This window comes from Mastacembelus armatus, chromosome 17 (genome assembly GCF_900324485.2).
Source record: "Mastacembelus armatus chromosome 17, fMasArm1.2, whole genome shotgun sequence".
Classification (NCBI taxonomy): Eukaryota; Metazoa; Chordata; class Actinopteri; order Synbranchiformes; family Mastacembelidae; genus Mastacembelus; species Mastacembelus armatus.
The window spans coordinates 1033658-1105746 of record NC_046649.1 but is presented as its reverse complement, the minus strand read 5'-3'; the positions used below and the strand labels follow the sequence as shown (position 1 = coordinate 1105746).

The window sequence follows — 72089 nt, the reverse complement described above, 5'->3', positions numbered from 1 at the left end:
ACAAACAAAAGAATACTTTTCATGTTTGTTTGCTTACTACCTTTGTACTTTTGATAAATTGATACAGACCTTTATTATTACTACTAGTTCTACTATTATTATTATTGATTTCATTGCTATTATGGGAGTGGGAGAGATGCAAGCAGGAGGATGCTTTATCCAGTGTGTACATATGGGTTAGTAAATGCTGACTGTCAATGCAGCCGATTTGACTGTTGTCTTACTATTGAAGAAGCTTTACCATTGCACATCAGTCCTATTTACATAGGTCAGTAGGAACCTACTTCACCAACTGGAGGCAATGAGAGTCTGTGGCAATTAGCATTAGCAACTGACAGAAATGTACACCTTTTTCATTATATTTCCTAAATATAACAGACATTTTAATGCCCAAACCTAACCAAGATGATTTAATGCTTTATAAGTAGTTGTCATGCTTAAAATTAAGGACATAACTTACATACTGAATGTAATGACAATCATGAAGATCTGTAGGATGAAAACAACCAACTGAACCTTCCAGTAGGTAAGTAGCGACCTACTGACCCATAACTATAGTCTGAAGGGAAGTCCAAACGGGCTATTGAATAGCATGAGAACATTCCAAACAGGTGACCAATGAAAGTCTAAAGGGGTCACTGAGGTGAATTTGAGCAGAATCATTTTATTGATGCTATGAGCATTTACAAACCCATATGGTAACCAGTTATTCCAAGCCATGTGCCATTGTCAACTGAGATTGTGCAGGTTCTCCATCTTGTAAAGCGCTACACCTGCTCATTTCATTGGCTAACACAGCATAAACCCAAGATCAGCTGCTGTTCAGTTTGGCAGGAAATCCAGCATGAAATAATTCTGCAAAGCATAATTTCTGTATGTTCACATTCCTTCTGTTTGCTTGTTCCTGCACCACAGCTTCCTCACTCTTTGTGTGTTTAGTTTCCTCTGCTCAGCGATTAAAGTCACCGTAGCACCCGCACAGGCTCATTGTGTAGCTGTCTGTCTGCAAATGTCAAGGACAAGCAGCTACCACACCTGACAAATCTGGAAAGTGAGAATACAGTGTCACTACAATAAATTGGACAGTTCCATAACCAACAGCAGCCAGATCAGGTCAGAAACACACTAGTCAAACTTTTTTTGAAGATAAACCTAAGTGGAACATTAAAAGTATTACCTAAATGTCCATCACTCTTCCTGCTTTAACCTTGAATTACTGTACTCAGTGTGGTTGTTGACAGCTTTTCTGTATAGTGAGGGATTCTTAGTGACACTTTTAATAATCTGATTTAGATGTTTTGGATAAAACTGAAAAGGAGTTATAATAAACTTTAAAATTATCCTCAACTATGATTAATGGCTTTTCTATTGCTAATGTGAATACTATGCCCATGAATGAATGGAATTTAAAAATACTTGGCCAGTTAAAACATAATATCACAGGAAAGAGTTTGACAGAATTCTGACATTTTTCTTACAATTTTGGCATTTTTCTTAGAATGCAGGCTTCCAAATCACAGTTCTGACAAATTTGAGATGCAAGTATGCATTTTGAGAAAAAAAGAGAATTCTGAGAAAATACAAATAGATTTTTTTAAAAGTTTTCAAAGTTAGCCAGTTTAGTCTTGAGATAGTCTGAGATTTAGAACCCCTATTACCAGAACACTAATATTGGATTATTCTTCATTCAGTGACAGTGTTTTTAAGAGCAAGAGTGAAATAGCAATACAGTGTGGCTTTGATTAGGGAAAGATGGTGGTAACAATCTGAGCTGGGATATGAAGACACCCTTCCACCCGGAACTCCACTATCTGCCTTCCTACATAAAGCATACATGATGTCCAGAAGTAATACAGGGGACTAACTGTTTTCTGTTTCAAACAGACAGTGAAAATATTATTAGTTTATGTTACTGTCACAATGATGCTTCCTTAACTTAGAGAAGCTACATCTGTAAGTTTACATACCCAAATCATGACTTAAGGCTAAGCAAACCTTTACCATATGTCACGTTTGCATAAATAATTTTATTTGGACCCAAGGTTGCAGATACAACAAACCTTAACAGAATCAAACAAACCAAAAAAAAAGAAACTCAGATATATTGGAACTGGACTAGTGGACATGGGAATCTAGCCTAGTGAGGCCACATACAGAGAGAGAGAGAGAGAGAGGGATGGTGGAGAAAATCAAGGCAGAGCAGACACAGGTGAAACCAATAAAACGGATGAACAAAAAACCACCTGGGAAAGACCAGGCGACACAGGTCAGAGGACTTTGGACGTGTCACTAACTTTTTGAAAGCTAGTATCATTTTTATAAAATCACAATTTACGTTTTATGGTTTCTTTGGAGCCTTTCAAAAATGTATAATGGGCGTGTATTTCATGGAGTTCAGAGTGAGTCACATGACCTCCACTATAACCTACAAGCCTGAAACTTTTCCAAGAAAAAAATGGAACAAATTGGCTCTGTGTCCACAATTTTGAACCTACATAGACAATTTTAAGGAAAATGTAAAAGAAAAATATTCTCTATCACGTACTGGTATCCAATAGCAATATGACTGTCTTTTCAGAAATGGCAGGAAAGTGCAGAGAATGCTGATCTTAAGTCCCATTCACTGCCATTATAAATTTTGCTCTGAAGTTTTCACCAAAAGCAGAGGCCATTGGTATTCTGTGACTATGGCTGTTCCTTAAACAGTGGGTACACAAAAAGCATATCAGCATGTTTGTTGAAGGTTTGACACGCTGCTGGTGACATTTTTTTCAATTAGTCTTATACTGTCTGAGCCTTGACTATTTTTCTGAGCAATGGTTTTGGCTTTCTTCTTCTGAGAGTGCTGTGTCCACTGTTGTCGTGGAAATTTCTTTTAGGTTGTGAGAGTTGCTAATTCTCAAGAACAAACACAAGTGTGTTGAATCATCTCAATTTAATTCATGCAGCATGGAGAGAAAGCATCTACAGCATTCTCTGTCTTTTCCCCTAAATTTCAGGATTATATAATTGAGGAAAGGGGTGGACTCATCTTGAAAAGACCCCAAATGTTATTTCAGGTCTTCAAGCACTAATGGCACTAAAACGATGTTGGCAGTTATTTACAGATATCTAAAACACTAAAACCCCCATACCATGCATTCTTTAGCCCAACAGATTTATGTGACCCTTTGACCACCTGTTACAATTCTACTATGAAACACAAAAAGACCTAAACTTTATAACTCATTATGTGTAAAACAACCACATTCCCCCCTTTTGATACAAAGTGTCACCACAATTATCAATCATAAGACATCACAAATTAGAGAAAACAAAACGTTATATTATTAGTTATGGTATTTCCATATCTAGATCATTTTCACTATATGGGTTTCCTGGGGCCCAATCATTCAACTGTACTCCAGCAGTATTTGTTGATTCAGTTGGTAATTTAATATAAAGTGAAGTGTATTCTCCTCCAATTACTCCTCCTATCCATTTATACATCTCACATAGTGGGTGCACATGTACAAAAACACATGATAATATGTATATTTTGCAAAAGACTGTACTAAACTAATAACAGGGTCCAAACAAGGTCAATGCGCTGTTTCTAGTTGGAAAAGAGAATACCAATTTTCAGGAGGACCCTGAATAGCTAGAATGTTAGAATATGGTCCCTAAGGTTTGTTTTTATGCCATTGAATGTAGGAATACCAACTATTAACATGAACAGAGGGTTGAGAAAGCACTTCATCTGCATCAAACCCCCAAGGTTTCCAATTAGACTGTTCAAACAACTGTCTTTTGCGTCTTATTAATAGTTCTTTCTTTGCCTCTAAGATATCATCTTAGATATCATCTTCTATCATCATGATCTTGTCTGGGTGACATGTCATTGTTTATTCTTCCTTTTGTGGTTTTGTCTGTTCTTAAGTCTTAGACTTAGATGTCAAAAGTAAAAGGTCACCCTCTTTTCTTTGAGCTTGGTTCCACCATTGAATGATGGCTGCTGTGGTGATTATTCCAATGATAAAAACTACCAACGGCACACAAAGTCTGTGCATCTTCTCAGCTCCTTGTTGTCATTTCTTTGGTGGCACCATGTGGGAAGGTTTTACAGTGGAATGCATGAATCCATGTATCCTTCTCTGCAATCCGGACGGCAGTTGGGGTTGTTAGTAGCACCTGGTATGGTCCTGTCCAACGGGGCTGGTGCCAGTGTTTTCTCCTAAGGTCTTTAACCACTATCCAGTCTCCTGGCTGGATGGTATGGAGTTGTCCTATCACAGGCTTAGGAAGGGCAGCTTTTACATTAGGGAAAATGAGCTTCAGACTATGGTTAAGTGCACAACAGCATTGTAACATCTCATGATCCATCCCTGTTAAAGTTAACTTATTCTGGGAAAAAGGTGCATGGGTCGTCCACTGAGTATCTCATAAGGAGAGAGTCCAGTTGTTTTATGTGGGCGGCCTCTCATAAACATTAGCGCTAAAGGTAAGACTTTGACCCATGACAGTTGTGTTTCAGCCATTAATTTTGTAAGTTTTGTTTGCAGTGTCTGATTAGCTCTTTCAACTGCACCACCACTGGCTGGATGGTATGCACAATGTGTTTTTAGATTCATCTGAAGACTTTCTGATAGACTTTTTATCACATTATTTACAAAATGTGTTCCATTATTGCTACTTAGTTTGGAAAGGAATCCCCATTGTGGAATTATTTCTTTTAGTAATGCCTTTGCCACTGAAACAGCAGTAGCATTTCTGCATGGAAAACACTCAATCCATTTTGAAAACATATCCTATATTACTAGGCAATATTTGTAGCCATTAATATGACCACCTGTTACAATTCTACTAAACACAAAAAGAAGTAAGACCTAAACTTTACTTTATAACTCAATATGTATAAAACAACCACACTGTCACTCCCCCTCTCACTCTGGGCTCAGGTCACCATAGAAACAGCTCACACAGCAGTAGCAGGGACCACAGCTGCCTGTGGTTGGTAATTAGACTGGCTGGCTCGTAATATGGATATTAGTAATATCCATTACTACTACACCCATAGGAACCACTTTTTAATGTTTTCTCTCAGTAGTATGTTGCAAGACTTTCACAATAGAAGTCTACTGTTATTTAGAGGATGTTACTGCACATTTCTAAAGTTTAGCTCACATTCAAAATGAAAGTCTAGATTTCAATGGAAGATCACACGAGTGCCCTGCTTCTTGCTGTCAAAATAAAAGCAAATCAAATATAATTTAAACATTTTATAGGTTTTGACATACTACTTTAGGCACCAGTGGAGGTCATTTTCATGTCCAGTGGGAAATGTTCAGTTTTTCACAATAAAAGTATATTACTTCTTTTAACTTTTAATAAATATTCTCAAGGAGTTATTTTTGTACTTCAAGCTCATGAGTGCCCTGCAGCTGGCCTCTCATTCAAAATAAAAGCCCATCTTTTAAAATAAATGTACCTAAACAGTAATATCAGTGTTGCATATGCTTTTGGTTCCTGCAGTCTTGCTTTATGCACCACTGTAGGCCATTTTACATATCAGTCATGTTATCTTCTGCCAGGACAACATCGTTCAACATGTTGAGCAACTTTTTCAGGCTTCTTGATGACTGATGATGCCAGGAGACACTGACCTATCACCCAGTGCTACCTCACGTCAATGTGTCTCACACCCAGAGATAGCAACTGGGTTATTCAGCATGGGCTCCAAGCAGCAGGCACTCTCAATTTTTGCAGAAATAGGATTTTCTAGTTTCTAACGTGTGATTTTTATAGTTTAATCTGTTGCATATCTCCTGTCATTACTATCAAACAGTAGGGACAAATGACCTATGTGATCACATGGGTTGAAGGACTTTTTGTTTTTTCACACATGTTGTCATGACTGAACAGGTTCATCAGTGTAGCCATGAGCAGAATATGTGCCACAGACAGTTGAAAAATTTGAGTGCATGTGCTTTTTGAGCTTAGTGTCTGCAGAAGATAATGACAAAGATAAGACTGCTTGGTTCCTCTACTGGTGTTTTTCTAAGACTCAGCATCCATTTGTTGGATTGAAACCTTTTGAAACAAAGACTGATTTTGTGTTCTTGTATCCTTATACTCTTAACGCATAAAGTTTGGTCCCTGAGCTGCAGCATTAACTTGTATTCTAACAAGATTAAAATATATTTGTCCTGGAGATTAGCATAGTTAAGGCTCCATTTTTTTGTGGCTTTTGGGGCGGCTGCAGCAGGCTTTGATCAGTGCAGCGCAGCGAGGCCCAGGCTTGGCATGGCCATCCGAAGCCTGAGTGTGAAATTGGTCTGATGTCATCCCCCATTCCTCACCTTCACCAGCTTTGAGAGATCGTAATTATATTTCCGCCATAAAGCCCCTGCCCCCTTCATTCCATATTCCAAGTCTGACTAGGAAGCGTTTAGAGAACTATGGCTAAATTACTCTGTGGGGGAGGGGGGCTTGGATCAACCATCTTTTGTCAGATGGAGACACAGGGGACAACAGTACTTTGTGATATGTAGTTTTCTTTTCTATGCTCATATGCCCTTTGCCTCTGCCTGTTGGGGAGGTTAGGTTTATGACAAAGGGAGTGATGAACTTTTGGGTAAGATGTTTTTTATGTTTTCTCCCTTGATACTGTGCTTATAGTCAGAAAACAACAGGACCTGTTGCTGAAATCTTGTCATAAGAAGATTTAGCAACATGTTAAGTCAGCTCTCTTTTGATGTACAATACTGTGGAAAAGTTTTAGGCACCTTAGATGTTTTTGGTTCTTATCACAAAACACCATCTGTCTGATTCCACATTCATTGTGCAGGACAACAAGCCCATAAAAAAACACTATAGTTCATGAAGGACTATTTTCAGAAGCAAGAAGAACCAGGAGTCCTGCAGCAGATGGTCTGACCCCCAAAGAGTGTGAATCTCGGTCATGTGGCGTCAGTCTGAGATAACATAATGAGACATAAGACACTGCTGCAAAGGACCAGGAGAAACTGTGTGCAGGTCAAACCAGAGAGAACTACTTCTGGTTTAAAGGAAAAGGGAAGAGTGCTGCATATACTGATTAGATTTAGGTTTTGTTCCTCTTACTACTGACCTCCACAGTGGGAATGACAGAGGAAAAAAGATGTGACCTTCATCAAGGTTCTCCCCCTTCTTTCCTTACCCGAGTCAAGACTAAGCTTAGCTCATCAAGTCAGTGGCCATTGGGCGTTACTTCCACATACAAGCCAGCTAAGAAAGGAAATGCAGATGAGGCTTCTGCAGCCATTCATGGAGTCCATGGCAATGCTGCCTCTGCCAATGCACAAAACCCAGACAGCTTTCTGGCTTTCTGCTGATGGCCCTCCCTCTGCTCTCTATATTTCTTTCCTCCTCCCTGTTTCATGGTTGGTCACTGCTTCTCCTCCTTGGTCAGATGTTCAGGTACAGCACACAGGAAAGAGCAGATGTGAGTGATGTTGTGATTTTAGCAATGCTTTTACTTCATTTGGCTGCTGGATCAATGCCATATTTTGTGCTTGCAGATAAATTTTACATTTTGTCCTTTTTGCATCAATTTGTCAAGTCAATGAAGTGCTGATATGACACTCAGAAATATACACCAATGGACTTGTAACTTCTAGAAATAGATGTTTCTTGAATATCAAATGAATGAGCCAAACTTATTTGTATGGTCTTGGCCTTCTTGTTCCTGTCACAGTGACTTTCAGATAAGTTTACTCAAGGTGTTTAAAACATTGTTGGTGCAGTTAAAATATGAGTTTCTGATTTGTTTCACTTTTCAGAATGCTGCTTTTGTGCATTTTCACTGCATCTTGGCCTGTTGATAACCTGGCATCATTACTAATGCCTTTTTTAGAAGGGTGTAAAAAGGCAGGAGAATTTTCAGTACACTTTTTGGTCCACGGTAATTTTCTAAAGGTGTGGAAAATGACTCCAGAGCCAAAGCAACACAGAAACCATTTTTCATGGTCACCCAAATTAATATTTAATTTAAGTGTTCTTTAGTCCTGAAACCAGATGGTCACATGTGGTCGTGTGGTTTGCAGTTATGAGCTCCTACTGGTTCTTTGAATACGCTCAGGCCTGTATGTAAAGCACAATCATTTCTGATCTCTACTCAGTGAGATTCACAGACTTGGGCAAATGTGGGCAAAAAAACAAAAACTGATGCATCTGCGTTTTTGATACTTTAGTACTTAGTATCTTAAAGAGCAGGTATTGTCTAATGGTTAGTAAAAACTATAAATTACATCTCAGGACTGAATAATTTGTCATCATTTTACTGAGTGCATGTCTTTGCTGTCATGTAAAAAGCTTGTAAAATACCAATGTTTAAGCATCTTGGAAAACATTTATTTAAAAATATACACCTTGGATACAGTTAAGAAGCTTTAAAAATTGTTTTCATGAATTTAAATTTTTTTAATGAAGACTCGTAATGATAAAAATATAAAAAACTATCAAAAAATCCATTTTTCTTTTTTTTTAAGAATCATGGAGCAGCTATATGTAAATCAGATGACACTGAATTGAATGCATTTTTATTATATTTCATACTTGTTGAAATTAAAGTTCATTAATGTGTTGTTTAATTTTTCATCATTTAAATTGTTTTCCTGGTTGTGGTTGCCATGGAGACTCATACCAAAATAATAGAATAATAGTTGCTATATTTGCAAGGGCCTGTATAGGGAATGTAGGAATGGCATGTGATAGTCATTTATAAAGAAGACTTCAACAAAAAACCAAAGGCTGAGCAGCACTGGATTGTATTAAATGGGCCTTTTGGCCAAACAAATTGTTGTTGTATTGAGTTCTGATGTAGGCCACCTATGTGTGCAAACTAGACCATCCTCCATGTTTTGTTGTCCATCTTCGTCTCTCATAGTTATACTCATCTGTATCAGGAAATTTCAATAAAGCCACCTACAAATTCAACAGATTAACACTACAGCATTCCATATTTTTTCATATAGAATATTTTCATGTTTTCTATAGTTTATACATTGCAGTTTAAAAATCTTCTGAAATGTCACATTTGTCACATTTGTTGTCATTTATTTACCATCACATCATTATGATTTGACTTATTTACATGCAGGATATAAAAGAGACCTTCAGCTGAGAATGAAAAAACTAAAGGTGTGCATTATTTAATCTTTAAAAATCCCACAGTCAAAATCCCATTTGTCATAGAGAAAACACAGCAGCTCTTTTTTTCTAACAATTAATATTTTACCTTGTAGGCTATTAAGATGACTTTTAAGGCATAAACTTGTTTGTAACAATGCAAAAATTTGACTTCCTATTACACAGTACAGAAAACATAAACACATTCTCAGCATCGCAAGACCACAATTTGGTTTGAATCCTCTTGAAATTGACCAAGCGAAGATGTTGCATTCTAATAAAATATTATTGCAGGAAAAAAAATGATGTAAAGAGTCCACAGCCCTGTTTCCACATGGCTAGGGTCTATAGATGTTTGTTGTATTATAAATAAGAATATAATGCTCTGTGTTAACAACTCAAACTTTTGCCTATTTTCTGGAACATTCATGCATGTACATGTTGTCTACATACTAATGAGGTCCCTGATTTGGCCGGAGACAGTGGGTAATGGCTGGAGACATCCTGGGAATTTTTGAAAGTTGTTTAGATTGCAATTAAGTTCAGTGAAACACTGATAAGGCCTACAATGTAATGTTAATGAATTTTTTTTCAATAGTAAAAATAAAAAGAAAAGCAAGTTTGTTATTTTATTTATTTATTTTCTGCAGCTCATGTGTTTGTTGAAAGTTATTTTATGGAGACCAACTTCATTATGAAATGCTGTTCATGGAATGATTCTTTAAAAAGATCCTTAATTCCTGATGTATGTTGCATTGTTCCATTCCCAAATGTTTGGTACGTTTTGGTGCTTTTAAAAAATTACTTTAAGAGCAAACCCTCCTGCAGGTGACACTGACTGCACAAAAAAAAAAAAAAAACACACACACACACACACATATATCTTTGGGTTTAAACATATAGGCTATGTCTATTTTTCTTAATCAGTTGAGTTCATCAGCCACAAACATCTGGACCTAATGGGAAGTGCAGGCCACTCCTGATTCTAATATTCTCAGTTGCCATTGTATGTTGCTGACGTTTTTTCCTAGGCCTCTTAAAAAACATCAAAGATATGTTTTCTGTGCTTTACCTTGGCCTCTGTGCTACAACTGTACTTTTAACTGTATCCAGTGAGCAGGCTGCTGACCAAAGTACTGCTTCCATTAATGTGTATTTGGCAAACTTTAAATTAGATTTTTAGCAAGACATTTTTAATTTTATACTCTGCTAGTTCTTAAATGTGGCTCTTATGTGTGTCAAACGCCAAATCTCAGTTGGTAGCTGATGTTACCTTAACAGCAACATAAAACCCACATCACACTCGCCGCATATGCGCAAGTCTCCTTTTTTTACCTGGACACACGTGTGTGTGTGTGTGCACAAATTGGTGTTTTCAGGCTGTAAGGAGGCTGCACTAAATGCACGTTTCCGACGTCCTAGTTTGACAGGAAAGCAGCGCCATGTTGGACAGCGTTAGAACTACAACCCGGAGGACACGCAGCCTACACCCACACACTGAAGACAAACTAAATCTCACAATATCGTCTTTGCTTGAGTTTATATATATGGATGCTGGTACTAGAGTGAATTTATTGCATTGTTCAGCCCCCCTCCCGCACCGCCCTCACACACACAAGCAACCACCACCAGTGTCTTCTTTAGTCGCTGTCCGATTTGGCATCCTTGGGCGTGGAGTGGTTGTACAGTCCCTGTGCCATGAGATGCAGCGCCAAAGAATTTTTATTCCCAGAGGCTTTCTTTATTTTGGCACGTTTGTTTTGAAACCAAATTTTGATCTGAGACTCGTTGAGGCCAAGGTCCCGGGCCAGGCTCTGCCTCCGCTGTTCGGTCAAGTACCGGTTACTCTGGAACTCTGTTTTTAACCGGTGCAGCTGCTCCGCGGTGAAGGCCGTGCGGGGACGCTTGTCCTCTTTGCTGGGGGTCGGCGCCTTCTTTGGTTTGCGGGATCTTGGCCCTTGGGTGTGGTGAAAACAAAAAACGATACCAAATGGTTAGGAGCAGTAGGGTAGCCTACTTATGTGTTTCCACCTTTTCTAATCACAGGCAGGTGAACATGAACACTGCTTCGGATGTATGGAGGATAATGGAGGAATGAAAGCTGCAACATGTTTTCATGCGGTAGGCTTTTCGTAGTGCTCATTCATTGATAAACGGACTTGGGCTGGTGGTCCCTGCGTCACAAATCATTCATGTACTATAGGCTAAGTTAAAAAACATAAAACTCTTGAATAGACAATGTAAAATATATTTTTGTTGCCGGGGCTAAAACGTTTAAAAGAGGAGGAATTTGAAGGAAAATATTCTTCCAGAACGCTATTTTTGATTCCACCCACGATCATAAGTAGGAATAACATGTGGGATATTCTGCTTGTAGCTGCATGCTGTTCATGCTGTTCTGGCTAGTCCGAGGAGGAGAGGAGAGATATGCAGTGTGAGATTAGGAAATGATGGAGGATGGGAAAGTTGTGCGCCTCTTTCCCTCCCCTTTACCACAGGAACACCTTTTTAAAGTAGTTTACTGAGAATAACACCAGTTTATGAATGTTTGTTTGTTTGTTAACGTTTCAAAGACGCAAAGTGCAGACGAATGAACGCGCTCTTTAAGTTAACCAAGGATCACAGGCCACGATGAGCTGCAGGTCGAGCGGCTGTTTTAACACATTGGAAACATCTCCAGTCTTAATTATGGAAAGTCATTTTGTAATTTCTATAAACGTGTTTATTGACGTTGTGAAGTTTCAGCCTCCAGACCCTTTGTGGTCATTTTCCATAGACTGGAACCTTGGACCTGCATGATGGACCTAATGGAAACTTTTGTATGTCTCGGTGTATCAAAAAAACATTGCTTCGATGAATAAAAAATAACTTAATTCGTTGGTTTGTGTTTAGCTGAGTGATTTTTTTCTAAATCATAACAGAGAAAAGGCCAAGTGCACCATGTGTTTTAAAATAGCCCCGGACTAATGCAAGCTTTTTACTCAATCGATCAAAAGGCAGAAGATCGAATAGGCGGTTGGTAAAGTGTTTCAAATGCGCTCTCAGAGCCCAGCATGGAAATGTTGGCAAAAATAAAGTTTGCTTTGGTTGGCGGGCGAAAATACTTTAAGCTTTATTATTTAGCCTTTTACATCGAAGGCCTGTTTTGGGACACGGCCCTCATTTCTTAGACCCACCACCCCCACCCCATAGTCAAAAAATATGCTAATGAAATATTAACAAAGAAGACTGAGGAACAATGATGTTAAACTTGTTTTACTTCGCTTCTCCGCACTTCTTCTTTAGGCTACTTTCAGCTTGTATTTCATTTCAATTGCATGTAAAGTTTTATTTTGTCTTCTTGACGACCCGTTCTCATCTCGACTTAATTATAAAATCAAATCCAAAATCGAAGTCCCCCACAAACAGCTGCAATAGTTCATAATTTGTGTTTAAATCGTTATGAACAGGTTCAAATATATTCTTAGAATGTTTAAAATATTTTAAACATTGAAAGTGTTAGTTGTAACAGTGCAAAAACTGGTTTGTCAATTTTTACAATTGATATGTCTATTAAGTAGCCTTTAGGCTGCCTGTAGTTGACAACAGAGACAATCAAATGCTAGTTTTTTATTTTATTTATTTATTTGATGAAACTAGACTTTTTTCTAACAAAAGTGGTATTCTCTGCGTGTCTCCCCACAAACAAGCAGCTGGATCAGGTGCTTCTCATAATAATGACAGAAATTTGAAGAAGAGAAAACTGGAGGACACTGATAAATTGACTGCTTTTATTGCAAACAAATTAGACTGACGTTTCGACACTACTGTTTTCATCAAAGTCAAAACAGGTGTTTCTCTCTCTCTCTCTCTCTCTCTCTCTCTCTCTCTCTCTCTCTCTCTCTCTCTCTCTCTCTCTGAAATGACGGACTGGCGGGTTTCTGCAATTCAGCCTTTAACGGACTTTGAAATTAAATACCGCCAGAGCCGTTTTTATTTAGCGAAAATTGCTGAGGAATAGATTTTTTTTCACCAACCTGATGACGGGCGGTCTGAGTAACGGGTGCAATAAACCCAAGCAGGCCACAGCATTGGTTTGGCTATGCTGGCTGTGCTGGCCTGGTCCCCGTCTCCACCCCGGCTCTTCACGACAACATCACCAGTTATCGGGTTCGGCCTCCTGGCTTCAAGGTCCGGATGCTGGTCGTCGGATGCTGGCATGTCTTCGTCTGCCTCGCCTCCTGCTCCATCCTGCTGGGGGTTGCCAGTTTTGGAAACATTTCTCCCTGCCCGCTCTTCTCTTCCAGTGATCATTCCTAGACTCTCCTCTTCCAGCACCAAAGTCCCATGCTTCCTCTTTCGGCCGAAGTCTGGTCTTAAAATGTTGTCTATGTAAAAGTTGGTGACCCTGTGGGACTGCTGGTTACCAAGGGGTTGGAGGAGAGGCAGGATGGCCCGGTTGGACTCCTCGCCTCGGTCGGAATCCTCTGGCCGCTCTAGGTCTCGGCGATCATTTTCTTCCATCATAATGAATTTTGATCAACCTCAGCACAGTGTTGTCCTCGTCCTTCTACAAAGTAGTAATTCCAGTTTTCTGATGCGCCCTGTTCAAGTTCGTATCAATCAATAGCAATATTTATAACTTAAAAAGCGGCGATGAGGAAATCTATTCTGGCAATAGGCCTGTAGTTGATATTGTTTTCCTTATGAATTTGACAAAGAAAATCATGCTTCGCTTTCTAGCAAAAGCCTAAAAGGCTCGGATTTTTTATTCCAAACTAGGAAACCGAAATTTACAAAAGTATTAGTATAAGTAGTGTATTTTAATTTCCCCTGCAAGTAATTATTGAAGCTTCCGATAGCACTAAGCTGCCCAGATGAAGACACTGCTCAAGTACTTTCACTACAGATTTTGGTTCTAATTTCTGATTGGCTCTGAAACACTGCCATGACGTTGTACTACAGGTCTCTCAGACACGTGCCTTAGACCAATAGATGGGCAGCGTTGGTGTCAGGTGGGATTCCCGGAATTCCCCGGAGGTGCAGCTTAATCCAATCCACTCAGTCAGTTTCTGGTATATTCAGTTACAACAGGAATGCCTTTTTTCTAGGAGAGTGCTGATTATTAGGTAGGTGCTCCACGCAGTGAACTGCAGGTGCTCCACTCACCATCAAGTATGACCTAATGGACGTTTCATTTGTCATTTGGTCCATTTAAATGTTTTTTCCAGACTTTATCCGTGGGCCAAGCTAAAACACATTAACAGTCTGTCTCTTTCTTTTAAAGGTTCATTCAGTATCGTTTTGCTTGATGCTTCTACAGATAGGCTACTCCTATTTTAAACAACGATTAACGATTATCTGTACTCTTGTGTGTGTCCTGCTCTAAGCTCATGTTTGAATTTTAGCATTTCTTGATATTAGATCATGGACTTTTACTCCCGGGAAATTGGAGCGATTGTCTTCCTGCATCTGACTTTAGAGTTTGCCTCGCAGAAAGATCAAATGTTGTGATGAGTGAACCTAATTTAATTTTTGAATCAAATCATTTTGAAAACAGCGAATTGTTAATATATAAAGTCTTTTTTGTTTTTGTTTTATTGGGTTTGTGGTCTTAAACTAGTTTGTCGCTGATTAGTGATGATTGCTGAGCCAGTTTACTATATTTACTATTCTCTGGAGAGTTTCTGCTGCGATATTTCGGAGCTCGACAGCGACATCCCACCGTGCGGGAATGCAAAATCATTTTTTCAGAAGAACATACGAACTGAGGCTTAGGTAGGTGCACTTCAGCAAGAAGCTGCGGCATGGCTGCATAGACAACCCAGCGCACATGAAAGAAACACCAAATCACGCCAAATGTTCTCTCCGGGTGCTGTTGTGTCTGAACGCAGCTCTAGGCGACCGTTGAAACGGTCACCGCGCAACCCCCACGCACCATGGGCTCGCAGATATACACACTCATTTATAGGCTACATATTCACTTTGATATAGAATCAAGATATAAGACAGCACACGTGCTTAAATGAACGCAATGAATAGCTAACCTCTGCCTATACTGACGAAGTTCAGGTTTTTCACATTTCAGCCGTAGTCTTTTTCAGGGTCATGTGGTCGATAAATCAGTGAGACTGTAGAAGAAGGTTATTTTGTATATTGATTCATAAAGTTGGCGCGGCTATGAGTACAGAGTCGTATACACACTGAGGGTCGGTAGGCTATAATTGCTGTATTAAATGTTGAATAGAAAAGTGATGTGGAGAGCAGGAGGAAAGAAGAGCCCTGTTTATTTGGTGGTCGAAGGCTAATATGAAACACTGCCTCGAGTCTGCGGGTGCTGGTGTTCGCTTCTGCAGCCTCTCCGCCTTTCTGAGACTGTGCTCACTGTCAAGCTGTTGGCCACCAAGCTCAAACAAGACTGATAAAAACGTGACATTTAAGAGATCCATGAGATTATCAGGTGTTGAATGTAAAAAAGAGCCTTGAAATAAAATCTATCCGTAAACCAATCTATCGAACACAGTGGCATAAAAAGTATACGATTCCAGCTTGTGGTTTAGCCTTAAAAAATGTTCAATCGAAATAATTCTGAATGACAGTGCATTTTGACTTGAATAATGCTTGACACTCACCTTGTTCACCTAAACAGCCTAATGAAAACTGCAAAATTGGAGATGAAAGGTTGGAGACAAAAGGCCTAATGAAACCTAGATCAGCAGGCCTGTTCTGTAAAGGGAACATTTACTTGTTATTCCGCACCTTTACTCCTGAATATTTCTTTTTTTGGCAGAAATTTCACTCACAAATGTCGATTTTGAGCTTTTATATAACACTTTCCGGTTAACGAGTCAAGCTGGCCTTTGAGCCAATCAAAAGCTTGGAGAACAGGTGAATTTATATGTCCACAGTGATGTGTAAGCACGTGCACATTTGGCGTCAGAAATAAGCCTCCTCCAGGAGTACTCTAGCCTGTTTAGAAAAGGTATAGAACAAACGAACTTACCTCTTTTCATTTCGAAAAAAAGATGACGTTCCACAGTGTGTTAAAGAGGACACTATGTGGACCTGGTACAGCTGCCTGTATACTGTGCATGTCACAGCACCTTTGTGTAGCACTGAAAAATAGCCTGCTGCTACAGCTCTGTGCCTGCACACCTTATCTGAATAACACGGCGTGGCTTCCTACAGCCTTTAATCTTTTTTATATAGGCTTTGTTAGTAATTAATGTACGCGCTGTTCCTTTGCATTTTATGCATCGTTAACATATGTTGCTATTTAATGTAGGCTATAAAATAGTAGCCGATAGGCTGCATGGGATTGCCAGGATTGATTTGATTTTATGCCACTTGTAACTGAACACAAACCCTTAGGACACTTTAATAGTTCTTGTGCGGCCCGTGCACTTCAGTTTCATATTTTAAATAGGTAGTTTGTAATTGTTTGTAATCGAAGCGGAAACGACGTTCACCCAATTAATTTGACAAATTAATGAAACCTCAAGAATGAAAAAACACGAAATAAGACGTTGTCCTTTGAGGAAAGTGGGGTAACCCATCTGAGGCGTATTTACCATTACGTTAAAATGCCTCAGGTCGTTACAGACACTTGTAGTTACATATTTAGTCCACGCTATGCCCTTAAAAGCTGTTCAGTATAATTGTTCAAGTATTATTTAGATTTAACACCTTAAGTCAAATCAATCAAAATTACTTAAATATTCTGAGTCATAGGGGTGGGGTTTTAGGTTTGAGCATCTCAAATAAAAAAGCGATTATGTTGCGCGCATTGAATTTATCGTCTGACTCGTCTCAGCCTCCTCTTGAAACGTCTCAGACAAGAACACTACGAACAAGTTGATAGCCTATGTAAAAGAACAACCAGAAGTTGCTAATAACAATGTTAATGATCATCATCATCATGAGACTTTTGCAAAGATGAGTTTTGCTTCCTAGATGGCCAATAATGGCTTGAACAATGACCGGGTAGTTTTGATGTGGTATGTCCTTCAGTTAGGTCCTAGAAGGGTTTTGGTGCTTCAGCTCCTTTAAAGTGCTTTATATAATCGTTTGAAAGAGCAGCCAGAACTATTGAAGTATCTCTCTGGACTTTTAATCGGCTATGTAGATGTTTACTCTAATATATAAAAAAATGATCTGGGTTCGGATGACATTTGAAAAACTTTATTGACTGTAGGAGGCTAAATGGCATATAACCTGGAAGAATTATTTATTATTTCATTTAGATTGTAAAATGTTTAAAATAAGATCCCATGAGAGTGCACAATGTGAGCTGATGGTCCGTGTGACAGTGTTGACTGTCCTACAGAACATCACTAATATAGTTTCCATATCTGAGTGTGTCTTAATAACATCCTGAAGATGAGAGGCAGGCTATGTGACACTCAGAATACCTCTTTCCCACATTGTGTTGGTGTCCAGATGTGAGATGAGCCAGGAGACAAAAGCAGAGGTCAGCCAGGACCATTAGCCTTCTGTCTGCTTTTACAAAACCTCTGCAAGGAGGAGGAGGGATGAGGGGGCCTCTGAGGTTAGAGGACGTTTCCTTTTCTGCTCTGTCTGCTGATCACATACACTGTAACGTCCAGGCTGGAATTATCACCAAAAGCAACATAAATCTTTTATGTAATTTACTTTATTTACCTTTTATTGCAATTAGTAGCTGATGGTATGTACTGTATGTGCATGTTCTTTTTCAGGGATTTCAGTTTAAGAGACAGGAATGTAAAAGACAAGGAGAAGGAATACGAAGCAAACGTGTGTGTAATGACTGTCCAGCAGCTGGCTTGTAGTTTTTCACTTTTTTGACATATTTCTGGCAATTACCATCTTATTTTCCTTAATTACTTATGGATATTGCTGTGGAGAGAAGAAGCTACACAAGAGATGATCTACTCTTACTGCAACAGAGCAAATCTGCAGTATATCATCCTATTCCAGCTGAGCTGAAAAGGTTTGTCCATGGATAGTGCTAAATTAAAGGCTAGGATGTGTGGTGATTTCCTACCATCCATCATCATGGGGAATGTCAACTGTTGCGGCAAAAACCGTTGGATGAGCAATAAAGAGAGTGCAGACAGATTGTCTTTTTCAGAATATATTTCTTGCAAGAAAGGAGCAAACCAGAATAGAACACAATCGATCAGTCTTCCCCAGTTGTTCCCCTGTTGCTCAGCTCCTATTAGGCTGACGCTGCTACTTATACAGACATGCAAAGTGAATGCAAATAATCATTCACATAATCAGATAATTAAGTCTGTACTTCCCTATTGTTCTACAAAGTCATTCCCTAATAAGGCTATATTCTAAAACTCTATATTCTCATTCGACAGTTATCCCTCCATCCTGGGCGAACAAAAGTGATGGGCTGGATGCACTGGTTAAGATCCAGAGAGCATTTTGTGATTATAGACTGTTGTGTTTTACTGAGACCTGGTTGAGTCAAAAGACCCCTGTGTGGATGTCCCTGACTTCACTTTGGTACATGCAGACAGAGATGCTGAGGCAAGTGGCAAGAAAAAAGGTGAAGGATTGGCTTTATTTGTAAACAAGCGATGGTGTAACCCTGGCCATATTACTGTCAAGGAAAAGACATGTTGTTATGTCACTGAGCTTTTGGTAGCTGGTCTCAGACCTTATTATGTTCAGTTCAGACGTATCATCGCCATGCTTGTTTACATTCAACCAAGAGCAAATGCTAATGTTCCATGTAAAGTCAACCATGAGACTGGTGCCAAGATACAAATTCTGAGACTCCCATTATAATATCAGGAGATTTTACCCATGTGACTCTCACTTCACAGTTTGTCAACTGTCCTACCAGAGAAGGTAAAACATTATAATAAAGAAAGAGAAAACTACAACACATGTAGAAGCGGCGTTTCAGTTATATGCAGCTAAAACCTGGAATAGTCTTCCTGATGATGTTAGACAAGCTTCATCTCTGGCAATGTTTAAGTCCAAGCTAAAAACCTTTCTTTTTAGTGTGGCATATAACATATGACAACTGACAGTGTTTTATCCAAATAAATACAGATAAATCATCTGCACTCAGTTTCCTCTAATATTAATTTTTTTTAAAAACTGTTTTGTCACTACTTTTGTCCTGTTGGGGGAGACAATCGGACTCACGCTCAGTACTCTAAGTTGATTAGGTTAGGAACCTTCGATCTAAAGCCAACTGGGTCAGGGACTCAGGGGTTAGGAACCCAGGCGCTTTAGTGTTATCCTTAGAATACGGGTCTTAACAGCTGTAGACTTAAATAAGGGGTTTGGAACCTTCGGCTGTAGTCTACTCGATCGTAGACGTAAGAGTCCGGGACTCAGGAACGTCTCCGCAGATAGTCTGTGTTGAGGTACTTTTAGTCCATCAGGGATGGGACAAACTGAAAGCAGGGGACCCACAAATATGGGTCAGTGTCGTCCGATAGTCGATATCATGAGGGGCAAATATGGTGACAAAGCGGTGGCATGCCTCTCATTTTGATTCTTGCTTATGTATTTTTAACCTGTCTTTTATTTCTGTATAACACTTTGAATTACTCTGTGTATGAATTGTGCTGTATAAATAAACTTGCCTTGCCACATTATTAGTGAAGGGTGGAGGGGAATGAACAACTTTACTTGCTATAAAAAAAATGAACAACTAGGCACCAGTGGGTGATGTGGACAGCGCCAATGACAAGTTCGTCAACAGGTTTTACACTGCTGCAAATCTACTTTCTGCCCCAGCCTGTTCAGCCATACACCCTCATTCTTCCTCAATGTCTCCTCCTTCATCTTTGCCTCCTCCTTGTGCTCCACCTGTGTGCATCTCCACCACTGCAGCTACACCTCCTGACCCGAGTATGCTCCATCATCTGTCACAGTAACAGGGGTGAAGTTGGAGTTAACTGTGTTTCTACATTTTGTAGGCCCACCAAGACTATGATTATGACACCTGTGTTACCTGACATGATATCTTTTTAAAATAATATTGTTGTAAAATTACTTAAATATGTGTGGTAATGCCATAAACCATGACATGCCTATTTATGTCACTGCATAGCCTGGAACTTAAAAGTCAAAATTGGTTAAATGGAATTTACTCATAGGTAATATTAGGGCAATATTTAATTTGGATATTTTCAAAAACAATATCTGGTGTCTATAATAGATGTTGGATCTGAAGGCATTAAAAAAACAAAAAAATCTATTGTCTACCTCTTGGTCTACGTCCTGGCCTCTGACAGCATGCTAAAAGGCTATGGAGCGGCCTTGTTGCTATCACTTGCGGCTCTAATCCTCCTGATTATTGTAGCATGGATAAACCTGGTGTGAAAGTAGTCTTCAGGCCATAGTGATGGGTCCTCTGAGCTCCAGCAGAGCTTGGCATCCTGGGCCATCACTAAGTCCTCCATGAGTTCACTGCAGTGCTTGGTGACAAAGGAAGGTTTTGCTCCATTGCTTTTTAATTATAAAAGGCCTCTCTATTCTCTTCTTTAGACATTGCAGCACACACAAGCTCCTAAAACAACAAACTAGGGCACTGATTTGGAAAAAAGCTTTAAACTTCATTTCTTTAGTCTTTTCTTATTTAGTATACATCTTTACTTTTTGTTTGTAACAGTTACTCCATAAATTATTCTAAATGGAATTTGATCACAGAAAAATCTGAAATCTATAAATGAGCAAATATTTTTATGACTACTGAAAACAACTTTAGTAAAAGCCAAACCAAGCTTTAAGGAGAGCACAGTTCAATATTTCCCCACCAACAAGAGATTGTGAAAAAAACCTCTGCTTATGCATTAGTAAGTCCAGGAACAATAAGGACTCCAGGTGCCAATATAATTTAATTTATCATTTGTAATTGCAAAAAAATGTATTGGCTAATAATTGGCCCATAATTCAAGGACAGTTGCCCATTGGATCATTTTCTATACTGGGTGTCATTCAAGAGCAGGTGAATACTTTGGTTCATTTCCACTGGTATATTTGTCTATGGCATTTATTACACAGCTTGGGTGGCACCTGACAACTGTAATAGGCCATCTAGGACAAAAAAGGCCAGGGCCAATTTTTTGACCCAGTCCAGCCATAAATCACAACCATCTACTTTTACTTTCAATAACCTCTCTCTCACCATATCCTGTCATCTTGCTTTCACCAACAATCAAGCAAAGCCAATTATTATTCCAGCTAAATATCATGCTTTAAAATGACCTAATTAAAACTGTGTTTCTTTGGTCTTTTTAATCTGATGGTGCTGATTGAATCTGGGTGGCAGTAAGTACCACTGTCTGTGAAACCCTGGGGATGTATTCTATTAGACAATCCCTGTCTTATTTCTATCTCTCTGTGTGTTGGAGGTCATTCTCTCATTTTCAATTAACACCCTAGAATTAAAATGTACTGTTGCTCCATTATGGTCTGAAGACAACATTTAATCTACAGAAAATATACTGGCAGTATATGGTATTCACACAAAAATGATTCGACATAGTATCACCCTCTCATTTTTAAAAGTCTTTTGACTGGAAGGCCTTTTGTATATTTATTCTATATTTTGTGTGAATTTCTGTTTTTCTACAGTACTTCACAGAGATCTCCTATCACTCAAACAGTGTGGGTAGCATGCACCTCTGGGATTTTCTGTTTGATTTTCTGATAGATTGATTCTCTAGAATGTTTCCTCATTATACATGTTATTCAAGTTGGCAGCAATGACACCTGATTACGCCAATCAGAGGTCACTAAAATTAATGTTGAGGCGGTGTAACTTTGCCAAAACAATGTCGGACTCCATAGTTTTCTCTGGACCCTTCCCCAATCTGACCAGCGATGACAGGTTTAGCCGCATGTTGTCGTTCCGTCACTGTCTAGGTGGTGTCCAGAAAACAATATGGGCTTCCACTTTCTAGGGAAAACCTGATCTGGTAGAGAGGAACGGCATCGGCACTGTGGATGGTGCGGCTCTCATCTCTAGAAATCTGAATTTAATAAATTTGCAAAAATTTCTACATTTCTGTTTTCTTCTGTCAAGATGGGGTGCTGAGTGTACATTAATGAGAAATAAAATGAACTTTTTTGATTTTAGCAAATGGCTGCAATGACACAAAGAGTGAAAAATTTAAAGGGGTCTGAATACTTTCCGTACCCACTGTATCTCTAGTATCAGGCTACGTACCACAGGCCTTTAAGACTGCAGTAATCAAACCCTTACTCAACAGTCTTGAATCCAGATCCAGGAGTCTTGGCTAATTATAGACCAATATCCAACCTACCATTTATTTCTAAAATCCTTGAAAAAGCTGTTGCCAAGCAGCTATCAGGTCACTTATACAGAAATGAACTACTTGAAGATTTTCAATCAGGATTTAGAGCACATCATAGTACAGAAACAGCACTGTTAAAAGTCACCAACAATCTTCTCTTAGCCTCAGATAATGTAATGACTTGTTTCTATACTTGTCCTCCTAGACCTTAGTGCTGCATTCAACACTACTGACCACAACATCTTATTACAGACTGGACCATGTGACTGCTATCAGAGGAACAGCATTAAAATGTTTCCAATCCTATTTATTGGACAGATTCCAGTTTGTTCATGTCCATGATGAACCTTCCACACGAACAAAAGTTAGTTATGGAGTTCCACAAGGCTCTGTGCTAGGACCGATTCTGTTCACCCTGTACATGCTTCCTTTAGGCTATGTCATTAGGAAGCACTCTATTAATTACCACTGCTATGCAGATGACACTCAGCTGTATCTATCTATGAAACCTGTTAACACAAACCAGTGTGTCTAACTGACATAAAGGCCTGGATGACCAGTAACTTTCTACTTTTAAATTCAGAGAAAACAGAAGTTATTGTATTTGGGCCTAAAAACCTCAGAAATAACTTTTCTAAAATTATAGCTACTTTAGATGGCATAGCCCTGGCATCCAGCACTACTGTGAAAAACCTTGGAGTTATTTTTGACCAGGACATGTCCTTTAACTCACACATAAAACAAATCTCTAGAACTGCATTCTTTCACTTGCACAACATTGCCAAAATTAGGAACATCCTGTCTCAAAATGATGCAGAAAAACTAGTCCATGCATTTGTTACCAAAAGGCTAGATTACTGTAACTCATTACTATCTGGATGTCCCAGTATCTCCATAAAAAGCCTCCAGTTAATCCAGAATGCTGCAGCCAGAGTCTTGACAGGAACTAGCAAGAGAGATCATATTTCTCCTATATTGGCTTCTCTTCATTGGCTCCCTGTAAAATACAGAATTTAAAATCCTTCTTCTCACATACAAATCCCTTCATGATCAAGCTCCTTCATACCTTAAAAGACCTCATAGTACCATATTATCACAATAGACCACTTCGCTCTAAGAGTGCAGGTCTACTTGTGGTTCCCAGAGTTTCCAAAAGCAGAATGGGAGGCAGAGCCTTTAGCGATCAAGCTCCTCTCCTGTGGAACCAGCTCCCAGTCTGGGTTCAGGAGGCAGACACTCTCTGTACTTTTAAGGCTAGACTTAAAAGCTTCCTCTTTGACAAGCGTATGGAGCATGGAGCGTATGGACAAAGCACTGGCTTCAGGTAACCCTGAACCATCCCTTAGTTATGCTGCTATAGGCCTAGACTGCTCGAGGACCATCGGTGCACTGAGCTCCCCTACCCCTCCCTTCCCTTTCCTTCCCCTCTCTTCCTCTCCTCCCACCTCACATGTATATTCCACCATTGAATGTCACTAACCTTGTGCTCTCTCTTTCCCCTAGTTTGGGCTCTCTCCCTCTCTCTCTGTTCTTTCTCTGTACCTTCTGCAGGTGTCCCCGGTCCTGGAGCTGTATATTGCTGATGTGCGTTACTGGCCCCACCAGCCTATAGTGTCTATTTGTTGTTTACTGTTGCTGTTCTTTTCTCTCTCCTCTATCCACTCACCCTAACTGGTCAGCAGATGGCCGCCCAAACTGAGCCCGGTTCTGCTGGAGGTTTTTTCTTCCATTAAAGGGAGTTTTAACTCTCCAGTGTCGCTAAGTGCTTACTCAAAAGGGATTTGTTGTGTTTTTTGTTTTTGTAAAGTGCCTTGAGATGATTTGTATTGTGATTTGACGCTATAAAAATAAAATTGAATTGAATTGAATTTACTGTCCCTCCTCTGAACATGTCCAAACCATCTCAATCTGGCTTCCCTGGCTTTTTCTCCAAAACATCTAACATGAGCTGTCCCTCTGATGTACTTATTCCTGATCCTATCCATCCTCGTCACTCCCAGGGAGAACCTCAGCATCTTCAGCTCTGCTACCTCCAGCTCTGCCTCCTGTCTTTTTCTCAGTGCCACTGTCTCTAAACCATACAACATTGCTCATCTCACCACTGTCTTCTACACCTTTCCTTTCATTCTTGCTGACACTCTTCTGACCTCACCCTGACCTTTCTAGATTTTCCTCCACCTACTCCCTGCTCTCACTACAGATGACAATGTCATCTGCAAACATCATGGTCCACGGATATTCCTGTCTAACCTCATCTGTCAGCCTATCCATCACCACAGCAATCAAGAAGGGGCTCAAAGCTGATCCTCAGTGCAGTCCCACCTCCACCTTGAACGCCTCTGTCACTCCTACTGCAGACCACACCACTGTCTTACAGCTCTCATACATGTCCTGCACCACTTGATCATACTTCTCTGCCACTCCAGACTTCCTCTTATAAAACCACAGCTCCTCTCTCGGCACCCTGTCATACGCTTTTTCCAAATCTACAAAGACACAGTGCAGCTCCTTCTGGCCTTCTCTGTATTTTATTCCTTTGTGGTTTCCACAACTCTGCACGTCTCCCTTGTTCTTAAAAATGGGCAGCAGTATACTTCTCCATTCCTCAGGCATCCTCTCAATCTCCAAGATCTTGTTAAGTAGCCCAGTCAAAAACTCTACTGCCACCTCTCCTAAACACTTCCATACCTCCACAGGTATGTCGTCAGGACCAACTGCCTTTCCACTCTTCATCCTCTTCAACGCCTTCCTCACTTCATCCTTACTGATCTTTGCTACTTCCTGCTCCACAACAGTCACCTCTTCTAGTCTGCGCTCTCTAACATTTTCCTCATTCATCAACTCTTCAAAGTATTCCTTCTATCTTTCCATCTCACTTGTGGCACCTGTCAACACATTTCCATCCCTGTCCTTAATCACCCTAACCTGCTTCACATCCTTCCCATCTCTATCTCTCTGCCTCACCAGCCTGTACAAATCCACCTCTCCCTCCTTAGTGTCCAACCTGTCACACAAATCCTCATATGCCCTTTGCCACCTCTACCTTCACCTTACGCTGCATCTCCCTGTACTCCTGTCTGTTCTCTTCTGTCCTCTCAGTGTCCCACTTCTTCTTGGCCAACCTTTTCCTCTTAACACACTCCTGAACTTCCTCATTCCACCACCAAGTCTCCTTATCTGCTTTCCTCTTTCCAGATGACACACCAAGTACCCTCCTACCTGTCTTCCTGATCACTTTAGCTGTAGCTGTCCAGTCATCTGGAAGAACCTTCTGACCTCCCAGAGCCTGCTTATAGCTCCTTCCTGAAAGCCACACAACACTCTTCCTTTTTCAACTTCCACGACTTGGTCCTCTGCTCTGCTCTTGTCCTCTTCATTTTCCTCACAACCAGAGTCATCCTACACACCACCATCCTAGGCTGTCTGGCTACACGCTCATTCCTGTCCTGCCAGTGTTATATTAAATCTGAGCGTGTTAATATAAAACTTTAAAAGAGTTTATCTGTGTCCACATTTCAAATATAAGCACTTTTTAGTGTTCACTTAAAACTGGTGATTTTCCTGAGCCGTATATAGTATAAAGTTCTTAGGTCAAATATGGACTATGTTTATCATAAGAGTTAAGCCTGATAAACTAAACTGGTGCCCCGAACCCTAACCCTTTAAACAAAGAGATCTATAAAGGAAATCAACATTGTACCACCACCGTTTCCTGCATGCTTTGGACTTGTGGTGGACTTGATAACTGAAGACCTACCACTTTTAAATGCTTGCTCTGTCTTAGCCACTCTTGCAATGTGGTGAGAGTGGGATACAACTGGTCTATGTTGGGTATGACTATCACCTAAAAGTAACAAAGTCAAAGGCTCTATGAACATGACTTACCAGTGAGTCGATCCACAGAAGATTCACAATAGCATCATTACCACTTCATTCATTACCACCATTTTGATTCAGAATACCCAAATATACTGTCATTATATACACAGATTTTTTTCTTTTAACAATCACAATAGCTTGTTCACATGAACAGAAATAATGATCAAATTGGAAAAATCATATCAAGTCCACTTAGGAAGTGCAGCTTTTGTACCTTTAAAAATAAAAATATAATTAGATACATTCGGATCTATGAGATGTCTACTAGTTGAATGGTTATCCATCCAATCACTGCTTTTTTGACCGTGTCTTGTTGTGATTGGGGTGGGTGGTAGCAGTAGGAGGGTGTGGTGCAAAGGATGACAGGAATAAATACCATGCATGACATGGTGCATAATGACAGATGGTATGTCAAAAGTAATGTCTACATTTCACATCAACAAGGTCAAGAGGCAGCTATCTACATCATTAATGTAGCTGTCAGAAAGCTACTCCAATTAATGGTCTCAATTGGCTGTAGTTCAATTTGTCAAGGTCTTTTAGCACTGAAGCATCTATTCACTGTGCAGTGCATCTGCATGCACTTACCTATGTGCATGTGCTTGACAGCTGGCATGACACCTAATTATAAATGAAGTAATTAACTACTGCTGAAACAAATTATAGAAAATTTACATATTAGAAAATTAGAATGATCCATCCTTTTAGTAAGATGGTGGTGGTCATATAAATGGGCTGCTTGCGGCAATGCTCATGGTAAAGCGAAAATAATGATGTTAGTTATAAAAATAATTATGTCTGCAAATACAGACCTTTTTGTCTTCATTTTTGACATATATGCCACCACCAGTGATTGTACATTACTTTACTGAACAAATTATTATTAATACAGAGCAACAAAAAATCATTCTTGCATTGTCTAAGTAAAGTAAACTTAATCATTCCAGTTTTCTATAGTAATAACGGTGTCCAAGTCAGTAACAATGACAATGTGTCTGAGTATTTTGTCTTATTCTGGACCCAGACACTGAAAGGAGTAACCATGTCTGAAATATCTTCTGCACAGACTTCAACTGTTATATTAGCTAATACTAATGCTAATATAACCATAGAGAAACTTTACATCTGTTTCCATAATCCTGACTATACTAGTATAATCATTATACCACTTGCGTAATGTATATTTCCTCCGAGGATTTTGCAGCCTGAACCTTACAGGTTGGGCAAAAACATACACCTTCATTTGACAGGGGGATTACATGCCTGTTAGAGAAAAATGCATATATTTTCGTCCCTGTTGATCTGTTGTATTTGTCTTTGGATCAACCCTCATATTACAAAACCACATAAAGTCACACGATGAAAAGAACACTCAGAAAAAAAGTTTAAATAAACCTATATTACCACATGACAATCCCCCCCTCAGTATTTCAGAATGTCGTAGTCCAAGACGCGCTCAGTGATTTGGCGCTAGAGTGTCACTGTCTCCAGTGGTTGTATGTAGCGAAGTAGCTGCAGTAATACAAGCGCTATACTCTTGTAGCCTTTGACTGCTTTTAATGATATAGTCCTGATGCATTAATGGACAATCATGTCTGAAGAAGAAAACAAGGTTTCCGATGAACTTTTCAAAGATGTCAAATTTTACGTGGTTGGGGACATTGATCAAAAGGTGAGTACATTAGCTTCTTGCAGCTAAGTTGGTAGGATGCTAACTTGCTAGCACCATTCAATGTAAATGAGGTGCTGCGGGCGAAGCTAACTAGCAAGTTCACTGACTTTAATGCATAACATTGAGCTTGCTCTTTGGATAACGTTGGGGCGATCCCAGTGTTATGTCTTGTTACGTGTTTATGGTCCTCGTTGACTGTGAATATTTTGTGCAGAAGCTCCTTATCACTGCACTTAAGCATTAGCTATAACTTAGCTGCTGGCTTCTAGCGTGCGGTTTATGTCAGTGGGCTTGCTAAGCTAGTGATAAACCTGGAGTTTGTTAGCTTGCTTCTTCTAAATCCCATACGCTCAAAAAAACCCAGCACTTATGGTGCTGTTGTAACGAAAAACACAACACGTAAGATATGACACACTGCTCATGTACATCAGCCTGTCTACATCTTGCCGAATAGGGCTCTCCTTTAGTGAGCTCCACGCACTCTTCGTACGTAGCGCTAATTCACTCGTTGGTATTAGAGACCTGTGCCACAGAACTGTACTTCCTGCCAAATAGTGAGACCCGTACGCTCTTTCAAATTGTTTATATTCAGCAGAGACCAATAATTCGTTCATCCCATTAAGGGGACAATGGATGAAATACAATTTTGTTTGTCAGGTGATACATTAGCTCCTGAGGTTGAGGTTTCTGATGAAATTAGAAGATGGAAATAATGAATAGAATCTTTTAATCAACTTTTAAATTTATTAGCTCAGTCTGACAAAAAGCTATTTTAGAATTATATAGAAGTTGTATTCTAAATGGTAATGGATCATATTTAACATACCTGCACATTTCCATGTTTAATCCAGCAGCATTTCCTCTACAGTTTTGGTTACTTCCCATAGTGTGAAATGCTCTTTCCTTTCAGTTCCGACACAGAGAATCACCTAGGATAGTGATATGAAATGGCACTGCATGTTTCTGTTGTACCATCCTCACTGTTGAGACCTTATAACTCTTTTATTTAGAAATATTACTGTAAACTGTGTTATCTCTTTCTGAGAATGCCCCTTGCCTGTGTTCACTTAATTTTGTGTTATGTGGGATCCCTCTATAGCGTCCTGCCTATGAGCCTATGAAATTTTTAACATACCTCAATACCGGTGTATGTCACTTACAAAAGCTGTATGTGTGACAGTGAAGGTGGAGAGGACAGACGAGAAAACCACAAGATGAGAAAAGTTCAGAAACTGACACTGAAGAACTTGTACCAAAAAGAGGAGCTGTGTCTGTTGTGTGGAGGTACTTTGGTTTCAGATAGCCCAACAATGACTATTTTTTGCAAATGTTGTTGGGCTAAGGTTGTCTCCGCAGGCGGTAACACAAGAAATTTGCTTCACCACCTTAGCCGCAAGCTGGTGGCTGTGGCTCAGGAGGTAGAGCAGGTCGACTATGAGCCAGAGAGTTGGGGGTTCGATCCTTGGCTTCCCTGTCCACAGACCGAAGTGTCCTTGGGCAAGACACTGAACCTCAAGTTGCCCACGGTCGCTGTTCCACCGGTTTATAAATGTGTGAGCGAGTGGGTGAATGGACAAATAGTGTAAAAGCGCTTTGAGTACACTTGAGTGTAGAAAAGCACTATACAAGTATAAGACCATTTACCATATGTCGTGAAATTGGTATAATTTTGAAAAATATTGTGAGATAAATTTTTCTTCATACTGTGTATCAATGCTGACACTGCAAATTGTATTGTTGGCATGTAGTAATTATTAGTCATTATTGTGTTTATTACTATGTTTGCTAGTTTATTATTATTATTATTATTATTATTATATTATTATCCCCTAAAGCCAAGACTGAATGATTCAGGAAGTCTTTTGTGTCCACGGCCATAAGACTCTATAATTCCTCAATATATATGCGCACACACACATACACACACACACACACTAACCCCCCCAAATAAATAGTTAATTACTTTATTACTTTATTAATTACTTTATGAATTACTATTAATCAATATAATTTAAATAATCTCAAATTTAATAACTGCTGTAACAACTGAATTTCCCCTTGGGGATTAATAAAGTACTTATTATTATTATTATTGCTGTGATTAACAATGTTGTGTTGCACTGTTACAACTAGTAATGTCTCACATTGTATTGTTGAACAAAGTATGGGTGTTGATGTTGCTAATTGATGTTGTTTAGTTGTTTGCTGTTATGTTTCTTTTTTCTTCCTCTCTATCCTTTTCGATTCTGTCCCCCAGTTTGACTGAATCCTCTGATGTTCCAGGTGGTGCAGCTTCTGAAAACAGGAAAGGGGAAGGAGGTGTCATACAATGCTCTGGCTACTCACATCATTGCAGAGGACGGAGACAATCCTGAGGTTGGCGAGTCAAGAGAGGTTTTTGACCTGCCTGTCGTCAAGGTAGGGGTTCTACCACAGTATTGTCAGGTTAAACCCAGGGTAGGCTTGGTCTCATTCTTAATATGTTCTTTAGCAACTGAGTACTTGCTTTTTAACAATTTCTTCCTTTTTATTTTAACTTGATCCTGAAGTCAGGACTAATTACCTATTTACAATCTTCATAAAGCTTGTAAGCGTGGCTTTGTTAAAGTGACTGCCCTCATCTGCAATTGGTGGAAGGATTTTAAGGAAGAGACCTTTTATTCTTTTTCCTGCCTATTTAGTAAATATCAAGCTTCAGGCAACAGATAGTTAGCTTGGCTTGTAATAAAGAGTGAAGACAGGGCTACCAAGATGTCCCAACTATTAAAAAAAACATAAGGTGTTATGCACAGGTCTCTAATTTATGTTGTGATTATTCAGAGCTTATGAATTTATTATTGAATTTTTTTATGAACTTCCACTTGGCGATGAATAAAGTTTATCTTATCTTATGGGAGATGATTTCGTTAATATTCGTAATGTCTTCCAGCCGTCCTGGGTGATCCTCTCAGTCCGATGTGGAGACCTGTTACCGTATCCTTCCACCATCAAATCCTAGAACACCTCATTAACAACATAAGAAATTTAAAAAAGGAGGTTGTAAGGGGATCATTGTCCCAAAGCAATATAGCATGTATTCATCACAGTTCCAATGTGGCATTACATTTTGCTGTATTTTTCCATAAGTCTGAACACCACAGAGTTACTGGATTCTCCCCAGAATCAGGACAGATATTCTTTGGTGTGACTGCTTGTCTTCCCAGGGTAAGTGTATGTATAAAACATGTCTTTGGTACACTGTTGGTACTGAATGAGACTTGGCTTCCTCTGGGGAACAAAATCCTGGTCCCCACCAAGTAAATCACTAAATTTGAAAGAAATGACTTGGTTTAAAGTTAGAGTGATGTTAGGGTAAGAGTCAAGGTTAGGCAAGTAGTGGTTATGGTAAAAGTTAAAGTAAGTCTCCAGGAAATGAATCTAAGTCAATATAATGCCTCCATGAGAAATGGAAACAAGTTTTTCTCTGTGTGTGTGTCTGTGTGTCTCTGTGCATGCGTGCGTGTAAAGCTTCCAGGTGATCTTAGTGCTTTGTGGGCTTACGTAACATTTTATGGAGGAGAATGCCAGCTTAACCTCAACAAGAAGGTCACCCATTTAGTGGTGACAGAACCAAAGGGGGTAAGTGGATGATCTGTGTGTGATCTTCACCATTTCACTAGAATTTCAGTCATAATCTCATGTTAACTAAGGTACTTTACATAAACTGATGTGGTATTCAAACTTATTTTCTAGATACATACTTTGCAACAAGCAAAAAAGGATTATCATGTTTATTAATATGGATACATCTAATTATACACTATATTTTGTGGTTACATTTTTCCCTGCAGGCCAAGTTTGAGTGTGCTCTGAAACATGCTGGCATCAAGATTGTTACCCTGGACTGGATCACAGATTCTGTTAAAGGTTACATTAGTGCAGATCAGTCTGCTGAATTATGCATTTTTTAGCTGTCGAATTTTGTTAGTCTGTATTCAGATTTGGTAATATAATAGAGCTACAGTTAATGTTTGTTTTCATTACTTGTTAATAGTGAATACCAATAAATCACTGAATTATTTGATCTAATCAAGTGCTAGAAAAGGGTTTTGATTTAATACAGCCCAAGTCATGTAATGCTTGTTTTATTCAACCAACCACATCTTAAATGTGATCACTTTATTATCATATATATCAAAGAACCAGGAAATATTTGTCACCTTTGCTTAAGAAATGACTGAAATAGTTCATTGTTTGTGGTTGCAGATTAATTTCCTATTTACTGATTAGCGTAGCTCTGAAAGAATCAGTCAACATATAATTTCATCCCCTGACAGAAAAAATGTAAATGAAAAATATGCGTAATTGTAAGAGTTTAAACTCTTTTAAAATATAATTTATTATGGTGTTAATAATAATAGTATATTGGTTGGTGTGGATACTTGGTTTTAGACATGGCATTAAATATTTTACACTAGGTTAATGTCTGCTTGGGCTCTACTCTGGGCAGTGATATTCTTAACTTTTCGGTTGATAGGATGAATAAAGTTTATTCGAATCATGTACTGTTTCTCAGTGAAGACTGGTCTCTGAGATTGAGTGTTCTGAAGATTCATTAAGACAAAAATATAAATTGCCGGTCAACAAAATACTTTAGTCTGTGTTGGTGTATAAACTGAAACAGGCATTTTTGCCAAATAAGAGGACTTTGAGGGTATAGCTGTGCTTTATTTTAATGGTGTATTAAGTAACATGAAAATATGTATACATCATACATTTCCAACAATTTCTTTTCTTCACCTTTTATAACAGACAAAAGCAGGAAGGATGAGGCACTCTACCACCCCAGACTCACATACATGGAACCTGAAGATGAGGAGGTGAGCGAAGCTGAATCATATGTCCAGCACTCCAGTTCAGGTGGAAGTTACAGCCCCGAGCAATCCCAGCTGACCAGTGGCAGCTCGTCTGGGGAAGAGTCCAGCCCTCGCAGACGACCGGGGCCGAAGAAACTGAACTCTCTCTCTCCATCGTCCCCCCACAAAGCTGAGCGCATGTTTGACGACTCAGACGACGAGTCCTCCATAGAGAAGGAAGGCACCAACCTCAACTGGACACCGGCTGAGGTCATAGCACCCATTCGCACTATTCCAACCGGCACAGCCAGGCGGAGGGGTGGGCCACCCAGCAACAAAGACCCAGTGTCATCAACAGGAAGTGGGCTGATTAACCTGTGTTCCACTGTAACTCCTGTACCTGGCAGTGGACGAGCCATGCCTACAGAGGCTTGCTCTGCAACTGCTGCCATCAGTCACAGCACACAGCAGGGTCAGTATGTCATGGCTGTGTGTGATAACAGTTGCTTGACAGGCCTTTGGTCTCACCCTGTGTCTGACTGTGATGTCAGTTTTGAGGTATGTCACAACGTGTGATTAATGGGTACAACCTAATTCCTTTAAGTGCGGGGCAGGAACCCTAGATAGCATAACATAAGGTGCTTTTACACCAGAAGAACATTTTCATATTTCTTTGAACTGTTGGAGGAAGTTTCCCTTTTTTGTGTGTCTGCACATCAGGAATTGAGAACTAGTAGAGAACTAGAAATAGTTTTTAGAACACTGTTTGGGGGATTGTTTCAGCTCCTACTTTTGGAGCTGGACTGGCAATAATGAAAGGTACTTTCCAGTACATTAAGAGCCACAATGGCCTTTGTCTACATTGTTTCATCAAATAGTAATGCAGCCAATGGAACACCAGCAACCGGCTTTTTTTTATAAGTTACTTTTAGTAGTGTAAATAACAGCTTTTGACAAAAACCTGCAAATGGACTGACACCAAGGTCCAGGCTGCCTACGCAACAAAGAATTCAGTGAGTTCTTGACGGAGCAAAGTGTAATGTGAAAACGTTTACTAGCATTGTTGAATGTCGTGCAGGAGTAACGTCGCTATGTGGACCATCAATGTATGCATTTGTATAAGCAGATCAAAGCAACAGTCTTATTGTGGCAATTTTTGACTCTGCACAACTTTACATTGGATTTGTCTGACAGTGAGATACAGGACCACCACTTGGGCTTTCGAAAAGTGTGACGTGAAAACAAATTCACACAGGTTATTGGGGCCTATAACCTGTGTGAGAAATATTCAGATAAATTTGAATGTGGATCAGCGTGTTTTTTGCTCTTTGCAGTTTTTTTTTTAAAATTTAAAACTATTTAAATAATGCAAAACCAAATATCCACACTGAATATCAACAACAAAGAAGAAAGTAGTAAACAAGTAGAAAATCTTCAGAAAAAATATTTTATATTAATGGATAACGGTTTAATCTCTTTCTTCTTTTTCTGTTCCAGAGAGCATCCCTGGGTGGAGTCCACATGCTAGGACCCTTCGCAACATCACAAACAATTCTGACATGCAGCCAGGCAGTCGACCTGTCAATGTAGCACATGTAAGAAATCTCAGCCTTCTCCCTACACCTTTTTAATAGCAGTTCTCTGACTTAGTTTCACCACATCATAAGTAATATTATTCTAGTAGCAGTGAATATGGACTGATGAAGCTAACATCTCTTATTGTGTTTTGTCTGTTTTATGTTTTTTATCTTTCTGTCGCAGGTCATTCAGAATCTGACAGGCAGTCAGACAAAGCCATTAGAGCAGCAACCCAATCAGAGCCCTTCTCAGATACCTGTTAGTACCAATCCTCTTCTCTTTAATCAGCCCAAATTGAACAGCCAGCCCCTCACAGCGGAGCAGCAGCTCCAACAGCAGCAGTCACATCAGGCTGCCCAACAACATCATCAACAATTACCACAGCAACCCCAGCATCCTATGATGCACCTCCAGCAGCACCATCAAATGATGCAGCTACAACACCAACAGCAGCAGTCACAGGTGGCACAGCAAGGATTCTCACATTTGCCCCAACAGCAGCAACAGTTTCTGCAACAGCAGCAGCAGCAGCAAATGCAACAACAGCCGATATTTTCACAACAGCAGCAGCATGCATTCTCCCAGCAGCAGCTACGGCCGCAGCAGCTCATACGGCCTGCCTTACAGTTGCAGCAGCAGTTCCAGCAGCAGCAACGTATGCAAATGTTACAGCAACAACAGAATCAGCAGCAGTTGCACCAACAGCATCTACAGCAACAACAGCACTTCCTACAGCAGCAACACATGCAGCAGATGCAGCAACAACACCTGCAGAATCATCAGCAGCAGGCTCTGCAGCACCAGAGCCAGCAGCAGCAGGCTACACTGCAGCCTCAGCTCCAACAGTCTCCTCACATCTCCCAGCTTTTTGGACACGAGCCAGGACAAGAGAGTGAGTACAAGTAGTCAGTTTGGTGTCTGGTCATGGCAGTGTGTAATATCTGGACCAGTGTGTTTAACTGACCACTGTTGGTATTTACATTTGGAGTTGCTGCATTTGTGGAAGATCACTAAAACTGTAGATTTCCAGAAATAACGTTTTGGATTTAGAACTTGATGTGGGGTTGTTAGGAGTTGAAAATAATATGTTACCTGACTATGTCTTATAACCTTCTACACAAATTGTTATTAGCATGCATGGCATCAATTACTGCTAACTGTTTTGACTTATGTAAAAACAACAGCAGCAGTCATATACACAAAATTTCTTGGTTTTCTGTATAAATTGGTAGTGAAATGTGATCTGATCTTAACCAAAGTTAAAAAGTAGCAACAAACAACATATTTCTAAGGTAATAAAACACAGTCATGATTTTCATGTTTTTTTTTCAACACACCCATTAAACACACAGAGTAATGGTGGAAAAATAAATACCAACACTAGGATTCTGATGTCACTAAACATCAACTGGAGTTCAATCAATGAAGTGAGAATGGAGGTGTGGTTTACCTTGACAGTCAAACTGTGTCAGTGTGCTATTGACGCAGGATCATCTGATGTGAGCCATGCCTGACACAAAAAATCTCAGAAGGCCTCACTGAAGAGTTGTTTATTTGCATGTAACTGGAAAGGACTGCAGAGTAAATGACCTTAGATGTTCATCAGATCACAATTAGACATATTGTCTGTAAACTGAGATGTTTTGGTACTGTGGCTGCTCTCCAGAGAAGGTGGTTCCCAGTAAAGATCCCTCCAAAGGCACAATTCAGAATGCCATCATGAGAGACAGATTCCCAAGTTTATCAAGGTATCCTGCAGAAAAAGGCCAGTCAAAGCCAAGACCTTAGCCCAACTGAGATGCTGTAGAATGACCTCAAGATAGCCATTCACAGCAGGTGAAGGATATGTCTAGGATGAAACAGTTCAGTAAGGAAGAGTGGTCCAAAGTTCCTCCTGAATGTTGTGCAGTCTTGTGCATTCACAGCTACAAGAATCACTTACTTGAAGTTAATGCTGCCAAAGGTGGTTGAGCAGCTTAGAAATATTGTAGTTGTTGATATTTGTCAGCTCTATCTATTTTCTTACTCAAATGATTAAATAATTGATTTTTTTTTTTTCTTCTAATTTTCAGTTCCACAGGATGGCTTTTTGCTGGGCTGTGTGTTTGCAATTGCTGACTACCCAGAACAGATGGCTGACAAACAACTCCTTGCCACATGGAAGAGGGTAAGACTGTCATTTAGTAAAACAGAAAAAAAATCAGGAGAAGATGGTAGTCTCCCTTCAGTGCCTGGAATAAATGAGCAGCACTTTATGTTATATGTTGGACCTTTAAGATATTTAACATGTTTTTGAAAAAAGATACAGAAATGCTCTTCAGAGTCAAAAATTGAGAAATCAAGTTTAAAGATTAAATTCCTATCACAGGTCATCCAGGCATGTGGAGGTGCTGTTGACCCCACCCTGACCAGCCGCTGCACACACTTGCTGTGTGAGAGCCAGGTCAGCAACATGTATGTGCAGGTAAAGATTTGTGCTCTCATCACATACACAACTACATTTAGTGCTCTGCAATTCTAAAACATGCAGTGTCAGTCTGTGTCTTTTTCACATCTCTAGTAAACTCTGCAAAGCCAGAGGAACCAGGTGATGTCTATAAGAAGACAATACTGAAAATAAAGAGATGAGATGATAAACATATTGACAGGAGAAAGGAATGACTGTCTGTTACAATTTTAAGAGGAGGAGGGGTCTGCTGACCATTGAACTAATAAGTCATAAGCTCCATGATTTATTTTATGATTTATTTTAGTGACAAGTGTCTGTCACTTGTTGATGTGTGTTGTGGATTCTATTCCAGGCACTTAGAGAGGGGAAGCGGTGTATAACAGCACACTGGCTCAACACTGTACTAAAAAGGAAGAGGATGGTTCCTCCTCATCGGACGTTACATGTGCCCTTTGCCTTCCCTCCTGGAGCCAAGCCCTGCTCTCAGCACGTAGGCTACTTTTGTTCACACAGTCATGTTTGTTACCGGCCTGAAATCAGTGTTAATTTTGACATCAGATTTTAATTTAGTTTTAGTCAATCTTTTGACTAAAATGCAATTTTAATTTTAGTCATATTTTAGTCATCTGCTTTGTTTTAGTTTTAGTCTAGTTTTAGTCGACTAAATAGCATAAGAGTTTAGTCGACTAATTCTACAGTAGATTAAAATATATTGGATTTAATTTAAGTGTAATTTAGTAAAACTATTGTAATATACAAAATATTATAAATTAAAATTAAATAAAAAACATTTAATATATATGGAATATGACCTTTCCATAAAATACCAAAAATTAGATATGCATTGTTTATAACCTGCATATGACATTCTTCATTCTTTAAAGCAAAAGTGCAACTCCAAAATATTTAAGAGAAAAACTGTATTTAGCAGTAATGCCATTGCATCAAACGTGAAACTGACCCATATATCTTCTCTTTGTTTTCTCCCAGCTGTTGCCATTTCATTATAGTTTAAGTCAGACAGAAACCCAGTGTAGGCTATGATGATGTCGTGTACTCGCACATCCCGCGTCACTAGGTGGATCAGTTACTTTTCAAATGTGCGTGTGTGTCTAAGAAGATTAATTCTGGTTGGATCTTTTCTAAAAACGTCCCTCACTCACAATTTTGTCTCGTTTTTATTAGTCAACGAAAATGTCAATATATTTTAATTATAGTTTTCGTCGTCATCACTTAATTTTTATTTAGTTAACGTCTCGTATTCGTCAGTGAAAACTTGTTGACAAAAATTATAACAAAAATACTTTGTCAATGAAATTAACCCTGCCTGAAATCTGTTGGTTTACTTAATAAAGACACAGAGTTGAAACAGTTGTTTCTTACATTCTTTTGCAAATACATTTTAATAATTACTTTTTTCCCTTGGAAACTTACACTGGCACTTATTTTTTTTTTAGGTAAAGTTTAAATAAGTTAACTTCAGGAGGTCTCCAACAACTTTGAACTTGCAGGGAGGCGTTTTGACCAGAAAACTGAACCGCGATATATTTACTTGAACAGAACTCCATTGTAAACCACCTTATTAGCTTCCCTTGTAAATTGAGTCCAGGACACAAAAACTTTTTCCTGCGGGGCAGCAATGGCAGTCTACAGTATTTTTGCAAGTGATGTGGTCCTGCTCCACAATAGGTTGAATACCTGCTTCCTAGTGAATGCTAGATCTCACAGGCTGATGGAGCCAGCATTACATTACTGGCAAACAGCTGTGCTCTCCTGATGTCATCAAAGTGGATGTACTTCAGCCTTACATTGATATTCATATTGAGGTTCCACTGTCACTAACAGTATCTGTGATTTTGCAGTGGAGGAGTCCCACACTTATAGAATATTACTGTTATAATCTCATACACCAGGGGTATTCAACTAAAATTTAAAGAGGTCCAGTTAGAGAAAATTTCTTGAAGCAAAGGTCCGGAAGATCATAATGTCTAACTAGTTAGTGTGATATGTATTTAAGTAGCCTAAGTAGTTTTATCAACATCTGCATGTAATCAATACCTGACTGTCAAATCAAATTAATTCAGTAAAATTCAAAAACTTTTTGACAATATTTATTGTCATGTATCATACAACTGAACATATATGTATAATGTTCTCTCATTAACTAAGTTCTCTCTGTCTCACTCGCCTGTTTCTCTCCCTTTGTTTTCTACATGTATCGCCTTTTTTCTTTTTCTTTGTACCATCTCTTCATGTGTAACTTGCCTCTAGCTCTGTTTACACTGTAGAGTTGTAATGTTTACCGCATGGGATGCACAGACTTGATTGGCTGAGTGGTATCACGTGGGATGGATCAACTCGCATGGAATTGGTCTGTGCGTTTCCACTACCGTAAAGTCTACAAAAGCTGCACCGGTGGGAATAGAAAGCCCCGTTAGGTTTTAAATCTTAACCTTCTGTTTTGGCTGTAAGGCCGGGTCCGTATGGGGCGGCTTCTGGGTCCGCACCCGGACCGCGGTCTGCCTGTTAGTGACCTATGTCATACACATTTAAAAGTGCAGAAACTAGTGAAAATTATTTTTTAACCTATCATCTCTGCAGTATAACCTTGCTCTTTTTCCTTTCAGATAATATCAGTGACAGGTTTTATGGACACTGACAGAGATGACCTGAAGTTAATGGCCTATCTGGCTGGTGCCAGATACACTGGATATCTGTGTCGCAGTAACACAGTCCTCATCTGTAAAGAGTAAGATTCTCTTCAGTTCTCCATGCACTGTAATTCTGTATGAAATTCACAGTTTGCAAGGAAGCATTTTTATTTTTATCTTCACTATACCTGTTCAAACTGCAGTATGAATTAAAGCATAATGTGATGATAATAACACTTTTGTTTTTAAGAAACTTGGATATACAGTGGCAAGAAAAAGTAAGTGAACCCTCTGGAGTTAAGAGATTTTCTGCATTAATTTGCATGAAAATGTGATCTGATCTTCATCTAAGTCACAACAATAGACAAACACAATGTGCTTAAGATGATAACACCCATCAAGAATTCACAGTGCTGGAGAAAGCGAACCACCACAGAATGGCTTGTTGGAGTGGCCAAGACCTCAACACAGCAGACATGCTGTGGATCTCAAGAGAGCCGTTCCTACCAGACATACAGTGGGTATGTCTGGTAGGAACTGATCCAACAGAATTGATCCAAAGTTATCACAAATGTTCACCAAAGCTTCATCATGGCTATTTAAACCAGAGGAATGTGTTTTCATGTTGCATTAGTGTGAAGCTTGCTGTCTGACCTTGAAGAGTGGTGTATTGCGGGCTCTCTTTAGTGATTCCTCCAAACTGAAGCCAAACAACACCTCTGCCTCCGCATCCCTAAGAGTGTGTCTCTGCTCATCTGAAACACACACACAATATGGCCATGTCACAACTGTAATACAAAATACACAGTTTTTGTCACTTTGAGTAAAGGGGCTGTAGTGGGAAAAATCCATATAGATATTTGTCGCTTACAGTGGGTACGGAAAGTATTCAGACCCCTTTAAATTTTTCACTCTTTGTGTCATTGCACCCATTTGCCAAAATCAAAAAAGTTCATTTTATTTCTCATTAATGTACACTCAGCACCCCATCTTGACAGAAAAAAACAGAAATGTAGAAATTTTTGCAAATTTATTAAAAAAGAAAAACTGAAATATCACATGGTCATAAGTATTCAGACCCTTTGCAGTGACACTCATATTTAACTCACATGACGTGACCTTACAGCTCACAGTGCATGTCAGAGCAAATGAGAATCACGAGGTCGAAGGAACCGCCCAAGGAGCTTAGAGACAGAATTGTGGCAAGGCACAGATCTGGCCAAGGTTACAAAAGAATTTCTGCAGCACTCAAGGTTCCTAAGAGCCCAGTGGCCTCCATAATCCTCAAATGGAAAAAGTTTGGATGACCAGAACTCTTCCTAGACCTGGCCGTCCAGCCAAACTGAGCGATCGTGGGAGAAGAGCCTTGGTGAGAGAGGTAAAGAAGAACCCAAAGATCACTGTGGCTGAGCTCCAGAGATGCAGTAGGGAGATGGGAGGAAGTTCCACAAAGTCAACTATCACTGCAGCCCTCCACCAGTCGGGGCTTTATGGCAGAGTGGCCCGACGGAAACCTCTACTCAGTGCAAGACACATGAAAGCCCGCATAGAGTTTGCCAAAAAACACATGAAGGACTCCAAGACTATGACAAATAAGATTCTCTGGTCTGATGAGACCAAGATTGAACTTTTTGGCGTTAATTGTAAGCGGTATGTGTGGAGAAAACCAGGCACTGCTCATCACCTGCCCAATACAATCCCTACAGTGAAACATGGTGGTGGGAGCATCATGTTGTGGGGGTGTTTTTCAGCTGCAGGGACAGGACGACTGGTTGCAATTGAAGGAAAGATGAATGCATGAATGATGAATGAATGAAATGAATGATGAATGAATGAATCCAAGTACAGAGATATCCTGGAAGAAAACCTCTTCCAGAGTGCTCAGGATCTCAGACTGGGCTGAAGGTTCACCTTTCAACAGGACAATGACCCTAAGCACACAGCTAAAATAACAAAGGAGTGGCTTCGGAACAACTCTGTGACCGTTCTTGACTGGCCCAGCCAGAGCCCTGACCTAAACCCAATTGAGCATCTCTGGAGAGACCTGAAAATGGCTGTCCTAGACCTGGCCATCCAGCCAAACTGAGCAATAGTGGGAGAAGAGCCTTGGTGAGAGAGGTAAAGAAGAACCCAAAGATCACTGTGGCAGAGTGGCCCGACGGAAGCCTCTCCTCAGTGCAAGACACATGAAAGCCCGCATAGAGTTTGCCAAAAAACACATGAAGGACTCCCAGACTATGAGAAATAAGATTCTCTGGTCTGATGAGACCAAGATTGAACTTTTTTTTCATCACCTGCCCAATACAATCCCTACAGTGAAACATGGTGGTGGGAGCATCATGTTGTGGGGGTGTTTTTCAGCTGCAGGGACAGGACGACTGGTTGCAATTGAAGGAAAGATGAATGCGGCCAAGTACAGAGATATCCTGGAAGAAAACCTCTTCCAGAGTGCTCAGGACCTCAGACTGAGCCGAAGGTTCACCTTTGAACAGGACAATGACCCTAAGCACACAGCTAAAATAACAAAGGAGTGGCTTCGGAACAACTCTGTGACCGTTCTTGACTGGCCCAGCCAGAGCCCTGACCTAAACCCAATTGAGCATCTCAGGAGAGACCTGAAAATGGCTGTCCAACAACGTTCACCATCCAACCTGACAGAACTGGAGAGGATCTGCAAGGAAGAATGGCAGAGGATCCCCAAATCCAGGTGTGAAAAACTTGTTGCATCATTCCCAAGAAGACTCATGGCTGTACTAGCTCAAAAGGGTGCTTCTACTCAATACTGAGCACAGGGTCTGAATACTTATGACCATGTGATATTTCAGTTTTTCTTTTTTAATAAATTTGCAAAAATTTCTACATTTCTGTTTTTTTCTGTCAAGATGGGGTGCTGAGTGTACATTAATGAGAAATAAAATGAACTTTTTTGATTTTGGCAAATGGCTGCAATGACACAAAGAGTGAAAAATTTAAAGGGGTCTGAATACTTCCCGTACCCACTGTATGTCTGAGCTGAACCGCTTCTTTAACAAGGAATGGACCAAAATTCCTCCTTAATGCTGGGTAGGTCTGGTCCACAGCTACTGAAAGTACTTGCCTAAAGTCATTGCTCCCAAAGGAGTTTCAACCATCTATGATCTTCAAGGGTTCATTTACCTTGTCCTCCAGCCATGTTTAATGGGTGCATTCAATAAAGAATGGGCAATTAGAATTATTTATCAGTTTAAGCCCAATTTTTCTCTCCATTATTTTGACTTAGATAAAGATCACATCACTTTTATGGCAAATTAAAGCAGAAAACAAGTTAATTTCAAGGGATTCACATACAGTAACCGATGTACTAAAAGTAAAATTGGTTGAATACCAGTTGAATCATTGGAAAAGGGTTATACCAATGGAAAATACAAATTTGTAGGGTGAGCCATCTACCAAATTTGACCACATTAAAATTCAGTTTAGTTTTATTTGCATAGCATCAAATCACAATAAAAAAAATAAATCAAGGCACTTAACATCGAAAACAATTCCCCGATGAGCACTTAGTGAGTGTGAAGAGGAAAACTTATTTTAATGGAGGAAACTTCCAGTAGAACCAAGCTCAGTTTGGGTGGCTATTTGTCTAGAGAGAAGTAAGAACAGCAATAAAGACAATCCTGTAGGTGGGGACAGTAACTGCACATCAATAATGTACAGCTCAGTATACAGGCCACAGAAACCTGGTGAAAGATAACGAGAGTGAAAAAAGAGGACAGAACAAGTACAAGTGGTTCCTGTATCACCACAACCTGTTTGGACTTGCACCTGCAGTTGTTTGGTTTTTTTTTTGGTTTTTTTTCTCTTGCCACCTAATCACTGTATTGGTTATGTGGTTGTCCTGCTGATCTCTTTTCAGACCCAGAGGGCTTAAATATGAGAAGGCCAAGGAATGGAAGATCCCATGTGTAAATGCCCAGTGGTTGTGTGACATACTGCTGGGCAACTTTGAAGCGCTGAGACAGATTCACCATAGCAGATATTCAAACTACACACACACAGAACCACTGATGCCTAATCCACAGCTGGTACAGAACCTGCTGGGTACGTTCAGTTGAATATAATATAATAAAAAAATATATATATATATATATATATATATATGCATGCGCATGCCTTAGTCTACATGGAAATTAAACTGACCTGACTTTAGCATATGTTTTACTCTGTAGCTGCTTGGAGAACGCCAATCAAAGTATCTGCCGAAGCTTTGGCGGTAAGTTCGTTGAGATGCATGCTACAGTGTATTTAACACTTATTTTTAGGTGTGTCACCTTCTTGTGGTTTCCTTAAGCATTCTCACAATACTATTGACAGATAATGAAACATGTATATTATGTATACAAAACATATTAAGTTTTTGATCATGATGTTTTTAGCCAATAAGAATAGCTGCAAATATTTTGGAACTCTTTCAAAACCTTAAACTGAAACATGAATTATTCTTGTTTCTCTTCTCTACTCTGCTCTTCACATGCACACCTGGCAATCAGTAACTTGCAATAATGCCATATCTTTGACTGCTCTGTCCACACTAACTCACTGTGGCCTCTCACAGCTGGAATGTTTGACTTGGTCATAGTAAGCTCATGATTCTAGTGGTGAATCTGAACAAACTCAAACAAGATTTAGATAGAAGGTGAAACTGGTTTCTGGCAGTAAAGACTTGCCATCACTGTCATTTCACTCAAACATTCTAATGAAGTATTACACTACTAATAATTACAACCATAAAATAGAGTGAAATCTATGGGGTGAAGACCCTTAAGTCAACCCTGCTCAGTTTTAAACAGTTTGTGCACTGCATGATGAGGGTGAATAAAACCCTAGACTTCCTGTATGCTTCCTGAACATTAGCATACAGCTCTCCTGACCCTGGGTAAATCTGATCACAACATAGACTCAAACCGCTATACAATTCAATTCAATTCAATTCAAACAGTTATTTGTATAGCGCCAAATCACAATACAAATCATCTCAAGGCACTTTACAAAAACAAAAAACTAGAGGTCGACCGATCTATCGGCAGAGCCGATTAATCGGCCGATTTTTTTTTTTTTTTTTTTTTGCACATTTTGATTAATCGGCATTGGCCAATTTCACTGCAAATTTGGCCGATTTATAGGCAGGCACATCTGCGACCAGTTAAGCATTGTTGTGGAACACGTGAAGACGTGTTGCGACAAGCAGGTTGTTTAGTGAGCTGAAAAACGTCCAAAAACGGTAAGAAAGTACTTATCTTTCGTTTTTAATTTAGCCTTATACATTTCATTGGTTGAATATGAAGCTACTTTTGGAGAGCGATTGTCTGGTCTGTATTGTTAGCGAGCTGTAGTTTAGGCTGTAGGCACGGGTACCAAAACATGCTAACAAGCCCAGTGGCTAAATTATTATAGTCGCATACACACTGCTTCAGCTATTGATAACCGTTGAAAACCTTTCGTTTTCAACACGTAATTACATTGTAGCGTATTAGAATTGACGCTGACCGTCATGTGTGCAACAAATGTGAAAGTAGAAATACGTGTGAAATTCAGACGAATATTCCCCCTTAAAACACGCAGGATAACGTTCCTCAATAAATGTGTGTGTGCGTTCGACACGCAACACGGGCACGATGCTCCCACCAAAAAATACATTTTTATTGAGGAAAGCTAATGTGCACGTTTTAGCCTGAAGTTTTGTCTGAAGTGCGCGTTTCTACTTTCACATGCAAATGACTTGTTGCACATATTTGTTTAGGCATATTCTTAGACTATGGCCCTGTGAATTACAGCAGTGTCTGTCAACAAACCTAAGGATCATGACGGGTGCCCTGCAATAAATCAATCCTGTTTTTTTCCAAAACATATTGGGATTGTGATGTGCATGGAATAATGTAATTATAGAAAAAGTTTAAAATAACAAATCTTGTATTTTTTTTTTTTAAATTAGTCTGATGGCTAAAAAGAAATTTAACCCAGTATAGCAGTATTTCACTCAGCCAACATCAGGGAAGGCCAAGTGCAATATCTGCCAGAGGTTGCTGAGCATGGGAGCAGAAAAAGCAAGGACAAAAAATACTACAAACATAACAATACACTTTTTATTCCTGGGCGCTTTATACCTTGTGAGATGAAGGGGGAAAATTAAAATCTACAGCTATCGGCTGCCCTGATTTCTAAATATCGGCATCGGTATCGGTTAGAGAAAACCCATATTGGTGGACCACTACAAAAAACCCAACAAATCCCTTATGAGCAAGCACTTGGCGACAGTGGGGAGGAAAAACTCCCTTTAATGGAAGAAAAAACCTCCAGCAGAACCGGGCTCAGTTTGGGCGTCCATCTGCCTCGACCGGTTGGGGTGAGTGGATAGAGCAGAGAGAAAAGAACAGCAACAATAAACAACAAATAGACACTGCATGTTGGTGGGGCCAGTAACTGCACATCAGCGATATACAGCTCCAGGACCAGGGACACCTGCAGAAGATACAGAGAGAACAGAGAGAGGGGGAGAGTGAGAGAGCACAAGGTTAGTGACATTCAGTAGTGGAATATACATTTGAGGGGGGAGGAGAGGAAGAGAGGGGAAGGGAGAGGAGAGGAGAGGAGGGATAGGGGAGCTCAATGCACCGATGGTCCTCGGGCAGTCTAGGCCTATAGCAGCATAACTAAGGGATGGTTCAGGGTTACCTGAAGCCAGCCCTAACTATACGTTTTGTTAAAGAGGAAGGTTTTAAGTCTAGCCTTAAAAGTACAGAGATTGTCTGCCTCCTGAACCCAGGCTGGGAGCTGGTTCCACAGGAGAGGAGCTTGATAACTAAAGGCTCTGCCTCCCAGTCTGCTTTTGGAAACTCTGGGAACCACAAGTAGCCCTGCACTCTGAGAGCGAAGTGGTCTATTGGGATAATATGGTAGTATGAGGTCTTTAAGGTATGAAGGAGCTTGATTATGAAGGGATTTGTATGTGAGAAGAAGGATTTTAAATTCTATTCTATATTTTACAGGGAACCGACAAAGAGAAGCTAATATAGGAGAAATATGCTCTCTCTTGCTAGTTCCTGTCAAGACTCTGGCTGCAGCATTCTGGATTAACTGGAGGCTTTTCATGGAGATACTGGGACATCCAGATAGTAATGAGTTACAGTAATCTAGCCTTTTGGTAACAAATGCATGGACTAGTTTTTCTGCATCATTTTGAGACAGGAGGTTCCTAATTTTGGCAATGTTGTGCAAGTGAAAGAAGGCAGTTCTAGAGATTTGTTTTATGTGTGAGTTAAAGGACATGTCCTGGTCAAAAATAACTCCAAGGTTTTATACAGTAGTACTGGAGGCCAGGGCTATGCCATCTGGAGTAGCTATAATTTTAGAAAAGTTATTTCTGAGATTTTTAGGCCCAAATACAGTAACTTCTGTTTTCTCTGAATTTAAAAGTAGAAAGTCACTGGTCATCCAGGCCTTTATGTCAGTTAGACACACTGGCTTGAAGTCTGGTTAACTGGTTTGTGTTAACAGGTTTCATAGATAGAAGTATCGGACAGATTCCAGTTTGTTCATGTCCATGATGAACCTTCCACACGAACAAAAGTTAGTTATGGAGTTCCACAAGGTTCTGTGCTAGGACCGATTCTGTTCACCCTGTACATGCTTCCTTTAGGATATATCATTAGGAAGCACTCTATTAATTACCACTGCTATGCGGATGACACTCAGTTATATCAATCTATTAAACCTGTTAACACAAACCAGTTAACCAGACTTCAAGCCTGTCTAACTGACATAAAGGCTTGGATGACCAGTAACTTTTTACTTTTAAACTCGGAGAAAACAGAAGTCATTATATTTGGGCCTAAAAATCTCAGAAATAACTTTTCTAAAATTATAGCTACTCTAGATGGCATAGCCCTGGCCTCCAGCACTACTGTAAAAAACCTTGGAGTTATTTTTGACCAGGACATGTCCTTTAACTCACACATAAAACAAATTTCTAGAACTGCATTCTTTCACCTGCGCAACATTTCCAAAATTAGGAACATCCTGTCTCAAAATGATGCAGAAAAACTAGTCCATGCGTTTGTTTCCTCAAGGCTAGATTACTGTAACTCATTACTATCTGGATGTCCTAATATCTTAATAAAAAGCCTCCAATTAATCCAGAATGCCGCAGCCAGAGTCCTGACAGGAACTAGCAGGAGAGATCATATTTCTCCTATATTGGCTTCTCTTCATTGGCTCCCTGTAAAATATAGAATAGAATTTAAAATCCTTCTTCTCACATACAAATCCCTTCATAATCAAGCTCCTTCATACCTTAAAGACCTCATAGTACCATATTATCCCAATAGACCACTTCGCTCTCAGAGTGCAGGCCTACTTGTGGTTCCCAGAGTTCTCAAAAGCAGAATGGGAGGCAGAGCCTTTAGCTATCAAGCTCCTCTCCTGTGGAACCAGCTCTCAGCCTGGGTTCAGGAGGCAGACACTCTCTGTACTTTTAAGGCTAGACTTAAAACCTTCCTCTTTGACAAAGCATATAGTTAGGGCTGGCTTCAGGCAACCCTGAACCATCCCTTAGTTAGTTATGCTGCTATAGGCCTAGACTGCCCAAGGACCATTGGTGCACTGAGCTCCCCTACCCTACCCGCCCGCCCCTCCCCCTTCTCTCCGACCTCATGTATATTCCACCATTGAATGTTACTAACCTTGTGCTCTCTCTCTCCCCTAGTTTGTGCTCTCTCCCTCCCTCTCTCTCTCTCTCTCTCTCTCTGTACCTTCTGCAGGTGTCCCTGGTCCTGGAGCTGTTTATCGCTGATGTGCAGTTACTGGCCCCACCAACTTGCAGTGTCTATTTGTTGTTTATTGTTGCTGTTCTTTTCTCTCTGCTCTATCCACTCACCCCAACCGGTCGAGGCAGATGGCCGCCCAAACTGAGCCCGGTTCTGCTGGAGGTTTTTTTCTTCCGTTAAAGGGAGTTTTTTCCTCTCCACTGACGCCAAGTGCTTGCTCATAAGGGAATTGTTGGGTTTTTAGTTTTAGTTTTTGTAAAGTGCCTTGAGATGATTTGTATTGTGATTTGGCGCTATACAAATAAAATTGAATTGAATTGAATTGAATTGAAGTGTCATCTGCATAGCAGTGGTAATTAATAGAGTGCTTCCTAATGACATAGCCTAAAGGAAGCATGTACAGGGTGAACAGAATCTGTTCTAGCACAGAGCCTTGTGGAACTCCATAATTAACTTCTGTTCATGTGGAAGGTTCATCATGGACATGAACGAACTGGAATCTGTCCAATAAATAGGATTGGAACATTTTAATGCTGTTCCTCTGATAGCAGTCACATGGTCCAGTCTCTGTAATAAGATGTTGTGATTAGAGGTGTTGAATGCAACACTAAGGTCTAGGAGAACAAGTATAGAAACAAGTCCATTGTCAGAGGCTAAGAGAAAATCGTTGGTGACTTTTAACCTGACTACAGTGCTGAAAAGAAACCTGGGATTGTTCTTTTTTCCCTCTATTAGTGATGGATAGTATGCAGTTCTGGCTTTACGGAGAGCTTTTTTATATGTTAATAAACTGTTTTTCCAGGCTAGAAAAAATTCCTCTAAATTTGTGGTACGCCACTTCCTTTCCAGCCTTCGTGATTCCTGCTTGAAGGTATGAATATGTAAATTATACCATGGGGCTAATCTCCTCTGATTCACTAACTTCTTTTTCAGAGGGGCCAGAGTATCAATCGTTTCACGCAATGAGGTTACAGCACTGTCAACAATATGATCAATTTGATAGGGAGTGGGATTGAGGCAGTTGCCCTCCACTGTGTTGGCACATGGCAAAGATGTAAAATACAGATGGAATAATTTTCTTAAATTTAATAACAGCATTGTCAGATAAGCATCTGCTGTAGTGGAATTTTTTTCCAAACGCTGCATGATCCATCATCTTAAATTCAAAAGTTATTAAAGAGTGATCTGACAAAACAGGATTTTGTCAGATTAGGAAAAACTATTAAATGTTCAATTTTGATGCCATAGGTCAGAACAAGATCAAGGGTGTGATTGAAACAGTGGGTGGGTTTATTAACATTTTGAGTGAAACCAATTGAATCTAATATAGAATTAAATGCAATGCTGAGGCTGTTATTTTCAACATCTACATGAATGTTAAAATCTCCCACTATAATGACTTTATCTGATCTAAGCACTAAATCAGACAGGAAGTCTGGAAATTCAGTTAAAAACTCTGAGTAAAGGACAGGTGGATGGTACACAATGACAAGTAGAACTGGTTTTTGTGTTTTCCAGTTTGGATGTGAGAGACTAAGAGTGAGGCTCTCAAATGACTTATAACTGTTCTGAGGATGTGCTTCGAAGAACATGACAATTTTTATGACTGAGGGGGGTTGATTCATTTAGACTGACATATTCATCCTGCTGTAGCCAGGTTTCAGTAAGACAGAGTAAGTCAATTTGGTGATCAGTTATCAAATCATTTACTAACAGAGATTTAGATGAAAGAGACCTAATATTTTATAATCCACATCCAACTGTTCTGTTTTTCTGTTTGATAAGAGGAGTGGTCTTAATTTTTATTAGATTTTTTTATGAATAACTCCTCTTCTGTTAACTTCTGATTTATTTGATTTACATGTTCAAGGGGCAGACACAATCTCTATGTGGTTTGAGGGGGGTGACGGCTCTAAGTTAACTGCAGAGAGGCGTTTTAGAATGAGTCTCTGCATCCCGGTCCCCACCCTGGATTATCAAACTTTAGGTTGGCTAATACACTCGGCCAAATTTTGAGTGGTGTGAAAAGGTGTTGGCCCCCTTCCTGATTTTTTTTTTTTTTTTTTTTTTTTACATGTTTGTCACACTTTGTTTCAGATCATCAAACAAATTTGAATATTAGTCAAAGATAACACAAGTAAACACATCATGCAGTTTTTAAATGAAGGTTTTTATTATTATTATTATTATTATAAACAAAATCCCAAACTACATGTCCTTGTGTGATAAAGTGTTGCCCCCTAAACCTAATAGCTGCTTGGGCCCAGTCTCTTTCTTATAGTGGAGTCATGAACCTTAACTGAGGCAAGTGAGGCGTGCAGTTCTTTGAATGTTGTTGTGGGGTCTTTTGTGACCTCTCGGATGAGTCGTCGCTGCGCTCTTGGGGTAATTCTCAAGTTTTGGATTTTGTTTTCCCTTAATAATAAAAACCTTAATTTAAAAACTGCATGATGTGTTTACTTGTGTTGCCTTTGACTAATATTTAAATTTGTTTGATCTGAAACAAAGTGTGACAAACATGCAAAAAAAAAAGAAAGAAATCAGGAAGGGGGCCAACACCTTTTCACACCACTGTATATACCTGCAGTCCAGCAGCAACCAGCGAACAGCAGAAATGTACAGAGATCATCACAGGAAGCTATGGATATATTTTGAGGTCATGGATTAAGATGTTTTCTGAAATTATTATGTAGAAGATATTGATGTTCTTACACAGTAGACAATACCAACCAAGACAATACACTGTTTTCTTAACAAACCCTTGGCCACTAAGGTCATCAAGGCATCACTGAAAAAGATAGACTGCTTTCTGTAAAAACAGCCCCTATATTTACCACATGAATAGCTATGTATATTTACCTTAAAGGAGTCCACGGTACAATTTCTACATGCTGTTTTTTTTTTTTTTTTTTTTTTTAAATAACATGATGCTTCTGTGAAAAAAATAGAAGAGACACACAAACATACACCTACCTTTATCTCTTTCTATTTTTTATTTGTCCGTTTCTTTTCTCTGATCTGTGTCCGTCTGATCTGTTCTGGCTTCTCCTGCCTATTTTCTCTTTAGTGTCTATTTAGTCAGAAACATAAAACAATAACTAGAAACATAATGTATCTAAATTCATACAGCCTGATATAGGTTATATATTATCAGTGTTTCAGTTTTATGAAGTGTTCACTGTGAACACACACAAAACATTTTCTTTCTCCTCTCACTCTCTTCTACCCACCCGCATACACACAAAGCTCGTTATTTCAATTCATATACCATTAAAAAAAAAAAAAAGCTTTATTTGAGCATTATTAAGAACAACAACAAATTGTATTGGCTATTAATAGTGGATTCTTTAAGAGCTTTCCTGCATCTGCAAATTTCCTCCAGTCTTTGTACTTATCTGCTTGTTTCCAAGCAAGTTACATTAGGACATTATCCTATGCTTTAATTAGCTAGACAAAATGGCGTCAAGCTAGCTGTAAAATGCACTCATATGAGTGTAGATCTACTGAGTACAGCAAAAATAAAGGTAAACTTTAGCTGGGGAAAGAGCGTCACCCAAGCGTGATCTAAGCATTCTCACGGCTTTCACTCGTAGCTCACCAGAATAATGTCTAGCAATGTTTAAATGCATGCCCCTTGATCAGGGTTAATGTACTTTTAATTTCAATGTGAAATTCTAGTAAACAAGCAACTTTTTTAATGTAACAAAATTTTAAATTTGTTTAAATGTCACGTAAAATTATTTTTATTTCATGTGTAGCAAACTTGTTTAAGGTTCATATTTTGACAAAATGTCAGAAATCTAATGATTTTATATTCTTTTGTAAAAGTCAGATTAATCGATTGAAAACAATCGAGTGAGTGGCCCTAATCTCATCTCAATAACACAGTAAGAAGAGTCAGTCTGTCAGATGGTGTGTTGTATACACATGAATACAGGGTCAAACAATGACAAATTTAGTGAGAGTTGGCACGTCAGATGGCACCAGGGTAAGGGACCTTCATACACCACAGTTGTAGCAGCCTGTTGCTGAAGGTTCTGCTCAGACTACTCAGGTTATCCTGTCCCATACAGGATAGAAGGTGTTGTTCATGATTTCAGTTTGATCCTCCTCTTATTCCCCAACCTCCTCCACTCAAGAGAGTAGCAGTTTACCAGCTGTACCTGTATAGATGAGTGTCTTTGCACATTAGTAGTGAAGGACAGGATGTTTTGTGAATGGTGGCTTGAGATAACCATAATACATAACCTGACATTATGTAAAGTTATTGTCCTAGTTTTGTGTCAGTTTCAATAAGTCCATTGTCTGATTGTGTGTTTGTGTGGGGTGTAGAGCCTGCAGCTTCTCCAGAGGCAGAAGAACACTGATTCCACCTACCAGCCAGCAAATAAAAAGCCCAGGTCAGTATAGCAGATTTGAGTAGTCTGTTGTTTACTACGACTCAGCAGAGTTGAACCCAATGTTGACTATCTAAATCAACCATGTCATGATGAAGTTGTGGTTAATGGTAAAACTGTGTGTGTGCAGAGTGGAGGAGACACAGTCTCCTAATAAGAAGCTTCCTCCAGAGTTCACTCCTCAAGTCATGTTCACAGGGTTTGAGCCCACACAAGTAGAGCAGTACACAAAGGTAAAGTCAGTAATTTTAACATCAGACTTCACAAACTCACCAACAAAACACTGACCAGCCATCAAGCAGAACGCTAGTTTTACAATCTCACACCTTAAGTAGTCAAATTTATCACTAGCTCTATATGTAAAATGTTAGCAATGGCTTCTTTATATCCTCCTACTAAATGCTGTCTGTGTTTTTATGGTGTCTGTCCTCTGCAGAGGTTACGTGCATTAGGTGGAGAAGTAGCAGACAACAATCAGAAAGTCACTCATCTGGTGGCCAGTAAGGTGACTCGCACAGTCAAGTTCCTCACTGCTATGTCTGTGGTTAAACATATCGTCAGCCCAGACTGGCTGGAGGAGTGTTGGAGGAGTCAGAAATTTGTAGGTAAGTGTGTGTAACAGTAAAGGTAGGTAACATTTTGGGTAAGGGGCTTGTTGGGATTAAATTAATATTTAGTTGTTCGAAGAACTGGACCCAATCTGATCCTATATCGGTATCAGGTTATCGGATATCGGACAAACAGGGTCGATCCGCAGTTTGTGCTGGACCATGAATCCACTGTTCACTAATGTAATGTAACATGAGATCCATATCTTACAATAAACTAGCATTAACTTCAGTTTGTAACCAAGTAAGCAAATGATATTAGCTATTACTCTAACTAAAATGTTGTTTGTTTAGAGATATTTCAGTCTTGAAACAGTGAAAAGCAAGCCAGCATGCTTAGGGGTGGAGGTACAGCTGCATTGTATTACAACCAGTAATTGGTTGTCGTATCAACCAAATACTCAAGTACCTGCTGAGGTTTGAAGTGAAAGAGTACCAGAGCCAAAGTCTCATTACCTTGTCAAGTCATATACAGTGGTTACGGAAAGTATTCAGACCCCTTTAAATTTGTCACTCTTTGTGTCATTGCAGCCATTTGCCAAAATCAAAAAAGTTCATTTTATTTCTCATTAATGTTCACTCAGCACCCCATCTTGACAGAAAAAAACAGAAATGTAGAAATTTTTGCAAATTTATTAAAAAAGAAAAACTGAAATATCACATGGTCATAAGTATTCGGACCCTGTGCTCAGTATTGAGTAGAAGCACCCTTTTGAGCTAGTACAGCCATGAGTCTTCTTGGGAATGATGCAACAAGTTTTTCACACCTGGATTTGGGGATCCTCTGCCATTCTTCCTTGCAGATCCTCTCCAGTTCTGTCAGGTTGTATGGTGAACGTTGTTGGACAGCCATTTTCAGGTCTCTCCAGAGATGCTCAATTGGGTTTAGGTCAGGGCTCTGGCTGGGCCAGTCAAGAACGGTCACAGAGTTGTTCCGAAGCCACTCCTTTGTTATTTTAGCTGTGTGCTTAGGGTCATTGTCCTGTTGAAAGGTGAACCTTCGGCCCAGTCTGAGATCCTGAGCACTCTGGAAGAGGTTTTCTTCCAGGATATCTCTGTACTTGGATTTATTCATTCATCATTCATTTCATTCATTCATCATTCATGCATTCATCTTTCTTTCAATTGCAACCAGCCGTCCTGTCCCTGCAGCTGAAAAACACCCCCACAACATGATGCTCCCACCACCATGTTTCACTGTAGGGATTGTATTGGGCAGGTGATGAGCAGTGCCTGGTTTTCTCCACACATACCGCTTACAATTAACGCCAAAAAGTTCAATCTTGGTCTCATCAGACCAGAGAATCTTATTTGTCATAGTCTTGGAGTCCTTCATGTGTTGGCAAACTCTATGCGGGCTTTCATGTGTCTTGCACTGAGTAGAGGTTTCCGTCGGGCCACTCTGCCATAAAGCCCCGACTGGTGGAGGGCTGCAGTGATAGTTGACTTTGTGGAACTTCCTCCCATGTCCCTACTGCATCTCTGGAGCTCAGCCACAGTGATCTTTGGGTTCTTCTTTACCTCTCTCACCAAGGCTCTTCTCCCACGATCGCTCAGTTTGGCTGGACGGCCAGGTCTAGGAAGAGTTCTGGTCATCCAAACTTTTTCCATTTGAGGATTATGGAGGCCACTGGGCTCTTAGGAACCTTGAGTGCTGCAGAAATTCTTTTGTAACCTTGGCCAGATCTGTGCCTTGCCACAATTCTGTCTCTAAGCTCCTTGGGCGGTTCCTTCGACCTCGTGATTCTCATTTGCTCTGACATGCACTGTGAGCTGTAAGGTCTTATATAGACAGGTGTGTGCCTTTCCTAATCAAGTCCAATCAGTTTAATTAAACACAGCTGGACTCCAATGAAGGAGCAGAACCATCTCAAGGAGGATCAGAAGAAATGGACAGCATGTGAGTTAAATATGAGTGTCACTGCAAAGGGTCTGAATACTTATGACCATGTGATATTTCAGTTTTTCTTTTTTAATAAATTTGCAAAAATTTCTACATTTCTGTTTTTTTCTGTCAAGATGGGGTGCTGAGTGTACATTAATGAGAAATAAAATGAACTTTTTTGATTTTGGCAAATGGGTGCAATGACACAAAGAGTGAAAAATTTAAAGGGGTCTGAATACTTTCCGTACCCACTGTAAGCGACAAATATCTATATGGATTTTTCCCACTACAGCCCCTTTACTCAAAGTGACAAAAACTGTGTATTTTGTATTACAGTTGTGACATGGCCATATTGTGTGTGTGTTTCAGATGAGCAGAGACACACTCTTAGGGATGCGGAGGCAGAGGTGTTGTTTGGCTTCAGTTTGGAGGAATCACTAAAGAGAGCCCGCAATACACCACTCTTCAAGGTCAGACAGCAAGCTTCACACTAATGCAACATGAAAACACATTCCTCTGGTTTAAATAGCCATGATGAAGCTTTGGTGAACATTTGTGATAACTTTGGATCAATTCTGATGAATGGAATCTGTGCATGTCCTTCACTGTCTTGCTATCTTTCTGTCTCTGTGTGACTGGTAATGTAGGGGAAGTACTTCTACCTTACCCCAGGGGTCTGCCCCACTCTCAGCACTATGAAATCTATCCTGGAAAGTGCTGGAGGAAAGCTGCTGACCAAACAGCCCTCCTACAGAAAGATCATGGAGCATAAGCAGAACAAGGTCCTGAAAGATAACTGGAAATCTTTAACGCACCTGTCAATTTATGTTGTGAAAGTCACTGGCTTTCCTTGAAAGTGTTTGGAAATTTGCTTTTTGCACAGTGATATGGTTTATAATTTTCTCAATACATTTTTATTCAAAGTTTCCACAGCTCGTGGTAGGTGATGGTGTTAAGGAATGATGACAGTAATGACCTTTTTCATATAAAGTTTAAAAATAAATCCAACTTTGTGTTAATATATTGTAAATAAGTACACCTCTGCTTATTGGCAAATGTCTCCCTATATTTATTTCTTTAGAGCTCTAACTACATGTGGGTCTTTTGTTACAGAATCTTCCAGAGATCATCTTAATTTCCTGTGACAATGACCTCCACCTCTGTAGAGAGTACTTTTTGAAAAACATTGGTAAGATAACACATTCATTCTCCAGCAAGTATGACAGCTTGGCTAACATCCTCCTGTTTCCCACAACCTGGGGGACCTCCAAGTACATTAGAGTCCATCTTAATTAAATATAAAATCCCTTACAGTTTATACATACATGTTCAAAGTAGCTGGCTGAAGTTTAATTAGTCCCACTGTCTAGACACTGCCCATGTGTCGTCTCATGCAAAATTTGTACTTATGTACATAAGCGTGACTTGAAGCACATTTTGCCACTTCAAATCTATTCTTTGAGGGCCCTGTGCATAAACGCTTCAAAGAAATCCATCTAAATAATTAAAGCGTACGAATTTCACCTAGAACAGAGAAATAAGATAAGATGGACCATTTATTAGTCCCACAGGGGAAATTCCAGAATGCAACAGCAGCAAAAAAAGAATAGCAGCAATACTGTATTTTCAAAGGTATATACGATAGCGATATAATACAAATGTAATATAGAAAATAAAATAATATATATAATATAAAAAATATATATATAATAAGAAAGTACAGGACATATTGGGAGTAGTACTGATTGTACAGTCTGGCAGCAGCAGGAAGGAAAGACCTGCAGTAGCACTTTGTCACATATTTGGGATAGGGCAGTCCCTCACTGACAGAGCTACCCAGTATTGTCAGTCCCATGCATAGGGAAGTAGTCATTCTCCAGCAAGGATGTCAGCTTGGCTAACATCCACCTGTCTCCCCCAACCTGCACTGGATCTAGGGGCCTTCCAGAACTACCCCTACTGATTAGTTTGTCCAGTCTCTTCCTGTCCACAGTCAAGGTGCTGCTGCCCCAGCAGATCACTCCGTAAAAAATGGCTAATGCCACCATTGTCAAAAAAGGTCTTCAGGAGTGTCCCCTGTACTCCAAAATACCCCATGTCTCATCAGCAGGTAGTCGCTGCTCTGGTCTTTCTTATAAAGGGCATTTATGTTTTTTGACCAGTCCAGTTTATTGTTGAGGTGAACACCCAGGTACTTATAAGAGTCCATTTTGTTTGGTGTTGAAATTACTGGAGAAATCATAGAACATGATCCTCAACAATGCTCCAAGGCACATGAGAAAAGGCTCTCTGTGGAAGAAGTCAGATGAGGGCGTCATCCACCCCAATGCCAGCCTGGTAGACAAACTGAAGTGGGTCCACAGATGAGCTCAAAAGAGGGCAGAGATGCACAAGGACCAGCCTCTCCAGTGTCTTGATCATGTGTGATATCAGTGCTACTTGCCTGTAGCTATTGAGGTCCTTTGGGTGTTGTCTTTGGTACTGCGACATTTTTCACAGTTGTGGTGTCTTTCCTACTCTGAGGCTCAAGATGAACAAGAACACAACTATCCCACATACGTTAACTGAGGTCATGGGCAGTTGTGCAAGCATTTCACTGCATATCATACTGTGTATGACAGTGTATGTGACAAATAAAAATTTGAATTTGAAATTTGACATAGCTGGTCTGCACAGGACTTGAGGAACCTGGACCTGATACCATCTAGACAAGCTGTGGCAGGGAATCAGAATGGTTGTGATCTGCTCTTCCAAGAGGGAGGAGAGGAGATGAGTTGTATGTCTCCTTGGTGGCATAAAATAGATCCAATATTTTATTGTCCCTGGTGTGGCAAGTCACATACTGCGTCAAGGTGAAGACAGTGAAGGACAAAGGCACATGGTCCCCAGAGATGAGCATGAGGGCCTGTGGGTGCTGTGTCTGCAGCCTGCTCACAGTTGAGTGCAAGTTATCGCATTTAGCGCCAAAGGGGGAATGTACGCAGCCATCACAATAGCATGCAAGCACCCCCTCGGTAGATAGCACTGCCTAATGCTAACAGGCATTTAGAAACTCTGTCTCTACAGCAGATTTACTCCTTCATAGTGATGTTCCCAGAGTTATAGCATTTATCATTCACAAACACTGACAGCACTCCTCCTTTTCTCTTACCACTCTCCATTTCTATGCGACCATATGACATGGAAGCCATCCAAAGCAATGACTTTATCTGGAGTTAGCATAGTTACCAATTTTTCCGTGAAAAGCAGGAGGCAGCGTTGCCTGTACACACTTTAATGTCTGGTTGGTGCCATCAGCTCATCCATCTTATTTAAGAGAGATCTCTCCGGGTTAGGGTTACAAAGTGCTAACAGCTAATCCCTAGTGTAAACAATAGGGTTCTCCACATAATAGCCTGACACAGTAAACGGTGAGAAAAGTAGTCCAAAGACCAGAGCAAATTTTACAAGTTTGATGTCCATTGTGCAGAACAAATAACACCACAAAAACCTTTAAAAGAAAACCTGAGAAAAAAGCTCAGTGGTGAGACAGAGCTGCTGTTACAGGCAGCAACTCATGTGGCACCAGAAGACTATTTACATCAAGTAAACACATTTAAAACTCATCATTTTGCCATTTTATATTAAGTCTACTTAAAATACAATTCTTTTGAAGTGTTGCGTTTGTTTTTTTCATTTCTCATATGTTTTTCCATGGGTTTCAAAACAGGCGAGTTGACTATTGTTTTGTTGAAGTTTTGGAGCTTTTGGATCATTTTCCCTTTTTCAGTGTGTTCCTGTATACTCCTTGTAAAGAAAGTACTTCCACTGCACAGCTCAAAATGTGCTTGGTATAGACACAAATGAGTGTTACATGAGGTTCACCTAGACTTAAACCAGATAATTCAATTGTTTTATTTGTATAGTGCCAAATCACAACACAATCATGTCAAGGCACGTTACAAAAAAAAAGAGAAATAACCCAACCAGTCCCTTATAAGCAAGCACTTAGCGACAGTGAAGAGGAAAAACTCCCTTTATCGAAAGAAAAAACCTCCAGCAGAACCGGGCTCAGTTTGGGCGGCCATCTGCCTCGACCGATTGGGGTGAGTGGATAGAGGAGAGAGAAAAGAACAGCAACAATAAACAACAAATAGACACTGCAGGTTGGTGGGGCCAGTAACTGCACATCAGCAATATACAGCTCCAGGACCAGGGACACCTGCAGAAGGTACAGAGAGAGAGCACAAAGTTAGTGACATTCAGTGGTGACAGAATATACAGTATAATGACCTAAATCGCAAAACCGAGTCTGAACTCTCAAACAGTACTTAAGTATGAAGACAAGACAAACAACTCTCGCAGTTTTATTCAAATGTGACTGCACAACCATAGCATGCCGTATTTATAATCACAGTCCTAATCTACTTTTAGAAAGCAGTTGTACTATATGAAAGTTGATGACAATGACCCAAGACAATCCTAATGATCAGCCTCAGATTGACACTCTCTCTCTTCCTCATTAGCAAAGCTGAATGTAGAAAACATTCAGGAAACAGCTTAGCCAACACTGAGTATATATGATATATATACTGGTGAAGCATAAGGTGTCCCATAGTCTATAGTGCACAGCTGTGCCAGACACATATTTAATTATCACTGCTTATTTTCTGCTGCTGTGTAAAATGTCTTACAAACTGTATAGTATAGTATATCTATGATTGCGATCATCTGTACGTATTCTCTTCCCACTTAGCAATTCTCAAAGGTCCCCAGTGGAGTTTTCATGTAAAGAAACTATAACTCAGTGTGAATCATTGAGGAGTACTGGAAATACTTTGTTTCCACCGTCTGTCAGGGGGATAACTGTGACATGGCTGCACAGCACTGTTGGTGGTGTAAAACTCCTCACGGCATCTTTCAATAGACTGTACCAAAAATTGTAGGAGTACCTGATGAACTGTGTCTGTAAACCATGACATGCCACTAGAAGTTGTACTGATATGTGATCTGTTTCTGATGTTTTCTGTTGTCCAGATGTTCACAATGCTGAATTCATCCTGACTGGAGTTCTAACCCAGAAACTTGACTATGACTCATATCCTTTACAGCCAGTGACAGCCCAGAACAAAGGCTTCTCATAAAACACTAACTGAAGGTTTCTCTTATTTATCTGGTCTGAGGTACTTACTACATGCATGCTTTAAATAATACAAATTTTATGAAGGATTTGTGTATGCTTCAGGATATTGAATTTTAACTAAAATAATGGATCCATACCTCATGTCCGCACAGCTGTGTTCTCAAAACCACAGTACAATCAAAGGATCAGTGAAAGACCAATAGGCAGAAAATCCTTTTAAATGTAAACACTTTGGAAAAAAAAAAATTCTATTGAAATCTACCTAAGGTGATAACTGCTGCAGAATTAACACAATTTGGAATTTGGAATTTGTTAACATTGATGACTTTGCCACTGACAGTAACATAGTACAGATGCAAATCAGTTTCTTAATTCACTTCACTACTTTACAGTAACATCATTACCAAAAACGCATGATGTTCTCAGGTCCAATAGTGCTGTAATAACTCTCCTCTTTCAGGAAGAAGCTGATAATGATCAGTTGTGATGTTCAAACTGTTACGCGGTGGATTCAATTGGATAATCGGTTTAGAGGCTTGATTTTGTCTGCTGTTGAATTCAGTTATGGTATAGTGACGTGTTTATTTTCAATTAATATTTCAATTAAATCATTGTTAGTCTGACTGCTGTGATGTGTTATGGAAAAAAGTCACTTTCCTTGACAGTCACACATATAAGTTCACGTGAAGCAAAGATGGCATGAAGAGGAATAGATTAGTCATCACCTCTGTACAGTCCATCTACACTGACTTTTATATGTTTTTATTTTGTGCAGAAATCTCCCGTCATTTTGTAGCAGTTTGTTACCTTGTTTGAGAATAAATGGATGTTATTTTTTTTAAAATAATGCTTAAATTATGGAGTATTTTCATTCTTTTCATGTAAATCAAATGTGTAAAAGCTTCAGCTTGAACACACTGCTTTTTGAATAAAAACTGTAAATTTGTTTGTGCAAACTGTGCTTCATTGATTTTTAATTATGCTGAGGATTAAAAGGAAAGCCTAAAATAGGGCATAACAAGTGTTTTCAGCATGTGCAATAAAGCCTCAATTAAAGAATTTAAAATAACTGAGCTTTAAGTGTCAACAGTTGAGCTTTGCTGATGTCAGGTCACATTCACGCTTGATGAAAAGGACATTTTTCAGAACAAAAGCTTTTTCTCAGCTTTCTTTGGAAATCTCCCTGGAAGACATTCCAGGTTTCTGCAGATAATTCCTGATAGATTTGATTTAATTAACTGTTAATGAGGGTCTGGGGTAGTTACTGGTTAAGTTCTAATTGCTGGCTGTCAGACTGATAGCCTGGGGTCATGTATGGGTGGGGTTGCTGTGTGGGAGGGGGTGTTCAATGTTGCCTGCAGTGCTGCCCTCAAAACTAAAGCAGACTGAACCAAGGTCATTGTGTGTGTGTGTGTGTCTGAGGCCAGTGCTCTTGAAATTGGGTTTACACAGGCACGCGAGGTAACAATTATGGTGGGACACCACTTTAAATGTCTCGTCAGCAGTGACCGATGCAGATCTAGTGTGATGAATATCATTTACTAAATGTCAAAATAAAGGTGCAGGAGTAAACCAAAGAAGATAGAAAAGTGCTTCATTCAGTGTTTACACTGCTTTTCATCAGGAAACATGGCTGCAGAATTATTCAGAAGATGTCATCTTGTGATGTAATGTAATGTGATGAATCAGCTTCTTTCAAACAGTTTGCAGTTTTGCAGCTGAACAACATTTTGCTCAAGTGGTCTAATAAACTTGAAACTGATAAAAAAAAATATTTCATGGCTTTATTTAACATGCCCATTAAACACACAAAGCTGCACATGCTCAATGCTCAACTTTTGCAGTGTTCCAGAAGATTCTTCTGGGCCTGAATGGGCAGAGGCTCTCATCCAAGGTACAATTCATGAAAAATAAGCTTGAAAAGATCTATGATGGCAGTCCTGCAATTTATTTATTTATGTTTGACTGTGGACTTTTTGGATTCATACACACGCATATGTGTGTTGTTGCAGTCATCCATCTTCATACTTTAAAGGCCAAGCTTTTTTTGGGTTCTATTGTCTTTTTCATGGGCTGGTGACCTGTCCAGAGTGTACCCCTGCCTTTCACCCAAAGAGAGCTGGGATAGGCTCCAGCAGATCACTGTGACCTTAAATTGGAATAAGCAGGTATAGGATGGATGGATGGATGGATTTTTCATTGTGGTGCGGAAGTTGACTGCACTTGAACTTTTTAAATGTGAAATGCAGGTCCACAACATTTTTGTTAAGCAAATAAATGGTAAAAATAAATTTTTGTAGGCTCCATAGCATGGACATTAATCATAGTACAAGCAATATTTTGTAATGCATATATGGACATTTTCTTTAGATTCATGTGTGCAAAACTGTGACGTATTTCTTCTTGTTTTGAAGAACCAAGCTTTTTTGTGGGTTCCTCTTTCATTGTGGGCCAGAATTTGATTGCACTTGTAATTTTTAAAAGTGAAATGCAGAACTGTGGTAATTGTGTTTCCAGTAAGTATTTCTACTTTAAATACACTTTTTCTATGTTCCACACCTTCAACATTGTTTTGCATATGGTTACTGTAAGTGAAACAGTTCAAATATTAACACAGCTTTGATGTGTTCAGCATCTCTCAACATTGATTTCTGCCTTCAGAGCAACAGCATTGCTGTTACAATAAACAGATATAGTGTGAGATAGTTAAAAGGGAGTAAAACAGCCTATCACAAATAACTGCCTGAATATATTGTTTGAGCAATCAGAGCCTGAAGTTATTGTTGGAGCAATCAGAACTTGATTTGCTGCAATAATTGACTCTAAGGAAGTGCTACTGGCTGCTGTCTCACTTCCCAAGTTCAAGCTGCGTTGGCTAACAGAGGCTGCTAGAAGAGTCCTCAAGTCCCTCTTTATAATGGAGTGACACTCCCTAGAAGAGCCTGCAGACCTGATGCCCAATATCCCTCAACCCGCTGCTGACATCTTCAGTGTGGAAGACTTTTTCAGCCCAGTTCCACAGCTGATGCACCCATGTCAGTGGAAATGGAGGTAATGTCTTATTTAAATTTTGCCTCTACAATGGAAAAATCTGCACTAGTTTACAAGAATTTCAAAAAAACACATTTCACTATAATGCCCTAACACCATCTAGTGCACCAGGTGAAAGACTTCAGTCTTGGTAGTCTTGTGCTCACTCCAAAACAATCATTTTGTGATGGGCACTTTTGATGCCTTCTCCTGATGGGCTTCAACAGACATTTCAGTCAAATGTATAGTGGAATAGGCTATCCCCAACAATAGAACAATACATAGATCATATATGGAATAAGTCTAATCTGTTGCATATTTAACAGTGGTCCTGTTTAGCCCCTACTTTTATTTTCTTAAGTGTGTCTTTAGTATAACTGAGCTTAGTCCTGATTTAGTCCTTGTTTTGGTTTTGGATTTAGATTTTGAACAGCTGGATTGTATTTTCTAATAGGCCAAAGTACTTTATGTGTTATTATTATTATTATTATTGTTGTTGTTGTTGTTGATATTGGGTTATTTTGTATTCTTGAAAAATGTGGCTACCCCGATTAATGTTTTACCGGCCTTTATTTGGTAGGCTATGTTTTAGGCATTATTTGGCAAACAGAAGTTCCTCAGTTTATTATCACTAATTATAGGCTAATAAATTGGATGTTTACTTGCTGATTTGTATATTTGGTGATTTGGTAGACTGAAATGAAGGAGCTGTATTCCTTGGGGATACTGTGTTATCCTTGATAATAATAAAAGAATGTGTCTTGTTTTGTCATTAGGCTATAGGTTACATTACAGTGAGCTCAAGCTCGATTATGTTTTATATGGATAAGCCAGTATCAGACAGTATTTAGTCTTTGACTGTTTGTACGCTTTGGTGATACTGACAGGAAATGTTATTGTATTGCTCAGTAAGCCTCCTATATACCACATTATCCTCCCCTGAATATAAGTCGATCTGTCATAATCTTCCTTTTAGTATTTTAGAATGCCTACTCATACTTAAGTGACTATTTTGGTGAAAACTCAAAAGTAACACAAAGGTAATGTAACTCATTACATTTCATAGACTAATATTGTAATACATTACTTTCAATTCACGTAGTTAATTCATAGTTTAAAGCAGGACCACGGATACCCCCAACTTCATGCAAACGAGATATTAGGATGTGGTGGTCCACTGTGTCAAAAGGAGCAGTTAGATCAAGCAGGACGAGGATGACAAAATCACCAGCATCAGACGCCATAAGGATGTCATTAAAACCTCTTATTAAGGCTGACTCTGTGTTATGGAGTGTTTTGAAGCCAGATTAAAAACCTCCAAGATATCATGTTTATCCAAGAACGATTTCAGTGTACACAATTTTTTCTAAGTTATTTGAAAGGAATGATAGCCTGGAGATAGGCCTATAGTTACCTAGTACTGAGTGATCGAGGTTTCTTAATTAGTGGATGCACTACTGCATGTTTAAAAAAAGAAGAAACCGCACCAGACGATACTGCTGTTACTAATGTTAAGAACCAAATGTCCTATACAAGGAAAAACCTCTTTAAAAAGTCCAGGGGGAACAGCACCGCAAGGGGAACCTGAGGGGTTATTATGCCGAAGCACAACTTCCAAATGCCACAGAGTTACCGATTGAAAACAATTAAAGACAGCACAGCAAGGAACAGAGAGAGGGGGCAGAAACAGGAGGTGAAATGAGAGACCTGATGGTGGCAACCTTGTCCTCAACAAACTGGAGAAAGTGTACATCTCAGAGGAGGGTTCCACCTGCGTTCAGCTCTGCGACATTCATGTCTGAGTGGCCAGGTTCTGTCATGGAAATAGGGCTTAGATTTGGCCTTTGGGTACTTTGTCTTTAGTGGAGCCACTGAGTCCAGAATGATCTGGCAGAAGGAGTGAAGCCAGGGTGTTAGGTCCCTCAGTATGACAGGAAGTGGAGTCAGGGGAATGACCGAGCCGCTCAAAAGCAGCAGAGAGCCGACCAGCAGTGAAAGGGTTAAAAATCTGACAGCGCCAAACGGGCGGGTGTTTTAATGGCAGAACAGGAGAAGCCCACCTCAAACAATACAGGCATGTGATCAGAAAACAGCATCACAGATCTCCAGGTTAAACACAGACAAACCACATGAGAGAACAAGGTCCAAAGAGTGTCCTTGTTCATGTGTGGGACCAGCCACAGATTGCACCAGATTAAAGAAGTCAACAAGGTTCAAAAAGTCCTTCACCAAGGGCTTGTCAGTGCGACACACATGGATATTAAAATCCCCAAGAATAAGGACACTGTCATAATTAGGCATAATCCCAGACAGGAAATCAGAAAAGTCTTTGATAAAACCCTTATTATATCTGGGAGGCCAATAAATGACGGCACAGTGGCTAGTGATCTGGCATTTAACAAGCCAAACCTTTTGGGAGATGGGTTCAGAACCTGAGCTCCAGTAGCTCATGGGGCACAGGGCAGCAGCTTCGGGTGTCCAAGATTTTCTCCACCTGGGCAGTGTTGGGGAGCGGCTCGTCCTCTGAGAAGCCGATAACTGTAAGCAGGCAACCTATCGACCGGGTCCAAGAAGCGCAAGGACACGGAGAGTCGAAGGGGGAATCCACGTTCAGTCCGAGAGGAAGTAGAAACATCCAACAGACGAGCCCTCAGTCGCACCAACAGACCTGCGCGACACCCATGCCTCCGCCTTCGCTGCCTGAGTGGAAACACATCGCGGCAGAGGTGAAGTGGAAGGCTGGAGAGAAGCGGAGGCAGTGAATAATGTCCGCCACAACCAAACAGAACTGCCTCACAGGCAGCTGGTCGTAAGTCCAGGAGTGTTTGCCGGTCATACACCAGAAATGACATAATCTTATCGGTGCAGAAAGTTAGAAATGAGAAAACAAAAAACAGAAAGCACAGAGACAGACGGTTAGCCATATACAGTGGCGCCATATTTGGATATATACTATAAGGACCAGGAAAAAAAAACTATTCAATTTAAACACTTCTACTTTAAACTTAACAGGTGATTAACAGAAGAAGGTTATCAATCAGGGAATACAGGGAATAGAAATGTCAACATAACAAAAAAATAAGTGTAAACATAAGTCTGAATGCACTCATTTTCCCTTCTTTCTCTACGCTGGTTTTGTTATATAAGAATCAGACACAAGGTTACTAGAACGGTGCAACAAAACATGAAAACTGTTAAATGATTGGCTGTTGCCCATAGGTTGCTAGGTTACCAGGGAGCAGGTGACTTTGTTCATGCAACTAACCTTGCTTCACCTATTTTCTCTTCTGTGGTTTCTTCAGGTTTCTTCAATGAAGTTCAGTGACATTATCGAATGTTCTGTCAAATGTATTTTTATTGATATTGATTATGTGTCTATCACAATATATATCGCTATCTTTCATTGCCCAGCCCTACTTTCTGATTGGAGTTTTAAGAAATGCTTTAAAAAATACATTATCCAGCCTAAGATGTTCAGAGACGGAGTTGTAGCAACAGTGGTGAAGAAATCCACATTAACAAGAACACATTCAACCTACACACACACACACTTTCACACATACACACTTTGGGAAATCCTAATTAATTCCAATTAGAAATGCAAATAAGGAGCTTCATCTTTGATTAAGCAACAGTCTCCTTGTTGGTTTGTGATGTCCTCCTCTGACGCATCCCAGTTGTTGGAAGATGGAAGAAAAAATACAGAAAATGTAGTAATTAATGTAGAAATGCTTCATGTGAGATATTTTTAATTAGTCCCTGCTCCCTCCCTATGTTGTATCCAACACACTTTTGGCCTGTCAACTTCCCCATTTCCCAGGGTGCAGAGGAATTACAGACTAATTACACAGCGATGGGTGCTGGGATTCATTTCGCCCCACAGTTGAGCTAATTGGCGTACGATGGAACTAACAACTAATAATTTAACCAATTACAGGGCTGGGCTATCTCATTATGCTTTTGGAAAAAAGAGACTTGAAGGAAAATGTATTGTTTCCATCTCAGACAAAGAAGAGTTATAGTTTCATAGGGTCTGCTATTGTAAATACTTACATTTAAAGATGTTTTATATTCAATTTTCCAGTTTTCATGATACGTCAGTGTATCTAAAAACAAAATCCATCTTGGAGACTCATGCAAGGTGTTTTTCTTCATGCAAATAATTTTTAGCTTATCTACCAACTTGTTTGCCATATTCTGATTTTGTGGTGACTGTTTTTTTGTTTTTTAAGATTATACCCAACTAGTTTTTTAAACCGTATCTCTCTGATTGAGACATACAGATTACCTCTTTATTCATTTCATATATATACAGTGGGTACGGAAAGTATTCAGACCCCTTTAAATTTTCCACTCTTTGTGTCATTGCACCCATTTGCCAAAATCAAAAAGTTCATTTTATTTCTCATTAATGTACACTCAGCACCCCATCTTGACAGAAAAAAACAGAAATGTAGAAATTTTTGCAAATTTATTAAAAAAGAAAAACTGAAATATCATATGGTCATAAGTAAGAGCCTTACACTGTATTAAGTGTAAGGTTCTGTTAGCCTTGGAGGCGAGGATCACTGATTTGGAAGCGCGGCTCCGCACCTTCGAACAAAAGCCAGCTAGCCTAGCCCCGTTAGCTGGTGTGGAGCCACCGAGCTCAGGGTCTGTTAGCGGTCCAAGGGCAGCTCCGGAGCAGCCCGGAGAATTAGCCTGGGTGACGGTCCGAAGGAAACATACTCCTAAGCAGAAGCCCACGGCTCATCACCTGCCTGTTCACGTTTCTAATAGATTTTCCCCGCTCAGCGACACACCCGCTGAGAAACCGACTCTGATAATTGGCGATTCCATAGTCAGGAACGTGAAAATAGAGACACCAGCGACCATAGTCAAATGTATTCCTGGGGCCAGAGCGGGCGACATCGAGTCAAATCTGAAGCTGCTGGCTAAGGCTAATCGGAAATATGGGAAAATTGTTATTCACGTCGGCAGCAATGACACCCGATTACGCCAATCGGAGGTCACTAAAATTAATGTTGAGTCGGTGTGTAACTTTGCTAAATTAATGTCGGACTCCGTAGTTTTCTCTGGACCCCTCCCCAATCTGACCAGCGATGACATGTTTAGCCGCATGTCGTCGTTCCGTCGCTGGCTGTCTAGGTGGTGTCCAGCAAACGATGTGGGCTTCATAGACAGCGAGAGATGGCATCCATCCCACTTTGAATGGTGCAGCTCTCATCTCTAGGAATTTGGCCGAGTTTCTTAGCCGACCTAAAGCCTGACAATCCAGGGTGGGGACCGGGATGCAGAGACTCAGTCTAAAACGCTTCTCTGCAGTTTCCTTAGAGCCGCCGCCCCCTTCAAACCACATAGAGACTGTGTCTGCCCCTCGAACATATAAATCAAACAAATCAGAAGTTAACAGAAGAGGAGTTATTCATAAAAACTTAATAAAAATTAAGACCACTCCTCTTATTGAACAGAAAAACAGAACTGTCAAATGTGGATTATTAAATATTAGGTCCCTTTCTTCTAAATCTCTGTTAGTAAATGATTTGATAACTGATCACCAAATTGACCTACTTTATCTTACTGAAACCTGGTTACAGCAGGATGAATATGTCAGTCTGAATGAATCAACCCCCCTCAGTCATAAAAATTATCATGTTCCTCGAAGCACAGGTCGAGGTGGAGGAGTAGCTGCAATCTTCCAGTCAAACTTATTATTAAACTTTCATCCTCAGAACAGTTATAACTCATTTGAGAGCCTCACTCTTAGTCTCTCACATACAAACTGGAAAACACAAAAACCAGTTCTACTTGTCATTTTGTACCGTCCACCTGTTCCTTACTCAGAGTTTTTAACTGAATTCCCTGACTTCCTGTCTGATTTAGTGCTTAGATCAGATAAAGTCATTATAGTGGGAGATTTTAACATTCATGTAGATGTTGAAAATAACAGCCTCAGCATTGCATTTAATTCTATATTAGATTCAATTGGTTTCATTCAAAACGTTAATAAACCCACCCACTGTTTTAATCACACCCTTGATCTTGTTCTGACCTATGGCATCGAAATTGAACATCTAATAATTTTCCCCCCAAATCCTGTTTTGTCAGATCATTCTTTAATAACTTTCGAATTTAAAATGATGGATCATGCAGCGTCTGGAAGAAAATTCCACTACAGCAGATGTTTATCCGACAACGCTGTTAATAGTAAATGAATAGTATGCAGGTCTGGCTTTACGGAGAGCTTTTTCATATGTTAATAGACTGTTCTTCCAAGCTAGATAAAATTCCTCTAAATTTGTGGAATGCCACTTCCTTTCCACCCTTCGTGATGCCTGCTTCAAGGTACGAATATGTAAATTATACCATGGGGCTAGTCTTCTCTGATTCACTAACTTCTTTTTCAGAGGGGCCACAGAATCAAGCATTTCACGCAGTGAGGTTACAGCGCTGTCAACAACATGATCAATTTGGTAGGGAGTAGGATTAAGGCAGCTGCCCTCCACTATGTTTATACTTGGCATAGATGTAAATAAAGATGGAATCATTTTCTTAAATTTATTAACAGCGTTGTCGGATAAACATCTGCTGTAGTGGAATTTTCTTCCAAATGCTGCATGATCCATCATTTTAAATTCAAAAGTTATTAAAGAATGATCTGACAAAACAGGATTTGGGGGAAAAACTATTAGATGTTCAATTTCGATGCCATAGGTCAGAACAAGATCAAGGGTGTGATTGAAACAGTGGGTGGGTTTATTAACATTTTGAATGAAACCAATTGAATCTAATATAGAATTAAATGCAATGCTGAGGCCGTTATTTTCAGCATCTACATGAATGTTAAAATCTCCCACTATAATGACTTTATCTGATCTAAGCACTAAATCAGACAGAAAGTCAGGGAATTCAGTTAAAAACTCTGAGTAAGGGACAGGTGGACGGTACAAAATGACAAGTAGAACTGGTTTTTGTGTTTTCCAGTTTGGATGAGAGAGACTAAGAGTGAGGCTCTCAAATGAGTCATAGCTGTTCTGAGGATGAAAGTTTAATAATAAGTTTGAGTGGAAGATTGCAGCTACTCCTCCACCTCAAGCTGTGCTTCGAGGAACATGACAATTTTTATGACTGAGGGGGGTTGATTCATTCAGACTGACATATTCATCCTGCTGTAACCAGGTTTCAGTAAGGCATAGTAAGTCAATTTGGTGATCAGTTATCAAATCCTTTACTAACAGAAATTTAGACGAAAGAGTCCTAATATTTAATAATCCTTATCTGACTGTTCTGTTTTTCTGTTCAATAAGAGGAGTGGTCTTAATATGTTTTATTTATATGTTCGAGGGGCAGACACAATTCTCTATGTGGTTTGAGGGGGGTGACAGCTCTAAGGAAACTGCAGAGAGGCATTTTAGACTGAGTCTCTGTGTCCCGGTCCCCACTCTGGATTGTCAAACTTCATGTTGGCTAATAAACTTGGCCAAATTTCTAGAGATGAGAGCTGCACCATCCAAAATGGGGTGGATGACGTCCCTCGCTCCCAGCACAATTGTCTATGAAGCCCATGTTGTTTGCTGGACACCATCTAGACAGCCAGCGACGGAACATACGGCTAAACATGTCGTTGCTGGTCAATGAGAGAAAATTACAGAGTCCGACATTAATTCCGCGCACTAGAGAATTTTCACACACGTATGTACATAATCCCACAAACGACTCATGTTTACATGCTCATGCACTTCAAACCATCCTACAGTTCCCCAGCCAGCTGTCTGACTCACAATGTTTCTCTCTGCACATGTACAGTATTTACAGTATGTGAAGCTTTTGTACAGTTTGTAGTTTGTATTTGTTTGTTTATGTATAGGTAACCATTTATATATAAAGACACACATAAACAAAATTATGCATCAAATTAAATGTGTTGTATCATTTTTTTTCTAAGGCCGGCAAGCTGAGTTGGATGAGGCACTGGTTGATATGGTTGTACTTGATGCACAGCCTTATAGTGGTGGAGGACAAAGGCTTCAGGGTCTTTGTACAGAAGTTTGACCCCACATGTGTTCTGCCATCTCGAAAGGCTTTAAAAGCTATGATTGAAAAAAAATGTGAAGAGGGCAAAAAAAATGGAAGAGCTGAAGAAATCCAAGGCAGTCAGTGTGATGGCAGACATGTGGACATCCATTAACATGGATACATATCTTGGGGTCACTTGCCACTTTATTAATTCCAACATGGAACTAGCAGAGTGTCTTGCTTGGTGTGAGACATTTTACACACTCCCACACAGCAGAGAACTTGAGGGATGCCATGGAACTGCAACTGAACCAATGGGGCTTGAGACAGAAAGTTCACTGCTTAATTTACAGAGAATGCATCCAATATGATTCTTTGTGCTAAACTTCTTAATGTGAGGAGTGTACCATGTTTCGCACATAATTTCAACCTTTTTGTGACAAAGGCACTGGAACAAACTCCTGCATTAACTGATATTAAGAGCTAGAAGAATTGTGACCTTTTTTATCTGTCTGAGCCCTACCTCCCCAGAGGACAAAACCCACTCAGTTACTGGGCTACACATGCAGCTATGTATCCCCATCTTTTTCAGATGGCCAAGATACACTTTCACATGCCAACTTACATGCGAGCGGAGAGGCAGTGAGCCACAAGAGGAGCAGATTAAAAATAGCATCTGTCTGTGGTTAGTAATTAAGAATGACTGGCTGCCAAATGTCAACTGCTGTTTCACTTGGTGACCACTCAGTACCACCCCCCCAACTCCCCA

General features: G+C 39.8%; 2 protein-coding genes across 3 annotated transcripts; one reads left to right on the top strand and one right to left on the bottom strand.

Moving 5' to 3' along the window:
- Positions 1-10787: 10787 nt before the first annotated feature.
- Positions 10788-13650, bottom strand: LOC113134688 (homeobox protein engrailed-2b-like). Its single transcript, XM_026314164.1, has 2 exons — positions 13164-13650; positions 10788-11104 (listed from the first exon to the last, which is right to left on the bottom strand). Exons 1-2 carry the CDS (start codon positions 13648-13650, stop codon positions 10788-10790), a joined length of 804 nt encoding a protein of 267 aa, XP_026169949.1.
- Positions 13651-27768: 14118 nt separating this feature from the next.
- On the top strand, positions 27769-61230 carry paxip1 (PAX interacting (with transcription-activation domain) protein 1). 2 transcript variants are annotated; one of them, XM_026313244.1, is made up of 23 exons: positions 27769-27951; positions 30235-30369; positions 30881-30924; positions 31092-31155; positions 31459-31569; positions 31782-31857; positions 32743-33258; positions 34284-34381; positions 34548-35256; positions 36437-36531; positions 36733-36828; positions 37166-37303; positions 39441-39562; positions 43357-43541; positions 43670-43713; positions 52595-52662; positions 52790-52892; positions 53096-53264; positions 55522-55622; positions 55800-55934; positions 56266-56341; positions 60169-60229; positions 60946-61230. In XM_026313244.1, the coding sequence occupies exons 1-23, from the start codon at positions 27871-27873 to the stop codon at positions 60959-60961; spliced, it is 3243 nt and encodes a 1080-aa protein (XP_026169029.1). In that variant the 5' UTR covers positions 27769-27870; the 3' UTR covers positions 60962-61230. The 2 variants fall into 2 exon arrangements, with proteins under 2 accessions (XP_026169029.1, XP_026169027.1); XM_026313242.1 differs by having other exon boundaries at positions 60169-61230.
- Positions 61231-72089: the final 10859 nt, after the last annotated feature.

Bases quoted from the DNA above. Each gene is read 5' to 3' on its own strand.
- LOC113134688 (XM_026314164.1), bottom strand. From the start codon at position 13,650: ATGGAAGAAAATGATCGCCGAGACCTAGAGCGGCCAGAGGATTCCGAC. The intron at 11,105-13,163 runs GTTGGTGAAAAA...ACCACACCCAAG, and splicing joins CTCAGACCGCCCGTCATCAG to GGCCAAGATCCCGCAAACCA.
- paxip1 (XM_026313242.1), top strand. From the start codon at position 27,871: ATGTCTGAAGAAGAAAACAAGGTTTCCGATGAACTTTTCAAAGATGTC. The intron at 30,925-31,091 runs GTATCCTTCCAC...TGAACACCACAG, and splicing joins CGATGTGGAGACCTGTTACC to AGTTACTGGATTCTCCCCAG. The intron at 31,156-31,458 runs GTAAGTGTATGT...GTGCGTGTAAAG, and splicing joins TGACTGCTTGTCTTCCCAGG to CTTCCAGGTGATCTTAGTGC.